The following is a 72089-nucleotide window of genomic DNA, read 5'->3' as shown; positions in this document are numbered from 1 at the left end:
TTCTCTATTTAAACTCTCCACTACTTTTGCAATCAGTTTGTCTGAGTCGTTGTTTCTGCCTGTGGTGGGGAGGGGGTTTGCCCCACCCATTACAAGCAGCAACTATGACCAAGTCACTTCTTAAACAAAGATGGAGGTAATTTTCAGCTTCTTAAGACACTAGAATATATTTTGCTAAAATGGCTTCTGAAACTCACCTCCATAAATTGAGAGGTCTGCCTCTTCAAGACCTTTCTCATTACCGGTCAAGCAAATTTTGTTGTTCATCTTGGGACTATTTTTCTAGACAAGAGGAGTTACAAAGTATCCATAGTAATAAAAAGATAAAGAAAGATAACTTCCCAGGGCTCAGTGTCTCGGTCCGGAGAGGGAAGGAGACTAGTTCTTTTGAATATTCCCGTGCTGTGAAATTAATCGGCACAAACGAGGCCAAAATATCAACAGCTAGACTATTTATTACATACATAAAATGGAAAATGGAAATAAGAAGGGGAGAGGGAGAAGATAGAGAGGGAGAGAGAAGAGAGAGAGAGAAGAGGAAAGGAATCATATTACCACACCCCTCACCCACCCCAAGACAGTTTGAGTCTGTGGAGGAGAGGTGCTGCATGAGGTGCTGGGTTTGTGCTGAGGCTTTGGCTGGAGATGCGATGCGATCCCTCTGGGCAGCCTGGGTCTGTAGAGAAAGGGTGCTGAGGCTTTGGCTGGAGAATAGATGAGGTCCCTCTGGGCAGCGTGGGTCAGCTCCATGAGTGGCAGCAAGCAGGACTTAGGACACAGAGAGAGGGTTCAGTCTGTTTCCTCCTTCAGCGTTTTTCTCTGCGTTTTTCTTCCCTCCATTGCGGTTTTCTTCCCCTGCGGTTTTCTTTCCTTCTGAGCCAGTAGTGGTCAAGTCTTTTATACAGTTTTTAGTCCTTAGGTATGTGTCCGAGCATTGTCCCTCAGGAATTCAGGAGCCAGGAAATCATAAGTATCCAGATATCGTTCCCCAGGAAGTCTTTCTGTGTATTCCTGTGAGTTTGGACAGTGGTCTGGATGGAGTGGGGGGGGGCCTCCGCCTCCTTCCTCTCCATCTCCCTGCCTACCCACTTATCACACATCAGGAGACAGGTGGAGAGTCCATTGACTCATCACCCTCCCTTCCTGGGGGTATCTGATAGCTGTCTTGAAGGCATGATGGCTGGGTCCTTGGGTCGTTGTTATAGGCCAGCTGCAGTCCAGTGTTATCATGAAGCAATCGCAAGGTGATTTGCATCCAGGATTGGTACTGTCTGGGCAAGCAGCAAGTGATTTTATCTTTGTTGACTCACACCAGGAGTTTAGACTCTTACACTCAGCTTTTCAAAAAGTTTGATTGCCTTAAAATTAGAGAATGGGATAGGTTTAACCTACATGTATGCTGGGAATACTCAGTCTTGGGTTGTACTGTACTAAAGCAGCACTGCCTTTTGTTGCATGCTGTGTATAGATGAAGGGGCCTCAGCACATACTCTTTGTATGCACAGATCACAGAATCATAGATTTGTTTTGACTGGAGAAAACCTTTTAAGTTCATCAAGTCCAATGATTACCCAAGTCGAACTAGTCTGGTTCTAAACCACATCCCCTAACTTAAACACATCTCAGTTAATTCTAAATGCATTGAATTACTTACTTGTTAACATAGACATAGGTAATAGTTTCTTCTCCTTTTACACCAAGTAGCACACTAGTATCTGAATATGCCATAAAGTTTCATAAATGTTTCCTCCTTTATAAAAATGTGTAGAGATTTAATAGGAAACAACTAACAACTTAGTGTGGAAACGTATATAAATACACACGTATATCTGAAGTGATGTTAAAGGCTGTAATGTAGTCTAGCAGGCTACATGAAGTTAGAACCTTTCTTTGTGATATTGCAACCACTGGTATAGAACACCCTGTGTCCAAATTCTTTTAAACTGCTGACACCTGAAATGCAAAGTTTGTTCCTAAACTGGAAATAAGCAGGGGCAAGAGGCTTTGCCAACTCCTGAGCTGTGCCTAGAAGTTGTTTAGGACAGCAGTAGGGTCATTATGTAAACAGTACTAGAAATTACTGGATTTCAGTGTCTAGGAACATGTGCTGGAACTTAAATTTCTGCTGCACATGTTGTGAAAGAAATGGTTGAGTTGTTGAACTTGAAAGTACTCACAGACATGTGGGAAGTGTGTGACCATGTACTTAATACTATTCTCTACTGCATCTCCGAAGCAGGCAAATATTCCTTTCCATTAGTGAACAGCTGACATTTCTAGTGCTAGAATACACCTCTCTTCTGTATTCATATTAATACACATTTGAAAAAGGAAGAGGAGGTCATTAAGAAATCCTTGATAGCTATATATGAATACTCATTTGAAAAACGAGAAGGTCATTAAGAAGTCCTTGCTGTCTGTGGTGCATGCTTTATTTTAGCTTGTTCAGCACCAAATGAGATAAAAATTCTTAACTCCTTCATAAGCCTTCCCATTAGCAAATTAAGAGGGGAAAAAAAGGGCAGGTAATGATAAGTACCTGGATGGAAATACTTAGATATGAAGTTCAGTAACACATGTAATAGCATTACATGGTTGTAGGTTTACAGCACATATTGATTAGCTAATGACAATAAAAAGAAAAGATCAGGATGTGGAAGACAGTCTGTGACATCTGAGACAGAGACACTGTGGTCCATCACTGATTTATGAGATCCTGAAAAGGAGGACATGGCACACTAATAAATCCATAGGAAGGAAAAAGCTGTCATATTCTGACACTGATTTTACCACTCCTTCTTCATGGAAATATATGCTAGAGAAAACAAAATATTTTTTTCACAAGAAGTCTGGCTTTGTGAACATGGGGATAAATATCAGAAATTATTCTGCATTATAAATTTTAGAAATTACAAAATAGTATATCTGTTTGTATAAGTTTTAGAAACACGAACCATCAACTATTTGTGGGTATCCTGGGCAGAATGAAATAAATAATGGCAACCCACTTTATTCTATACATGCCAGATGTCTATTCATGGCAGTGGAAGCTCCTGATCTCTTGGGTTAGTTTTTCAGTTTTGATTACAAAACTTGTTATCCCCATGTTTGTTTTATTTCTGTGGGACTTATTTGGCAAAATATGTAGAATGTATATGGTACTTACACTGTATCATCCTCCTGGTGTTCAGGAGCTTGTCTTCAGAAGTTAATAGGCAATAAACTGAAATGGAGTGTCTGACGTTCCTAACATTGCAGGCTGCCCATCTGCACCTTTGTATGCCTGAGAGCTCAGAGATTCATATAATGTGTTGTTCTGATAAGGAAAAATGTGGGTTTCAGGGTAATACACAAGAGAAAGGGACTAGTGGTTCCCTACAGTGCCAAAGCTCAGAATAAGCTAAGAATGGCCTGTACTCACTGCCCATAGCCACTGCCCATAGCCACTGCTTGAGCATAAAGTGAGAGCCAAGGGGGGACTGCCATATAACAGAATGTCCTGATTTCATCCTTGAAACACTACATGAGATTCTATTATTTTGCTGTATTTTTCCTGTTCAGGACTTTACACACATTAGTACAGATTGCAATTCACAAAAAAAACCAAAAACAAAAACAAAACAAAAAAAAAAAACAAACAAAAAAAAATAAAAAAAATAAAAATTGCCAGCCATTCCAATTTTTAAACCTAACCATGCAGTGGACAACTTCATCTACTGATTTTGTGAAATAAAAACTTAAATTGTCTGCCCAGAAGCTGACTTGTATAGTAGTTGTCAAGGTAAAGAAAAGCTTGGTTTAGAGTCTTCTCTGACAGAGAAGATAGTGACATTATTGGAGAAGTGAAAAAGGCCCTACTGCTGCCAAAGTGCTCTTCCAGTCACAGAAGACAAGCAGCCTTATTTAGCTTACCTTGCTGTGGCCATTTCACAGCTCCTCTCTGGAAATAGGTCTTACAGATACAGAAAACTTATTTGTATAAGGAGTCTTTGTTTTCTCCAACATGTAATGCCTCTATCAGGGAACTAGTCTGTTTGTGTTTCTATCCCCATGAAAACCAACCCTGTCTTCACTATCCAAGCCATCAGTCCACAGACAAATGGGAGAAACAAAAATCAAATGACTTCATTGACACCCAGATCTTTCCTATTTTATCTTGACAGGGTTTCATTCATACTATGGCATGGTTTTTCCCTTGCAGCTATTGCCTCCTGTTACTCTTTATGTTAATTGAAGCTGGGCCCAAAAGACCTGAGAAGCTTGTATCTTCTCCTTACATGAGTGACACTTCAGCGATAAACTTAAAGCTACTGAGGCATAACTGATGGTTCATTTGATAGCTAGTGGTTTTCAGCAGCACTGCAGGGCTTCAGGGGCTCAGCGTGAGTGAGATTGTTTATGTCCTGTGAGGGAAAACAATAACACATTTCATTAATGCGTTCATGTGTGAAGCATCCATTAGTGCACTGGAGGTATAAATGACGTTATGCTCTAAACTGACATGTGGGGCATGACAGGAATTGCAAGGTCTGATGAGAACAGATGACAAGATAAGCAAATATTTGAATGGCTTCATTTGCCTGCAGGTCAAACCATGGTGCAGGGGAACTGAGAAAGTTAAAATGTGGAAGAGACTAGTGTTTGCCTAGCATGGACTGAACTGCATGAAAGCTGAAGAAATATTGTTTATTGAGTAAATAGAGTGGTCAGTAAGGGCAATAAATATTAAAGGTATAAGCTTAATTATTACTGAGCCTTAGTTAGCAATTCTAATTCAATTTGACTTAAATTGTTAAAGCCACAGCACAATTAAAGGTATACACAGGCAGACAAACATTTTGTTTTTATGAATATTCTTCATTCTATTTTCAGTTAATTTCCTTTTTTCTGCATGCTGTGAGGATTTAAAATAAGACGCCAACTAAATCAACAGGATTATTGTACTTTCTTTCAGAAGTGTTTTTTGCTGTGGGATTTTAATGAACTAGTTTGTCTGTAGGTCAGCAGAAGGTGTTAGACTGGCAAGGATTATTTTTCTTCCTCAAATGTCATGTACATTGTTTATTTTGTCAGGTTTGAACTAACTGTAAATTAGCAGATAAAGGCCTGTTCCCCTGTTTTGAACCACTGTAGGATTTCTATAGAAGGCTTGCAGTGCAAAAGATTTGACAGCTGCAACTCAGCTGCTAGATGACAGTAGTGCACATCTCAATGCCATCCAACATAATTTAACATGAATGATCTGACATGCTTGGCAGCTCCTTGAAGAAGGGGAGGAAAAGGACATTCTTGCTAGCTCTGATTCAGAATGTTTTTGTATAACCAGATTTTTCCTTTTCAGAAGCAATGACTCTCTCTAACTGGCTAATGAAATGACATTGTGCTTTATGAATATTGTGATAGTACTGCTATGCAAAACCAAAGCAAATTTTTGCATTGTCAGTCCTTTAGGATTCATGAATAAACCCCTGCACATTTCAGTTAAATATCAACCCATCTTCATCAAATGCATCAACACTTTGCCTCACCTCAATATCATCTTCTAGTCCAATATGGTGACTTCCTGTCCAGGCCTTTGTCCTCATACATTAATTTGCCTTATAATAATTAAAAAAATAAGCAAATATGTTTGACATTTCTTCACACTGAAAGTCTGAGAAGGTCACTCAGAAGTATCCATTACAAATATTGTAACAAATATTGTAACAAATGTTCCTTATTTGAGCTGGAATTTTTCATCTATAAACTTTTCCTGAAGATACATTTTTGGGAGAGAAATTGAAACCAAATCCCTTCAAAACATTGGAGTCATCAGGAGGTGGGAAAACATACTTTTTGGCTACATAGTTGCCAGCATGTAAAGATATTGCCAAGGACAGTATGTAGAAAATTACATTAACTCTTTCTCACTGGGTAGTTAAATTTACTACCCCCCTGTTTTGTTTTGTTTTGGTTTTTTTGATATCCATCCCTCAAATTAACTTGTGCCTTCTCAAAATGCACACTCCTTAGATGAGAAGGAATTGGAAATGACTGACTAGTATAGTAAATTGAGAAGGGATTCATGTCTGAGCTGTGTAACAATGACAGTGTAAACTGATTCCTGCTAAACTGGTTTTCAGTGTTCTCATGAGTGATGCATCTGTTTTGGCTTTGAGTTCTATTTCATGTCTAAACATCAACATTTTTCTTTTTAAGGCAGGCATTACTGATTAGAAATTGTTGATTGAAAACAAAAACAAAAATAAGAAAAGCCTTGTGGATTTGCTGAGACTATTTGCTTAATTTATTCATATCTCCTTTTCAGGGTCCTCTGCATGTCATGATCTAAGCTCACCACACATTTTTATAATACTTCAGTTTACCCTAGGAATGGAAAAGATTTTAGTAAAGAGTGGAACTTTTGCATGCTTATTTTAACTGAACCTCTAAGCCTTTAGTGACTTTCCTGTCACCAAGGCTGAACTAATGTCTTTGATGTTGATGATGATGAGGGATGATGTATGATTTTGATGCTGAGCATTACATTGTGAAGACAAGAGCCTGAGATAAAAGGAGATGTTTTAACACAATTTATTCTGTGGCAACAAAGCTGATGCTATAATATTTTTAATAGTAAATTTGACATTTTTGACAAGGGCATGTCTAGAGGTAAATGACAAAATGCCAGGCCTGCCCCTTGACTTTTATGTTGAAAATATTTCTTCCCATAGCATGCCTTATCTACCAGAAGATAAAGAAGGGACAGCTGAAGAATCTCAGGACTGATAAGCCTATATGGAAAGTAAGTCTAACGAGCAGGAGTTATCACAGGTGGGTAGATTGTGCTCTACCTGCATAGCTACAATAAGACTGATACACAGAGTTTTTTAGAGGTTCTAGTTTCAGATCAGTGAGTCCAGGCTCAGGGATATAAATGTATGCTTTAATACTATAATGATGTAAAATTCATCATTCTTGTCGGGTGGTATCCGTGTTTCATTACATGGTTTTGATCTCTTACTGTACTAAAATATATGCTTCTTCATTTGACTTTTGGCATTCTGTTTGTAAGAAAAGGGTTAATATTGTGAGTTTCCTGATGAATAATTCCGCCTCCCAAGTAGTCATCATAAACATTTAGGAAGACCCTATTTCAAACTGTAAGAATACGTGACATGTACCCTCTCACCTTTATTTTTTACAAATTGCAGAATCAAACTTAAATCTTCTCAGAATGGCTTGCCTTTTTTCTTTTTTTTTTTTTTTTTTTTTTTTTTTTTTTTCTTTTTTTTTTTGTATTGTAAGGAGCTGTGATTTCTTGGAGAGACTTGTGTCACACTCAACACATGGACTTGATTGTGGTGATAGGGCCAAACCAGTCCAGAACAAAACCAGATATGTCCTGGTGTGTCTAGACATAGTCCCCCTCTCCTCTTCCCTCCCCTGAGAGTCCAGGAAACCACAGGGAAAGGGACAAAAGAACAGGCACCAACAGGTCTAGTAAACAGAGGGAAATATTCTCCCTTTATGGTTATAGAGCATGTGCACTGGCCATGCTTCTTCTAGACCAGGCCTATGCCTTTGCCTTTTATGGCCTTGGCCTGGCAGAATCCCATTTCATTGGCTAACTGTTTACTGGCTTCAGTTTCCCTATTGGCCCAAATTAAATCTCAGGCAAGTGATAAATGCAGGCCAGAGTCCTTTAAGCCAAGTATTAAGAAATAAAAAGATATGTTCTGTGCCCCATCTTAGGTTTACTGAAAGCTGAGAATTTCCACCTTATATCAAAGACCAGACAGATACTTTCTTTGGCTTTGTTATTTGTTTTAAAATAAAAGTTTTCCCTAAAAAAGCAAGCCACGTTGAAAACTAATTGTTTCTTTTCACAAAGTAAGCCCTCAAAACCATTTCTTTAGACTTGTAGAGTAATTCTGTCACTTCAGTAATTCTCACCTCTGGCTTCAGAACAGGAGAGGCACTTCAAAGGACAGTATTGAAAGGAAGTGGATGGTGAGAATGTCCGTGTTCTTCTTATGGTGATTATGCTGTATGAAAAGTTCATTCTCCCACAATGGAATTTTTTGAAAGATATGGAACAGTTTATGGAACTGTGAAATACACTGCATAATCTACAGATGGTTGTTTTTTGTGGTTTGCCTTATTTCTGAAGTTGAAGTCTATGTGTGGAGGTGTAGCAGGCAATCCGCAGTGCAAGTTTCTTCCACACAGCTGAGTACTAGGAATCCGTTTTAATACTTGATGCAAGCCTTTGTACAAACAAAAACAATCAAACCAAACCAACCAACAGCCTTCAAAACCCCCACAACAACAATGACAACAAACCACAACACCCCCTAAAATGCAAGAAAACTGACAAAAAACCCCTATAAGTTTCTATAGTAACAGGGAGAGTTTGTCACAGTTTAGCTATGTTGTATTTCACCGATGGTTATATGCAAATGCTGTCTGTCTTTACTGAAAAAATATTTACTCGAAGTGATCTTTCCTATTGCTTTAATGTCACATTCTAATCAATGAGCATAGTTGGAAACTCTTCTAGTGAATGAAAACTTTAGGTGGGTTGAAAATTCTCCCCAACATTAAATTTTGTGAGACCAGCTCAGGTGGAAACAAATGAAGCTGTATTTACAAGGAAAAGTATAATCAACAATAGAATGCAATGAATATGTATAAAATATGCAGTATTTACAAATATTTACAATTAATAAACAGCACAATAATCCCCTTGGGCAAAGACCAGAGTAAGCTACTAGCTTCTCCCTCCCTGCCTCCTTCCTTGCACCCCTGTACACAAAAGGACAAGAGAAAAGAGCAGAGAAATTGTTGTTAGTACCAGTCACAACAGAGCAGTGCAGCCAAAGTCAATCAGAAGCAAGCTAGTATCTTCCAGGCAGAAGAAGCGAGAAGACAGAGATTGTTTTTGTGCAACTAGTTTAAGTCTATTATCTCTCCAATGGAATTGTTTAGAATTATCATTATTTTTCTTTTTACACCCAGTAGTTATCTATTTATATTTTTCTACTTTTCTGCTCAGAATCTGTAACTAAATTTTAAAGGCATAGCCAAAAACTACTACAATCCACTCCTTCTAAACAGTTCCATTGGTTGCTAATACTATACATCTAATTTAAAACAGAATCTACAATAATGAGTAAATAAAGTGCATAGTTCACAACTTCAATTTATCTTCCATTCCAGCTATCTCAGATGTAGATGATGACTTAAAAATTCAAAAAACAGGAAATAAGAAAAAGGTTTGTCTCTTCGTAGATGAGACAAAGAAGGAGAGGGACTCTCAGGTTACTCAGGGCTCTCAGGGTTTGTGCACCATAGGTTCCTCATGGATTCTTCCTTTGGGCGCAATGTTGTATTTGTGCTATACATTCTGAATTCCACCATTCTCTTGCATTACCCAGTAAGTGTGACCAGGAGCTTCAGCAGAAACCACTCCTTGGGCAGGTTTGGCCTCTCCTGAAGGAGAAAATACCCAGTTTTGCCTGGCAGATTATTTTCTCAAATAACAGGAACTTTATCACCTTCTACCTTTCGTAACAAATCTGAGTGTGCAGGTCCAGCTCGACTTACTGAACCTCTACTGTTTACCAGCCAGGTTGCTTGTGCTAGATGTTTCTCCCAGTTTTTCAAAGATTTCCCCACCATGGCTTTGAGAGTGGTCTTCAGCAAACCGTTGTAGCATTCAATCTTTCCTGCAGCTGGTGCATAGTAGGGAATGTGGAATATCCACTCAATGCTGTACTCTGTGGCCCAGGGTTTTATGAGATTTTTTTTTTTTTAATGAAGTCTGTTGTCTGACTCAGTTGTCTCTGGAGTTCCATGTCTCCACAGGATTTGTCTTTTTAGATCAAGAATGGTGTTATGTGCAGTTGTATGTGGAACTGCATAAGCTTCCAACCATCCAGTGCATGCCTCTACCATAGTCTGATCATACTGTTTCCCAGATTGAGAACGAGGAAGAGTGATATAGTCAATCTGCGAGGCCTCACCATTCTTGTATGTGGACCCTTGGTCACCATCCCACAAGGGCTTGATTGACTTTGCCTGCTTAACAACAGCACAAACATCACAGTCATGGATGACTTGTGTGATAGCATCCATGGAAATGTCAATGGATCTGTCACGAGCCCACTGGTTGGTTGCATCTCTGCCTTGATGCCCTGATGAATCATGAGCCCACTGAGCTACAAACATCTCACCTCAGAGTTTTCAGTTGAGATCAAGATCAGAGTTCATGTCTACTTGAGAAATTCTTGCAGCTAAATCTGCCTGATGGTTGTGGTGTTGTTCCTCAGTGGCTTTGCTCTTAGGAATGTGAGCATCAATGTGTCTCACTTTCACTGGGATTCTTTCAATGTGAGCAACAATATCTTGCCACAGATCAGCAGCCCCAACATGCTGTCATTTTCTCTGTCATCCATTCTTTTTAATTTTGTAATGTGGTTGAAAATTCCCCCCAGCATTAAATTTTGCCAGATGAGCTCAGTTGGAAGCAAATGAAAGCTGTATTTACAAGCAAAAGTATAATCTACAATGGAATGCAATGAATATGTATAAAATATGCAGTATTTACAAATATTTACAATTAATAAACAGCACAAGAACCCCTCTGGCCAAAGACCAAAGGAAACTACTAGCTTCTCCCTCCCTGCCTCCTTCCTTACCCCCTGTACACAAAGGGACAAGAGAAAAGAGCAGAGAAAATGTTAATAGCAGTCACAACAGAGCATTGAAGCCAAAGTCAAGCAGAAGTGAGCTAGTATCTCCCATCCTGAGGAAGCAAGAAGAGATTGTTTTTGTGCAACTTGTTTGAGTTTTATGTCTCCAATGGAATTGTTTAGAATTACCATTATTTTCCTTTATACACCCAATAGAGATTTATTTATATTCTACTACTTTCTCTTCAAGAATTTTGTGAATTTTTTTTTAAAGGCATAGACTAAAACTACCACAAAACTAAATTAACAGTAACAGTTGATTTGGTTTTTTTTTACTAGTCCTTTAGAGTATTTTATACATTTATACATATGTATGTGCAGAAGAAAATAATAAAATGCCTAACTCTATGTAAGACTGAAGTGAGCTGCTGTGTCCTAAAACAAGTAGGGAAAGAGATTAATTCAGGGAAGAGAGATTTGTTGAAGGAATCCATGGCATGCTTTTTAAAAATGAAAATTTAAATCATATCAGCTTGATTTTCCCTAATACAGTAAAATGTTTCAGAAGTTAAATGGTAGAAGTGGTATCTCTATGAGCTGTGGTTACAAAGACCTTTGATGCTCTACAAGCAACATATCTCTGTGAAATCTGTATTTTAATTACTTCCTTAAGAAATGCATGAAAGACGTATGAGGATCAAACCTGTATTTAGGAGCTTGTTCTGCAATGGATTTTGGAAAATAAACACAAAAGAATGGGGTAACTAAGCAGCCTGAATATTTTTGCTTAAACCAGTTCAAAGAGAGAAAGTGTCTGAAATGTAATCCAAGAAGAGTATCACAACAGAGAGTTTAAAGCTGGTGAAATGAGAAGCATCTGAGGAAGAAGGCAAGTGGGACAGATGAACAAGCAAGCAAATAATTGTTTGACAGAATTTAAGAGTTTACAGTTTAAAAACTTGGTGGATTTTCATGTTATGCACTTTGGCTTTCACTCATGTTGTTTGGCAATAAAAGGAGAGTGTTTTGGAATAATATTCTTAGACACTCTCTAGGAAAAACTAGCAATTTTGAAGTCTAGAATGATATAATTTCTGTGCTTACCCTCCTGTGCTATAGTATAATTTTACTGACAAACAAAAATAAATTAGAATTCTTGGCATATTTAATTTAGATGCTAATTGTAGTGCTAGCTCATTATTGATATTAATGATCCAACAGCTAACTGTTAAGGGATGAACAATGCTGAAATCATGGCCCATAAGCTTGCTTCTCTTTTAATAGATTCACATGAGAATCAGAATATGTATGCAAATTAGAGGAAAAATGAATGAGAGTCTTTCAGCCCTGTTGAATCTGTTCTTTTTGTTGGAAATCAATGTAATATTAATTTCGACAGGTGCTTCGACCAATAGTTGAGAGGTATCCTCAGCTTGGGCACTAGGTGTCACTCTTGGAGCTAGTAGAATGCAGAGAGCTTTGGAAAGCTCCCACATGGTTGAACTTTGCAGTACTGGTTTGCAATAGAATTGCAGCAGACTGCACTGGTTATTTATGCATGCACAAATATAAGACAAGAAATGAGTAATTTATATTAAGAGGATCAGTTCTTCTTTCCCAAAAAGTTCCTATGATGGTTAGTGCTGCACTGGGGAGTAATGAAACAACCCCGCCCCCCAACTCATTTACATATATGTATCAATCCCATAAAGGAGAAAGTAGAACAATGATATTAATTCAGAAATGCTCTCTTAATGTTCTCTTGGCCTTCTCTGTACAAGTAGTGTTGACATGTCTGAAAAACATGACTACATCTGTCACATGCTTAAGAAAATACTGTTTCTGACAATGCAAAATAAACATAAATGGTATCACCAAAAGGGCATCATCTAGTACAATTCTTTGAAAGAAAGTGACTTAATTTACCTTTAGTTGAGGTGTAACCTGACATCTTTGGGCAAAGACAGGCATATTGGTGGGAGACTAGGAAAAGTAACATTTTTGAAGATTACTGAATGGTAATTGCTAATTGGCTAAGCAAAATAATTTATTTTGCAGGTCAGTTGCTAATTGATTAACATGAACAAAATTGCCCTTAAGTCAGTTATTCACTGATGAAATTTATAGATGACTAAATTCTATATGATGGTTGAAAATCTACAGAGAGGCTATTGTTTTCTACTAAATCTTGTAGGCTATTATAAATTAATTGAAAAATCTATTATATGTCAATAGGGACTTTATTTCATCCTTTTAAAAATCTATATAGAATTGTGATTGAGTCAAATACTAACCTTCCTGAATGACAGAAAAGTATGCAAAAGTATGAGTGCATGCTAATATCCACAATAAGTCTGAAGTGCATTCATTGCAAACCTCAGGATTTGAACTGTAAACACTAGAGATGTTGCTAATTTGTAGCTCAACAACCTGGGAGCTACTGTGAAATGGGAACTGTTTTTAGATAGTATTGTAACAAATTCACATCTAAAGAGTTGATAAAGACCTTTATTGTCTGTCTTTGCAACTAACATGTTGCAAACATGTTATTTCCATAGTGCTACTGATGTTCTGACCTATTCCAAACAGAGTGAGTTGACTTGTCATTAGGACTGAACTATAATTCTTGGCTGCACAATTTTTGGGGTTAGAAAAGGAGCTTGTGAAATAAAGCTTGTTAAAACTTTTCTGAAGTTTAAAAATATGTATCCTCAAAGAAAGACTCTTCAACTATTGCTCAGGAACCCACAGCAATTGTCTACAAACTTCTTGGTAACTTGAAACGCACAAAGTACTCCTTAATTTCTCTTGACTTTAAAGGCAAAATACAGAGAATAACTGTAAGTATTGGAACTCTTGCCTATTAGATAAGTGCTAGAGAAGCACTCCCTATCAATACTCATTACATATATGCAGAAAAATACTGTGTGCAGTTCTGGGTCCCTCACTTCAAGAAAGATATTGAGGTGCTGGAGTGGAGAGTGATGAGACTAATGAGGGACTGGAGGGAAAATCTTATGAGGAGAGGCTGAGGGAATGGGGGTTGCTTAGCCTGGAGAAGAGGAGACTCAAGGAGGATCTCATCACGCTCTACAACGACTTGAAGGTGGGGGTCAGGCTCTTCTCCCAGGCAGCCAGGGGAGGTTTAGGTTGGATGTTAGGAAGCACTTCCTCATGCAAAGGGTAATTAGACACTGGAATGGACTGCCCGGTGAGGTGGCATAATCTCTGTCCTTGGAGGTGTGAAAGGAAAGATTGGATGTGGCACTTAGTGACGTAGTCTAGTCAGTATGGTGGTGTTAGGTCATATGGACTTGATGGTCTCAGAGTTCTATTCCAGCCTTAATAATTCTGTGATTCTGTGAAAACCATAGTGTTTCATAATAGAACTTTTTTTGGTGGAACTTCAGCCACAAATTCTGTTTTATGAGAAAGGGTTAATAGGTTTAAATCAACTTGAACTGGTAACAATATGAATTTTTCTTACATGAGACCTGATTTTAAGCATCACTGTTTTAGACTAATTAATATACTATGAAATTTGATGGGTATCTTGAATATCTCAAGTCTGGTGATATCTATGAGACAAAAAGAATATGTGATTTTTATTCACATGGCAACAGAAGACCTTCCTGAAACTAGATGACACTAGAGACTCTCCAGGTGACTTCTTAGTGGAATAAAAAGGGAGATCTTAGACTTACTTTTCTCATCTTATTATCTTCATTCTGGTTAATGTTCATACTGGAGTATGAACAACACTTAACTTTGACTCTGGAAACCTGGAGGTATTTGCAGTGTAGGGAAACACAATTCCTTTGACATAATTTGTCTCTCTTTCTTAATGATCATGCTTGGTGTCCCAGTGAAATCAAATATATAAACAACTTTATATAGGAATGGAGATTTGGAGCTAAGTGCATTTATCTAATGTTATTAATATGCCTTGGATTTGGTTTTGTACTCTGCTGTTGACTTTTTGCCCATTTTATGTAAGCTCCTGTTCACTAGTTGGTCAGTAATATTTATATATGTGATTGCTTTGAAATTAAAGGCCTTCTACCTTTCCCCTCTTCACTATCCCACCTGAAAAATGTATCTACAATGTCAACATTCATGAAAAGGTACATGTACATTCCAGGATAATCCTGCAGATCATTGATGGTAACTTTTTCACAAAGGTGGTAAATCACAGCTTGATAAGGTTGGAAGGGATCTCTAGTCTATCCCCATTGCTAAAAGAAGTTCATCTAGAACATGTTGCACAGAATCACATCCAGGTGGCTTTCAAATGTCCCCAGATACAGAAACTCCCCAGCCTCTTGGGGCAGCCTGTTCCAGTGCTCTGGCACCCTCAAAGAATTTACTCCTTATGTTTAACTGAAATTTCCTGAGTTCCAGTTTGTACACATTACCATTTGTCCTATCATTGGCTACCACTGAAAAGAGTGTCATCCTACCCTCTTGGCCTCAGGATTCAGTGAAATATGTTATTTCTAATATGGTTGTAATATTTCCAGGATTTGTGAAAACCTTGTTACCTCTTGTGCCAGTTTGCAGCTATCTTTCTCTTAAAGGCACAGCCCAAACTGTCACACCTATATGTAAAAAAGTAGTCCTAAGTGTCATCAGGAAGAGGTACTAATGTTGGATTCATCTTCACATGTATCCATAAAATGAGATTTATTGCTTGAACCTACCACTTTTTCCTTACATCACCATAATGAACTTTAAATAATAGAGATTTCTGAACTAGTCCTTGTAAGAGTCTACTCCTGGTGTGACTCAACAAAGATAAAATCGCTTGTTGCTTGCGATTGCATTGTGATAACACTGGACTGCAGCTGGCCTATAACAATGACCCAAGGACCCAGCCATCACAAGATCATTCCTAGCTATCAGATACCCCCAGGAAGGGAAGGTGATGAGTCAATGGACTCTCCACCTGTCTCCTGATGTGTGATAAGTGGGTAGGCAGGGAGATGGAGAGGAAGGAGGCGGAGCCCCCCTCCCCCCCCCTCCATCCAGACCACTGTCCAAACTCACATGAATACACAGAAAGATTTCCTGGGGAACGATACCTGGATACTTACAGGAGGATTTCCTGGCTCCTGAATTCCTGAGGGACAATGCTCGGACACATACCTAAGGACTAAAACTGTATAAAAGACTTGACCACTACTGGCTCAGGAGGAAGAAAACCGCAGAGGAAGAAAACTGCAATGGAGGGAAGAAAAACGCAGAGAGAAAAACGCTGAAGGAGGACCATGCCGCTGAGAAGGAAGGAAGCAGACTGAACCCTCTCTCCGTGTCCTAAGTCCCGCTTGCTGCCACTCATGGAGCTGACCCATGCTGCCCAGAGGGACCTCATCTATTCTCCAGCCAAAGCCTCAGCACCCTTTCTCTACAAACCCAGCATCTTTCCTCCACAGACTCAAACTGTCTTGGGGGGGGTGAGGGGTGTGGTAATATAACTCCTTTCCTCTTCTCTCTCTTCTCTCTCTCCCTCTCTATCTTCTCCCTCTCCCCTTCTTATTGCCATTTTCTCTACGTAATAAATAGTCTAGCTGTTGATATTTTGGCCTCGTTTGTGCCTATTAATTTCACAACACGGGAATATTCAAAAGAACTAGTCTCTTTCCCTCTCCGGACTGAGACGGTCTTAGGGGACAGAAAGAAATAGACTTGCCTGGTATTCAAGATGAGTAAATTGTGACTATACACTGTCACCAGGATGAAAAAATAGCATTGCCCTAGATAGATAATTTTGGCTTGCTGAAACTGTCCTCCCCAGTTTGCAACAACTTTAACTGTCCTAAAAGAACCTATCCTGTATTTGGAGTGGTGGTTGAGAATGTAAGTCCTTCCCCACTTAAAAAAAAACATTGCTTTGGTTTTTTGCAGTCACCTATACTAGTCATAAATATCTATACTAGTCATAAACAAGATGGGTAAAGATAAGTGAAAGGAAGTATGCTGTTGTTAATTTTTCTGTTTATTCTTTTTCTCCCCTTACATGAGAGGTGAGCTGTTGGGTGTTTTCTTAGTTTTGTTTGGTTGGTTTTGTTGTTTTTGTTGTTGATTTTAAGTAACAAATTTAATGTAGAAACTTCTCTGAGTCAATGGCTTAGGGACAGACCTTTTATCCTGGAGAGGGACATGAGAAGAAAATTGTAGATGTATATGAGAGATGAAATTACTTAATTGATATCAACAGGTGAACAACTGTAGGAAAACAGGAGGCAAATATGAGGAAGATGAAATTTTATGACTGGTATCAGCAGATAAGTAGACATCAAGAATGAGGTGGGGGGGCAAGTATAGAATCACAGAATCACCAAGGTTGGAAGACATCTCAAAGATCATCAAGTCCAACCTGTCACCACAGACCTTATGACTAAACCATGGCACCAAGTGCCACGTCCAATCCCCTTTTGAACACCTCCAGGGATGGTGACTCCACCACCTCCCTGAGCAGCACATTCCAATGGCTAACAACTCTCTCGGCGAAGAACTGTCTCCTCACCTCGAGCCTAAACTTCCCCGGGTGCAGCTTGAGACTGTGTCTTCTTGTTCTGGTGCTAGTTGCTTGAGAGAAGAGACCAACACCCTCCTGGCTACAACCACCTTTCAAGTAGTTGCAGACAGCAAGAAAGTCTCCCCTGAGTCTCCTCTTCTCCAGGCTAAACAATCCCAGCTGCCTCAGACTCTCCTCGTAGGGCTTGTGCTCGAGGCCTCTCACCAGCCTCGTTGCCCTTCTCTGGACACGTTCAAGTGTCTTGATGTCCTTCTTAAACTGAGGGGCCCAGTACTGGACACAGTACTCAAGGTGTGGTGTAACCAATGCTGACTACCGGGGCACAATGACTTCCCTGCTCCTGCTGGCCACACTATTCTTGATGCAGGCCAGGATGCCATTGGCCTTCTTGGCCACCTGGGCACACTGCTGGCTCATGTTTAGGCACCTATCAATCAGCATCCCCAGGTCCCTGTCTATTTGGCAGCTCTGCAGCCAATCTGACCCCAGCCTGTAGCTTTGCATGGGGCTGTTGTGGCCAAATTGCAGCACCTGGCAACTGGATTTGTTGAATGCCATCCTGTTGGACACTGCCCATCTGTGCAGTTGGTCGAGGTCCCTCTGCAGAACCCTTCTGTCCTCTAACAGATCAACAACTGCTCCCAACATGGTGTCATCTGCAGATTTGCTGATGACTGACTCAATCCCCTCAGCCAGATCATCAATGAAGATATTAAAGAGGATGGGGCCCAGCACTTGTCCCTGCGGGACACCACTAGTGACTGGCCTCCAGCTGGATGTGGCACCATTCACCACCACTCTCTGGGCATAGCCCTTCAGCCAGTTCCTAACCCAGCACAGAGTGCTGTTGTCCAAGCCACGAGCTGACAGCTTGGCCAGCAGTTTGCTGGGACAGTGTCAAAGGCCTTGATGAAGTTCAGGTAGACTACATCCACAGCCCTCCCCACATCCACCAGGCAGATCACCTGATCATAGAAGGAGATCAGGTTGGAGAGGCAGGATCTGCCCTTCCTAAATCCATGCTGGCTGGACCTGATCCCTTCACCATCCTTCAGGTGTGCAGTTATTGCCACCAAGATGACCTGCTCTGTCATTTTCCTTGGCACTGAGGACAGGCTGACAGGCCTGTAGTTTCCAAGTTCTTCCATCTGACCCTTCTTGTGGATGGGGATCACACTGACCAGTTTCCAGTCATCTGGGACCACACCACTGAGCCAGGACTGGTGGAAAATGATGGAGAGCAGCTTGGCCAGCTCATCTGCCAACTCTCTCAGCACCCTAGGATGGATCCCATCTGGTCCCATGGACTTGTGAGTATCCAAGTGGATCAACAAGTCCTGAACTAATTCCTCAATGATTTCTGGGGCATTACACTGCTCCCTGACCCCATTACCCAGCTCAGGAGGCCACTTGTCCTGAATTCCTCCTGCCTTACTGTTGAAAATTGAGGTGAAGAAGGTATTGAGGACCTCAGCCTTTTCCTCATCTTTATTTACAGTGCTACCCTCCATGTCCAATAAGGAGTGCAGGTTCTTCTTGCTCCTCTTTTTAGCATTACTATATTTGTAAAAATGCTTTTCATTATCTTTCAAAGAGGTGGGCAGCTTAAGTTCTAACTGGGCCTTTGCCTCTCTAATTTTTCTCCTTAAACATATCAGAAGAAGCCTTCCCATCCTTCCAAAGGCAATACAGCCTCTTTTTTCCCCTTTAATCTTCCAGGAGCTGCTTGCTCATCCAGGCCGGTCGCCTTCCCCGCCGGCTCATCTTTTGGCACATGGGAACTGCCAGTTCTTGTGCCTTCAAGAGTTCCTGTTTGAAGTAGGTCCAACCATCCTGGACCCCTTTGTTCTTAAGGGCTGCTACCCAGGGAACACTCTGCAGAAGTTTCTTAAACAGGCTGAAGATTACCCCTCGGAAGTCCAAGGTGAAGGTTCTGTTGGTGTTCCTCCCTATCTCCCTGCATATTGAAAACTTCACTATCTCGTGGTCACTGCACCCTAGGCAGCCTCCTACCGTCACATCTCCCACCAGCCCTTCTCTATTGGAGAACAGCAGGGCAAGCAGAGCCTGATCCCTGGTAGGCTCTCTTAACAGCTGCATCAGGAAGCAGTCCTCCATGCACTCCAGGAATCTTCTGGACTGCCTCCTTTCTGCTGAGTTAAGTTCCCAGCAGATATCTGGCAGGTTGAAGTCACTGACAAGGACAAGATCTGATGATCTTGAGACCGCCTCCAGTTGTTTGTAGAATAATTCATCAGCCTTCTCATCCTGGTTGGGTGGTCTATAACAGACTCCAACCAGGATGCCAGATTTGTTAGGCCTCCCTCTGAGTTTAACCCACAGGCTCTCAATCTCTTCATTTTCCACCTCAAGGTCTGTGGCAAAGAGTGGCTCCCTAATATACAGAGCCACCCCTCCTCCTCTTCTCCCTCGCCTATCTCTCCTAAAGAACCTGTAACCCCCTAGTGTAGTACTCCAATCCTGTGTGCTATCCCACCATGTTTCTGAAATGGCAACTATATCATAGTCACCCTGGTGGACCAGGACTTCCAATTCTTCTTGCTTGCTGCCCATACTGCGTGCATTGGTGTACGTACACTTCAGCTGGCCTCTTGATTTCTCAATTAACCCTAATTTGTGTCCCACTCTCTCCTCTTCAGAGAGACTATTTCCTCACCCACCCAGACCTAGTTTAAAGCCCTGTTAATGAACCCTGTCGACTCCTATGCTAGTACCCTCTTGCCCTTTCTAGATAATTGTACTCCATCAGGATCCAGCAGGTCAGGTGCAGTAAAAGTTGCCCCATGATCAAAGAACCCAAAATTCCATTGCTGGCACCATTCCCTGAGCCAATTGTTGATGGCATGGGTTCTCCTATTCCTCTCAGTGTACTCCCCTACCACTGAGGGAACTGAGCAGAACATCACTTGCGCTCCTGCCCCATCAATCAATTGTCCAAGGGCCTTGAATTCCTTTTTAATTGCCCTGGTGCCCTTCTTATCAATTTCATAACTTCCAGCTTGTATTACCAGCAATGGGTAATACTCAGAGGGCTGGATTAGCTTTGGGAGTCTCCTTGTCATGTCCCTTACCCAGACCCTGGGTAGGGAGCAGACCACCCTGTGGGATGGATCGGGATGACATATGGGTCCCTCAGTACCCCCCAGGAGAGAGTCCCCAACAGCTATAACCCTTCTCTTTTTTTTTTTGTGGAGCTGGTTGTTATAGGTGGTGGGGACTGCTTGGCCTTAGGCATCTCCCCAGATGGCAGCTCTTCAGCCCTCTCATCCCCATTGCCCTCAGCCTGCAGGGCCTCAAACTTATTATGCAAGGGCAACGCAAGAGGAGGAGAGGGCCAGGATGGATTTCCCTGGCGGGGACCTGTATCCACCCCTACCTGTTTCCAGGGACGCTTCCCCCAGCAGGGGAGATCTGTAGAGCTTGCTCCTACATGTCTAACTCCCTTTTGCATTCCCTTATTGACCTGATCCTTGATACTTCATCCTTCAGCTCAGCCACTTCATCCTTTAACTCCACCACCAGATTGAGGAGAAAGTTCAGCTGGTCACACCTGACACAGGTGCCCTCTCCTTCCCACACCATTCCAAGATTCCAGCACTCTCTAAAGCCAGCAGCCTGGACCCCCGCTTGCTGATGCTGCAACTCTGTCTGGGTACATACTGTTCTTCTAATAGCCTTTGTCTGAGTAAAAACCATGGTTCAGGGTTTTGTTTATAGTTATTAAAAAAAAAAATTATATTTCACTGAAGTTCTATAATTTATCTGAGCTGCCACAGAGGTGGCTGCCTTGGCAAGTGCAGTCAGGCAGAAGGCTCTGTAGCCAAAATGGCATTGCGTGCACAGCTCCAGCGGGTTTTGAACTTCCAGCAGCTGATGTCACGATCCCGATCCCAAGCAGGCTTGTGAGAGGACAATCCTGCCGGACCTTGCCACCCACCAGGGGTCCTCCCGACCTGCAAAGTCCTGAAAAGAAAGCAAAAGCAAGGTCTCAGTTCAAGTGCAGCGGTGCTGGGTGCCAGTCCTGATTGGCTCTGCAGCCAAAATGAAGAACATAAATTGCACAAGGTTGGATATTTGCAAAATTGTGCAACTAATGAAGAGGTTTTTAAAACACCGTAGTTGAGAGGTGAAAATAGGTAAAAATGCTGCCATCATGTGTTTAAATGTGCATCATTGTCCACAGTGACACTTATTGTGAGTTAATTCTCATTTTTGAGTTCTAACAAAAATGTTATCCCTGTCCAGTTCCCAAATTTGCCCATCATCCTGAAGTACTCATATAGCTTTGCAGCTCTCTATCAACACTGAAATCTAAAAGAAAGTAACCTAACTAACTCAAATCAGAATATTATTACTTTTAAATTAAAATGTAATTTGAACTCAGTTTTAATTATTACCTCATACTTTCTTTAGAGTCCTTTCTCTAGCTTGCCCAGTAGGCTCATGCTAAGTAATGACTGAGTGTTATCCTGATGTGGTAGTTTCAGGCTGTGTCTAGAAAATTTTCCACAGATCTTGAATAAAAAGTAGTAGAATGTAAATAAATCAGCATTGGATGTAAAAAGGAAAATAATGGTAAGTTCTAAATGATCCCATTGGACAGATAACAAACATGAAATTTAGTAATGTAAAATAACTTTATCTTTTCACTTCCTCTGCTCTGGCTGGTGCATCTGCTGGTTTTTGCTGACCTTGGCTGCATTGCTTTGTTGTGGCTAAGTACTAACAAACAACTCTCTGCTTTTCTCCTTTACTGTGTTTACAAGGGGTTAAGGAGCAACGTGTGGGGAAGCTATTAGTAGCTCCCTGTATTTTTTTTCCAAGGTGGGAGGTCTTGTGCTGTTTATAAATTGTAAATGCTTGTAAATATTGTATATTTTGTATATAATCATTGCATTTCATTTTAGATTGTAATTTTGCTTCTAAATACAGATTCATTTGCTTCCAACTGAGCTGGTCTGGCAATTTTATGTTGGGGCAAATTTTCAGCACACTACAGTTAATTTTTAAATGGTCAGTCAGTACACATTAATTCTTTTTATTTTTGAACCACAAGAAGGGATACATCAGCCAGATACTTGAGTTACTAGGAACTATGACATTGAACAGAAGAGTGTGTGAACATCCTTCTCCCTCAGGCTGCACTGGACTGCAGTTGAGCTTGGCATATGGAGAGAGAGGGCACCTACAGAAAGGAAAGGGAAAGAATATTAAGGCAGACACCAGGAGAAAGACACAGTGTGGAAGAAGGAGAGCCATAACAGATGGCACGTGGGTTACTGTGGTTAGAGCTTGATTAAACAGGTATAAACCATTGTAGTAGTACAATTACTTAGCCACTGTCACATGCCTCTTTGTTACACTTGTATAGGGGTATTCTGAGAATGCAAGGGAAGGTACAAAGAGGAATTTTTCACTAACAATGTCCTGAAAACAAGGTTGTTTTCATTTATTTTGAGAAATGTAATTGATAATTTCCTTTTACCTTTCTTTTGAGGGAAAACATGTCTACACAAAAAGTTTGTAGAAAATTAATAAGCTTTGAAAACTGTCAGGATTTTAAGCCCAGCTGAAGCTGAGTCCCCGAGAATAATTTGGAGAATTAGTGCCCCCCAAAAGTAAAATTGCCAGACTAGCTCAGTTTGGGATGGAAGCAAATGAAGCTATATTTACAAGCAAATGACAATCTAGAAATATGAAATGCAATGAATATATACAAAATATATACTGTATGTACGATACTATATATATACAATTTATAAACAACACACAAACTCCTCAGACCCCTCCTGGATGGCTCTAAGGGACCCATTCCCCTCTTCTCTGCCTCCCTCCCTCCTCCCTGTTACCTTACACAGTAGTCAAAACAGAGATACCCTGGTGAGGCTGCAAGAAAAGGAAGTTACAAGCAGAAGCAACAGAAAAAGAGAGCAACAACTGTTTATGCCTCTGCTCTGTATTCCCATTAGCAACCCAATGAATTATATAGACTTTATCACTATTTTCCCTTTACATCCAATGGTAATTTATTTTCAGTCTTTGCAGTCATGGACTAGGTTAAAGTTCTCCCTTCAAACTGTAACACTTGTACTAAATGCTTGTCCCGTTTTTTTTAATGTGCCACCACCATTGCTCTCAGTGTAGTTTTTAGCTGTCCATTGTAGTATTCAGTTTTCCCAGTGGCTGGTGCATGGTAGGTAATGTGATTCACCTACTCAATGCTATGGTCTATGTCTATGTGGCTGTTTCAAAAATGAGTCCTGTTTTCTGAATCCACTTGCTGAAGTAACATTTATTGTCCTCCTTGAAGAGTTATCTTTTCTTTACATCTGACAGAAGCTGCCTCCAGAGGAGGAGGGCCTATATTTGTTTCCCAATTGCCTTGTTTACTAATTACGCCTTCCCATGATGGGGATCCCAGCTCCTTGGCCTCCCTGCACTCTAATTTCAACTTAGATCAGCACAGGCTGGTTCTCTGGTGCAGCATCTTCTGGTTTGTCTTTAGGCCCAGAGACTTTTTCTTCCCCTTGAGGGTACTGAATAGTGTTGAGAAGGGTGTGAGAGGCCTGGCCAATGCCCCAGCACATTGCAGTGATTTGTGTCTCTTGGGATTTGTCAGAGTGACAACATATTTTTCCCAAATATTTTAGTGTTTTGCAAGTATTTTGTGCTTGTTCAGGTAAAACTCCAACATACTGGAGATGTCTGCTGTCCCAGGTTATCACCCATATCCTCTCAAACAACCTGCCACTCATAATCATCCACCCCAAGGGCAGATCTCTGTGTAGTATTCTTGGAAAAAAGTAACGTAACTCGAAACAAAGCCTGGGACACATTCAGGAGACGTAACAACAAAAGCATGCTGGCTTGGACATCCCAAGAATATTCACAGTTCTCAGAAACTGAGAAAGTTTCTTTCCCTGTCTCACTCATAAATAGGCTGAGATTAATATTAAGAATGCTCTATGCAAATATTGGCTTAATCCCAATGACCAGAGCTATAGTCATATTGCAAGGCAATCATAGCCATTCCCTGACATGATAAACATCATCAAAGATTTATGTAATACCACCCTGCAAACAGATGGACCCATATTGCAAACAGGGACTGTTTCACTAATATAAAAAGTGTGTATAATAAAATTGTTTAACAGGCTTTGGTCAGATGTTTCATTATCTCAAACTTTCTTGCTCCATGTTGAGCTCAAGAAAAGAGCTGTTCTGGTTTTAAGTACAGCTGCAGCTGACCCCCACGCAGTGTCTCATGCAAGTTCCCTTCCCCCTGCCCTCCCCACCATCAATAAGATGGGAAGGGAGCAAAAATCAAAACTCTGAGGGCTGAGATAAGGGCAGAGTTTATAGAACATGAAGAACAGTGAAGAACAGGAATAACAGCAATATTCACAAAGTAATATATAAAAACGAGTAATATAAACTGTGACATGCCCACCAGACACCCATGCACTGAAAAACTCACTACCCAAGAGAACCACTGTTGTTATCTGACCTCAGAGGCAGGGATTGTGGGAAGTTCTCTAGTGATACGTAAGAAGTGAGGTGGGGCAAACTGACACTAAAATGGCTAGAGTGATATGCAATTTACTGATTACAAGTTCATGCAAATCTCTTTGCTTATATTTAAGGCAGGCAAGGCTATTAACTAGTATGTGCCAGAGAGAGAGAGAAAACGTGACAGAGTAAGAGAGAAGAGTGAAGAGAACAGTGAGGTAAGATCAGAGGTAAAAGGAGAAAATTATCAGCACTCTGAGTTCCACTGGTGTCCTGTATCATCAATGTCATCTTGGTTGTAGGTGCACACTGACAGGTTGTGGCGCTGCCTTTTACTCCTGAATCCTGCTTCCTCATCTAGGTGTGATTGGTAAAGGCAGTCACATAGCAGGGCAAATCATGTTCTGCTTGTGTGATGGTGCAGATGTGTTGGAATTGCAGTTCAGCTGAGGCATTCTTTGGGCACCTTGCACATGGTCAGTACCCCAATATTATGGGTGACTGCTGCTTCACCTTTGTTTACACAGGCTTGTTTGTGAAGGTGGCAGCAAGCGCCTTGAGTTGGTGTAGGCACTCAAAGTCACATCTAAATGACCTTTAAACACATCCAGGGATGGTGATTCAACCACCTCCCTGGACAGCACATTCCAATGCCTGACCACTCTTTCAGAGAAATTTTTTTCCCTAATATCTATCTTAAACCTACCCTGGTACAGCTTGAGGCCATTCCCTCTTGTTCTATCACTAATTACCTGAGAGAACAGATCAGCACCAGCCTCTCTATATTGTTTTTTCAGGTAGTTGTAGAGGATGATAGAGACTCCCCTCAGCCTCCTCTTCCTCAAACAAAATAGTCCCAGTTTCCTCAGACACTCTTCGTAAGACTTATTTCCCAGCCCCTTCACCAGTTTAGTTGCTCTTCTTTGGACCTACTCCATTATCTCAATGCCTTTCTTGTACTGAGTTGTGAAAACTGAGCACAGTACTTGAGGTGTGACCTCACCAGCGCTGAGTACAGTGGGATGATCAGTTCCCTACTTCTGCTGGTCACACTGTTTCTAATACAAGCCAATATGCCATTTGCTTTCTTGGCTTTTCAGCTGCTGGTCAGTTAGAACTCCTGTGTCCCTTTCTGCTGCACAGCTTTCCTGCCACAGTTCTCCAGGCCTATAGCATTGCACAGGGTTGTTGCACTTGGTCTTGTTGAAGCACATGCCATTGACCCAATCTGTTTAAGCCTGTCTGTAAAGCATCCTTACCCTCAAGAAGATCAACACTCCTACCTAACCTGGTGTCATCTGCAAATTTACTAATGGTTCACTCTAACTCCTCATCAATACCATTGACAAATATGTTAAACAGAAGTGCTCCTAATATTGAGCCCAGAGCAACACCACTTGTGACTGGCTGCCAGCTGGATTTAACTCCATTGACCACCACGCTTTGGGTCCAGCTGTCCAGCCAGTGTTTTAGTCAGCAGTATATGCTCATCCAAGCCATCACCAGCTATTTTTTTCCCATGTTTTTAAAATAGAATAGAATAGAATAGAATAGACCGGGTTGGAAGAGACCTTCAAGATCATCACGTCCAACCCATCAACCAATCCAACACCACCTAAACAACTAACCCATGGCACCAAGCACCCCATCAAGTCTCCTCCTGAAAACCTCCAATGATGGCGACTCCACCACCTCCCCAGGCAGCCCATTCCAATGGGCAATCACTCTCTCTCTGTCGAACTTCTTCCTCACATCCAACCTAAACCTCTCCTGGCGCAGCCTGAGACTGTGTCCTCTTGTTCTGGTACTGGCTGCCTGGGAGAAGAGACCATCATCCATGTGCCTACAACCTCCCTTCAGGTAGTTGTAGAGAGTAATAAGGTCACCCCTGAGTCTCCTTCTCTCCAGGCTAAGCAACCCCAGCTCCCTCAGTCTTCCTCAGAGGGCTTGTGTTCCAAACCCCTCACCAACTTCGTTGCCCTTCTCTGGACTCTTTCTAGCAAGCCAACATGCTTCCTAAACTGAGGCGCCCAGAACTGGACACAGTACTTGAGGTGTGGCCTAACCAGTGCAGTGTACAGGGGGAGAATGACCTCCCTGCTCCTGCTGGCCACACTGTTCTTGATGCAGGCCAGGATGCCATTGGCCCTCTTGGCTGCCTGGCCACACTGCAGGCTCATGTTCAGCCTACCATCGACCAGCACCCCCAAGTCCCTCTCCACCTGGATGCTCTCCAGCCACTCTGACCTCAGCCTGTAGCTCTGCATGGGGTTGTTGTGGCCAATGTGCAGAACTCAGCACTTGGATGTGTTAAATCTCATGCCGTTGGACTCTGCCCATCTGTCCAGCCTGTCGAGGTCCCTCTGCAGAGCCTCTCTACCCTCCAGCAGATCAACTCCTGCCTCCAGCTTGGTGTCATCAGCAAATTTACTGATGATGGATTCAATGCCCTCATCCAGATCATCAATGAAGATATTAAAGAGCACAGGGCCCAGCACTGATCCCTGGGGCACACCACTGGTGACTGGCTGCCAGCTGGATGTGGCACCATTCACCACCACTCTCTGGGCTCAGCCCTCCAGCCAGTTCCTAACCCATTGCAGTGTGCTCCCATCCAAGCCATGGGCTGACAGCTTGGCCAGGAGGGTTTAGTTTTTTCGGCTCTAAGGGTTTCTTACATTTTACAGGTTAGGGCAATAGATGAATGAATGCTTCAAGGTCCTCATAGATCTTCTGTAAAAGTATCAATTTCACATTCAATAGCAAACCCCTACAGAACATTAGGCTTTTCAATCCAGATGGGGTTTGTGGTACTTCATTTTGTTTTTCTGGACTCTTCTTGGAGGAGGCTTACTCTTTTTTGTAACTACAACAAACTGTGGTGTAACAAGGTATGGAGTAACCAAATCTCAAAAATGGATTATGGAACAAATTATTCTGGTAAAATATTAGTAGTTTCCAAATTCAGAATACTTTTTTTTTTCCTGAATGTAGGAGAACAGATGAGGGAAAGTATAGAGCTTTGAGACTTTAATTTATCTTATTTTTCTCTTTAAGTTAGAGTTCTTGAAGAGTTCAGGTGTAATTACAGCCTTCTGTTGCAACAGGAAGCACCATCTGCTGAGACATTCTGTAAGCAATATAGCATTTCTCCAGAGACAGTTTAGCATTTGATTCACAAAGAAGAATGGCAGAGACTTGTAAACAAAAGAAGACAACTGAAGCAGTGAAGAATAGGCAGTACCCTAAAGATTCAATATGCTTCTTTATAGCTGAAAAATTCTGTGATGTTATAAAAGCCTGGCAGTACTCTCTGATGTATTAATTGTGATTTTTTTTTTTCAGTGAAAATTTCTATTTGAAAGTCAGAAAGTAAAGCCAAAATATTACTTTTTTTTTTTTTTTTCTTTTTCTTTCCCCCGCCCAGGCCTTCAACTTTGTGTGTCTGGCCCAAATTATGCAGCAAAAAACAATTGTTTAGGGAAAAGGAGAGAAAGTTTTTAATTGCATCTCAATAGTAATTAAATAGGTAGTGTATACTGATGAAAGTTATCAATGCATATCCAGTTTTGAAATCACTGTGAATGAATAATAACTTTGCTAGATGATAAATGGCTTGTGTAAACAATTATTAATTTTAGATCTTCTCATAAAACATTTTAAAGCACACCAGGGCTGTGATTGTGGTAGTGTGAGGATGAGATTGAATGGAGACTATTTCCTATTTTGAACTAAATCAAAGGATCAGAATAATAAAACACAAATAAAAGACAAATCTTTAGAGTATCTTTAATTATAAGTCCTTCTTGGTCTTACATTTAGATGAAAGGGGTTGCAAAGATAGAATAGAATAGAATTAACCAGGTTGGAAGAGACCTTCGAGATCATCATGTCCAACCTATCATCCGACACCACCTAATCAACTAAACCATACAACCAAGCATCCTGTCAAGCCTCGCCCTGAACACCCCCAGCGTCGGTGACCCCACCACCTCCTCAGGCAGCCCATTCCAGTGGGCAATCACTCTCTCTGTGTAAAACTTCCTCCTAACCTCCAGCCTAAACCTCCCCTGACGCAGCCTGAGACTGTGTCCTCTTGTTCTGGTACTGGTTGCCTGGGAGAAGAGACTAACCTCTGCCTGTCTACAACCCCCCTTCAGGTAGTTGTAGAGAGCAATAAGGTGCTTGAAGTTTAAGGCATGGCATTAGAAAGTTTATGGGTTACATTGGACAAAGCAGAGGGATCAGGTCTTCTGTGAGTCTGGGATCTGTCCTATCAAATATTTTAAAATAACATTGATTAATCACTGTCTCATGTAAAGCAGGAATTCAATATTCAGGAAATGTGAGCATCTGCCATTACATGTCAGCTCTCCTTAATCTTAGCCATTAGGAAAACACAGTTGAAACCTTTTTCTGTCAGTAATGGTACAAGCATATGTGGACTGTATATTTATATGCTTTATTATATTAAACATTCAGAATATGTTACCTTTGAATGATCAGAGCTGAAGGGAAGGGAAAGCATTAATTGATTTCAGTTTCATGGTAGTTATATTGTATTAGGTGAGGCAATATAATCACAATTCTAATGTAAAATACTAGATGTTAAGCAGTCCAATATTTACTTTCTTGAGTTTGAGACATTGAGGCTGAGATGTCACTGAGATAAGTGAGAGATTGATCAGAGCAAGTTATATGTGATACAGGTGGCTTTCAGCAAAATTTAACACCTTAATTATGACATAAAACATATGGTTGTTGGTATAAACCCTTTAAAAAATCTCAGCCTTATCTTCAAATAATGTAATTTAACATGATCCCCTAGATGTTCAAGGGAGTTATAGGTTGGCCCTCTGCTCATGGGTGAAATGATCTGATTGGTTTTTATATTTTGTCAAACCTAAAAGAGAAGAGGCTTTGATAGGGGCCAGAAAAAAACACCTCTTGATAAGAAAGGGATTGGACTGCTCACAAGAGGCTTTGCTGGTATGTTTGCACAATTATATGGGTCTATAAAGTCACATCATTGGAGAAAGAAAACACCAAAGGTCCTGCTGGGAGCAGATATGACATTAGATGCCCTCAATATTTTTTCTTGATTTTGACGTAAAAAAATCTCACATACTAGAGAATTGTCCTGCCTGTAATACTGTGTAATGCATACAGTCACACCATTAATGGTAGAAACACATAAGGCAAAATAAGCATTCCTATAGCTGATCCATAAAAGTATCAGAACATGAAGTGGTTGTAGCACCTACAAAATTTCACATCTGAGGGAATGGTGAACCCTCTTGAATCATGGCGGTGTTGCACATCTAAAGTGAATTACCACTTCTAAAAGACTCTTGTGTGCCTCTTCTGTTTGATTTACTTTTTTAACAAGTGTGTGAAGATGAGTCTTCTCAGACTTATATCCTTTTTAGCATTCTTATTACATTAGTCTTAGTACTGAAAATCTGCTTAGCTTATGTGTTACCTTTCTAGCAGTTTTGCAACCAGAAGACCAGAAACATGACTGCAGATAGTGAGCAGAAATCCCTAGAGTACCAACAATTGGAAATACATGTTAGTTTCTCTGTTACTTGATCAATGCTGTCACTAATGCAAATATATTCCCACAATGCATGGAGTGTCATTAATTTTATGTTGTTTACGTACTCTAGCCATAAGGTTAAGCAATTCCTATTATTAAGGTAGATGAAATCGCATTACCTTAATGAAATGCACTTTACTTATAAAAAAGAATGTCACTTTCACAAGTGGAAGCACTGTTAGCAAATTTTTACAAGAGACTTCCCAAAATCATATCTTAATTGCTTGGACAGCTGTGTAGTTTACATAAGGAGGAAACAATGCCAAGGTTTTTTATTTTCTTTGTCAGCTGTACTGGATGTTAGTATGCATGGTGGACCTTTTCTAGGCCTTTTATTACTTGATTGCAAATCATTCTTCATTGCTGCCCAAATTTATGGAAGGACATTGCTCCCTGAGGTGCCATATCCTTTCAGGTCTGTAACTGAACATGACTGATGGCTTCAGTGTAACAGTTGCTTATTACGGCGCTCACAGAGCTATGATTGCTCCAATACTTTATGTTGGCAGATGTGTTTCCCTTGGAACAGTGTCTCCAAGACAGAGGTCATTGATCAACCCCCCCTCTGGCTGTACCATTATGTGCAAATTATTGCTAAAAGCACAGAGACTGCAGAGGAGGAAAATGGGAGAGGTGTGTGTGAGTGCATGTGTGTGTGCACACAGTTTGCTAAGTGCAGAATTGAGACAGAAGAGGAAGTAGCTAACGTGATGAAGTAGAAAAAGCCACCAACCTGCCATAACTGAGAAAATGTTTTTATAATGTAATCAAATGGTGAAGAAAGAAGGTAATTAAGATTATTTCATTCAGTGGGAGAATGATCGCATGATACAATAGTCTTTTCCTTTTAACTGAGCAATGCATTGTGTTTTTCTCTGTGCTGTGTTTCTTGTGTGCATTTTTAGAGCTGAACTTGTTGCAAAAAAGTCATTCAATACCTAAGACATTTCTATCAACTCTTGATAGTGTTGGAGAATGAGAAGGAAGGCCTTCCTGTATAGCAGTGAACAGTAACTCAGTTGTGCACTAATTTCAAAACATGTGTCTCACCTGGAGCTCTTTGCCATAAGCACCAGGTTGGACCATTGTCACTTGCAGCTGTGTACAAAATGTTCTTAATGTCTGGACCAGTTCAGACAGGTCCCAGACCTGTAGGAAAGCAGAAAGTATCTATGGAAGGTTTCAGGACAAGAAAGAACAACAGGCCACTGATAATGGGAGGGTGGCTTGATGATAAAGAAGAGCTAACCGTGGTAAACAACTTGAAGTGTGAGACAGGAGGACACTTGCCTCCATGCTGGAGAAGATCAACCTGATATGGGATAAAGATAACAATGGACAGCTGCATATCAAAGGAGAAAACTCAATTTGCAGCAGTAGTGCAAGAATGTCAGGGAATTGCTTACCCTGCTCGATTTTTCCTATATAAGCTGCTTGTTCTGTACCAATAAACGATTCCTGCCTCACCAACAAGAGAGTCCATGCATGCTTTCTGACACAGACCCATTGCTTGGACTACTCATTTCTTTATCTGGTCAAAGGCTGCTTGTTGCTCAGGATCCCACTGGAAACTGTTTCTCTTGTGAGTCACATCACAGAGATTTCACAATCTGACTGTATCCAGGAATGTGCAGTCTCCAAAATCCCAGTGTACCCCAAACCCGTAGAGTTTCTTTCTTGCTCATGGGATTTGTAGAGACTCTATTTACCACATCCACTGGAATGTGACAGCAACCATCCTGCCACTGCACTTCCAGAAACTGGATCTCTCTGGGAGGTCCTTTCACCTTGTCTCCCTTTATGGCAAAACCCGCTTTCAGAAGAATGTCAATGATTTTGTCACCTTTCTTGAGGACTTCTTCAGAAGTTTTATGCCAGACAGTGATTTCGTTGATGAACTGGATGTTTTCTGGAGCTCCACCTTTCTCCAAATTATCATGGATCACTGCATGACAGATATTTCAACTGTGAAGCCAGCCCATTGGTAAGTGATTGAATGTATGTTGGACTCTTCTCCAGGTGAAGGCAAACTGAGGCTTGCATTTCTCTGCTATGGGAATAGAGAAGAAAGCATTAGCAATGTCTGTGGCAGCATACCATTTGACCCCTTTGGATTCCTGCTCATAATGGACTTCCATTGTGTCTGGTACAGTGGCACTCATGGGTGGAGTTACTTTGTTCAGGGCAAAGAAGCCAATTGTCAGATGTTATTCTCTTTTTCACTTTTGCACAGGCCAAAATGGACAGTTTTGCTAATGTCATTCTGACTTTCCAACTGACAAAACAGGTTTTGAATGGGCATTGAAGAGTCACGGTTGGTTCTGTATTGTCTGTAATGCACAGTTTGAGAAGCAATCGGCAACTTCATATCCTCTATCTCATGTTGTCCCACAACTGCAGATTCATCAGAAAGCTCAGGTCTAATGGACATCTTCAAGTTTCCTCCTTCAATTTCTATAGTTGTTATTCCAAAAGCCTGTTTGTAACCTTTTGGGACTCTGAAATGCCCTCCTCTCAGACAATCAATCCCTAAAATGCAAGGTGCATCATGTCCTGTCACAACAGTATGTTTCTTCCACTCTTTACCAGTTAAACTTATGTTAACCTGTCTCTTAGTCAACTCTTGAGAACCACCAGTGACTCCCAGAATAGTTGAAGGCTCTGATCCCTGATAATTTGGTGGCATTATGGTGCACTGAGCTCCTGTGTCAACCAAGGATCTGCACTTCTGAAATTTTGAAGTGCCATGCCACTAGATGTACACATCCCAACAGATTCTGTTATCTCCATTATCCCTCTCCTCCCCCTGGTGGGAGGCAGGGCACCCCTAATGTGGTAGGTTGAGAGAGGGCTTAGCTCTCCCTCCTCCACAGAGTAAGAAACCACAACTAGCCCAGTCGAAAGAGCAAAGCTATATATTTACAAGCATATATGGAAAGCAGGTTATATATAACACAATATATACAGGTATTTACAATATATACACAGAAATACACAGCAAAGAGAAATAACACAACAAAAACCCCTCCCTCGGGGAGGGATCCCCTCCTTGGAACCCCTCTCTCCCCCCCCCACCTCCCTTTTTCCCCAAAAAGGGGTTAGAGAGAGAGAAAGACTAGTTACTAAGGAAAAGAGTTGTTAGTAAGCTTCAAAAGCCCATGCAGGATTAGTGTTTGCTTATCTGAAGGCCAACTCCAGCAGTTCGCAGAAGAAGCAGGCAGGGAGAACAGGCTGAAAACTCCAACTCCCCCAACTCCCAAACCGAACTGAACTGAGGAAAAAAAAATTCCAACTGCTTCACAATCTAAAGCTGAATTTTTGTTTATCAACCAATGAAATTCGTTTAGAATATCAGAATGTTTTGGTTCTAGTACCAAAAACATTAGCCAGTGTGTTCCAGCAGTGTTTGTTCTTAAAGGCACAGCCTCAAACGACCACAGTCCACCCCTTTCTAAACAATTTCATTGGCTGTTCGTACTGTCCATCCAATCCAGAACAATATTTACAGTTCGTAAGTTAAGTTCATCGTCCATTCCGGCTATACTCAGATGTAGATGATTCAGAAGTCCAAGAAAATCCAAAATCAAGAAAATGGAAAACAGTTTGTCTCTCCGCAGACGAAGCGAAGAAAAAGGGAAACAGGGACTCAGGGACTCTCAGTTAACTCAGGGCTCTCAGGGTTCTCAGGGTTCGTGCACCGTAGATTCCTCAGGGACTCTTTCCTTTGGACGCGCTGTAGCTGTACAACATTCTGAAATTAAACTCTCTCAGCTAAAGTTAAATCTCTTTGTGGAATACACTGAATTTCACCATTCTCTTGCATTACCCAATAAGTGTGACCCGGACCTTCTGCTGAAACCACCCCTCGGACAGGTTTAGCCTCTCCTGAGGGCGAAAATACCCAAACAGTTTTACCTAACAGATTCTTTTCCCTAACAACAGGAACTCTATCACCTTCTACTTTCTGTAGCAGATCAGAATGTGCAGGTCCAGCTCGGTTCACTGAACCTCTACTGTTCACCAGCCAGGTTGCTTGTGCTAAATGTTTCTCCCAGTTTTTCAAAGATCCACCTCCCATGGCTTTGAGAGTGGTCTTCAACAAACCGTTGTAGCGTTCAATCTTCCCTGCAGCTGGTGCATAGTAAGGAATATGGAAAATCCACTCAATACCGTGCTCTTTTGCCCAGCTCTTTACAAGGTTGTTCTTGAAGTGAGTTCCGTTGTCTGACTCAATCCTCTCTGGAGTTCCGTGTCTCCACAGGATCTGTCTCTCCAGACCGAGAATGGTGTTGCGTGCAGTTGCATGTGGGACTGCGTAAGTTTCCAGCCATCCAGTGTTTGCCTCTACCATAGTAAGCACGTACTGCTTACCAGAACGAGAACGTGGTAGAGTGATGTAGTCAATCTGCCAAGCTTCACCATACCTGTATTTGGACCATCTGTCACCATACCACAAGGGCTTAATTCTCTTTGCCTGCTTAATAGCAGCACAAATGTCACAGTCATGGATGACTTGTGTGATGGCATCCATGGAAATGTCTATGGATCTGTCACGAGCCCATTGGTATGTTGCATCTCTGCCTTGATGTCCTGACGAATCGTGAGCCCACCGAGCTAAGAATATCTCACCTCGGTGTTTCCAGTCGAGATCAAGTTCAGAGTCCTTGTCTACTTGAGAAACTCTTGCAGCTAGATCTGCCTGATGGTTGTGCTGCTGTTCCTCAGTAGCTTTGCTCTTGGGAATGTGAGCATCAATGTGTCTCACTTTCACTGGAATTCTCTCGATTCGATCAGCAATGTCTTGCCACAGTTCAGCTGCCCAGATGGGTTTTCCTTTCCTCTGCCAGCCATTCTTTTTCCAGTTCTTTAGCCAACCCCATAGAGCATTGGCTACCATCCATGAGTCGGTGTAGAGATAAAGCTTTGGCCATCTCTCACGTTCAGCCACGTCGAGAGCTAGCTGGACAGCTTTTACCTCTGCAAACTGACTGGATTCTCCTTCTCCATCCTTCGCCTCTGCAACTCGGCGTGTTGGACTCCACACGGCAGACTTCCACCTTCGCTTGTTCCCGACGAGACGACAGGAACCGTCTGTGAACAAAGCATACTTCTTCTCATCATCTGAAAGGTCATTGTAAGGAGGAGCTTCCTCAGCACGAGTTACTCTCTCCTCTGGAGGTTTAGCACAGTTGGTATCTTCAGGCCAACTTGAGATCACCTCCACCAGACCAGGTCTTTCAAGATTTCCCATTCGAGCTCTCTGTGTTATCAGGGCCATCCACTTAGACCAGGTGGAATCTGTGGCATGATGTGGTGTGGAACCTTTGCCTTTGAACATCCAATTCAAAACTGGCAATCTGGGAGCTAAGAGAAGTTGTGACTCAGTTCCAATTACTTCAGAAGTTGCTTTCACTCCTTCATAGGCAGCTAGAATCTCTTTCTCTGTTGGAGTGTAATTAGCCTCTGAACCTCTGTAACCTCGACTCCAGAAACCAAGAGGTCGTCCACGTGTCTCACCTGGAGCTTTTTGCCACAAGCACCAGGTTGGACCATTGTCACCTGCAGCCGTGTACAAAATGTTCTTAATGTCTGGACCATCTCGCACAGGTCCCAGACCCACTGCTTGGACTACTTCTTGCTTTATCTGGTCAAAGGCTGCTTGTTGTTCAGGTCCCCAGTGGAAACTGTTCCTCTTTCGAGTCACATCATACAGAGGTTTCACAATCTGACTGTATCCAGGAATGTGTAGTCTCCAAAATCCCACTATCCCCAAGAAACGTAGAGTTTCTTGCTTGTTCGTGGGATTTGCCATGGTAGAGACTCTATTTACCACATCCACTGGAATGTGTCGGCGTCCATCCTGCCACTGCACTCCCAGAAACTGGATCTCTGTGGTAGGACCTTTCACTTTGTCTCTCTTGATGGCAAAACCTGCATTCAGGAGAATGTCCATGATTTTGTTACCTTTCTCGAAGACTTCCTCAGCAGTTTTACCCCAGACGATGATATCATCGATGAACTGGATGTGTTCTGGAGCACCACCTTCCTCCAGAGCATCGTGGATCACTGCATGACAGATGCTGGAGCTGTGGATCCAGCCCATTGGCAGTCTGTTGAAAGTGTACTGGATTCCTCTCCAGGTGAAAGCAAACTGAGGCCTGCATTCCTCTGCTATGGGAATAGAGAAGAAGGCATTAGCAATGTCTATGGTAGCATACCATTTGGCCTCTTTGGATTCCAGCTCATACTGGAGTTCCATCATGTCTGGTACTGCTGCACTCATAGGCGGAGTTACTTCATTCAGGGCTCGGTAGTCCACTGTCAGACGCCAGTCTCCATTCGGCTTTCGCACAGGCCACACTGGACTGTTGAAAGGTGAATGAGTTTTGCTGATGACTTTCTGACTCTCCAACTGACGAATCAGATTCTGAATGGGCAACAAAGAGTCACGGTTGGTTCTGTATTGTCTGTGATGCACAGTCCGAGAAGCAACCAGCAACTTAATGTCCTGAATCTTGTGTTGTCCCACAACTGCAGATTCATCAGAAAGCTCAGGTCTAGCAGACAGCTTCAGTTTTTGTCCATCAATTTCTACAGAAGCTACTCCAAAAGCCCATTTGTAACCTTTAGGGTCTTTGAAACGCCCTTCTCTCAGAAAATCAATTCCCAAAATACAAGGTGCATCAGGTCCGGTCACAACTGTATGCTTTTTCCATTGTTTACCAGTTAAGCTTATATTAACCTCCACTTTACTTAACTCTTGAGATCCACCAGTGACTCCCAGAATAGTTATGGACTCTGATCCCTGATAATTTGATGGCAATATGGTGCACTGAGCTCCTGTGTCAACCAAGGCCCTGTACTTCTGAAAGTGTGAAGTGCCAGGCCACTGGATGTACACATCCCAATAGATTCTGTTATCTGTATTACCCCTCTCCTCCCCCTGGTGGGAGGCAGGGCACCCCTAGTTATGGGGAACATGTCCACAGGTGCAACGAGCACACTGTGCAGTGTTAGAACTGGGGCCACTGTTGGAGCTACTAGAGTTATCCTGGGGAACTGTAGAAGTAACAGCTACCCTTCTGGTATCGCTACCTCGGGTTCTGCCACTTTGCAGTTCTCTCAGTCTCCTGAAAAGATTAGAAGTTGGTTGACCATCCCACCTGTTCATGTTCTCACCAAACTGATCACGCAGGGTAATCCAAATAGTCCTACGTGACTGCCTTGGTGGTCTGTTTTGGTTTGATCTGTTTTGGAATGACCTCCTTGGAGGATGTCTATTCCTCACAGATGAAACCTGTACCCACCTGGAGGAAGAATTGGAATCATCTCTTTGTGCCAATTGGGAGATGGTGTTTTTAAATTCATCCTTCAGCTCTTTCATGCAATTCTCCAGTTTTCCAGACAGAGTTTCAATGGCTGAAACCAAAGAAACACGTGTCATGCTATCATCCAATTGTCTCAATTGATCAGTGAATTGGCCAACCGTAAGAGGAGCTCCACCATAATTTCTTGCTACAATTCTGCTTGCCAGAATGTTTGCATAATTGGAAGGAGCAAGCTTGATGAGCTTTTTAGTAAGACCATTTCCTACAGGAACATCATCAGGATTCAGAGATTCATGTTCACCATAGAGTACCTCTCTAACAGCAAATTCTCTCAGACGCTTGATTCCCTCATCTATGGTAGTCCAGGGCTTAGGATTCCATGGAAGATCATCTCGGGAAGGGTATCTCATGAGAACCGCCATTAGAAGGCGTATCCACAGATTAACCTTACCGAGAGCCTTGCCTAGATGTCTATCTATTCCATTATCCTTTGAGAGAGTTCCTAGCTGGGCTGCTGACTTGTCTCCAACCATTAGAGCTGGAGCACCTGTATCATAGCATCTACCAAGCCAAGCGAGAACTGGCTCCTTATCTGCTCTGAGATAGTCTTTTCTTACATTTCTAAGCTCCTCCCGGGGTGAAGAGCAGTCGGTTATGTCATCTTGTTCTTGCTCCTCTGCCTCCTGTTCCTCAACTTGTGGTCCCAACAACCTCTCAAAGATCCCTTTAAGCTGAGAGGCACCACCACTAGCTGCTGTCCTACCAAGAGATGCATCTCGATCCTCTGATGATCTCAATAACTCAGCTATATTTTTAAGACAGATTTTCTCTTCCTCCCCATCAGAAGAACCTTGCTGTGCATCCCCGTCAGCTCCTGAATCAGCTTTAGTCTTACCCTTCCTTGTTGTTAAAACTGCTACTTGCTTTACTGGAGCTGTGTTTGGGTTTCCAGCTGCCTTATTATCAGAAGCTGATAAGCTTTGAGACAGATTAGTTGCTTTGGAGGACGCTTCCGCTCCTGCCATGGAAGAAGGAGGAAATGACTTTGCCTCGTTAATGGTGGCTGCCTGGGACACAGGAGCCGCCATGTTTGGGGCTACTGTAGCCCCTGGCTGCTTGCCAGAATCATCACCATTGCTATTCAGAGCTGCCTTGCCGATTGACTTTTTAGCTTTATCTTTAACTGACACAGATTCTCCATTATCATCCTCACTGGATGTTCCTGAAACAGAGCTAGGGTGGCGTTTTCGTCTCTTTGTCCTCCGTCTAATAACAAAACATGCCTTATAAACTTTTCTCTCCCGGTACAGTGTCACTAGCAAATACACATTACTTATCACCAGCAGCAGGACTACACACATCAAGAAAATCAGCTTTGGATCCCAGCCATCACTTAAAATTACCCTTTCACCGAGCGGAATCTTAAACTCTTTTATCTCAATAGGGAGTGTGCTAGATGTAACATTCCTGTACTTTTTAACATAAAAGAATTCCAGGCACTGATCATACAGAAGCCGAATCTTGTACTTAAACCACAAATATAATTTTTGCATTATATATTTACCTATCTTATCGATAATCATACCCAGGCAATACTTGTAGATCAATACACCAAAGACCGAGAAGAACAGACGCTCAAAAAGCCAAAACACCTTCATGTTTGCTCGTTCGACTTAAGCAAGCAATAAATCAAACTAATTTGTCAGCAAACCCCGAGTTGGGCAGCCAATAAATGTGGTAGGTTGAGAGAGGGCTTAGCTCTCCCTCCTCCACAGAGTAAGAAACCACAGCTAACTCAGTCGAAGAGCAAAAGCTATATATTTACAAGCATATATGGAAAGCAGGTTATATATAACACAATATATACAGGTATTTACAATATATACACAGAAATACACAGCAAAGACAAATAACACAACAAAAATCCCTCCCTCAGGGAGGGATCCCCTCTTTGGAACCCCCTCTCTCCCCCCCTTACCTCCCTTTTTCCCCAAAAAGGGGTTAGAGAGAGAGAAAGGCAAGTTACTAAGGAAAAGAGTTGTTAGCAAGCTTCAAAAGCCCATGCAGGATTAGTGTTTGCTTATCTGAAGGCCAAGTCCAGCAGTTCGCAGAAGAAGCAGGCAGGGAGAACAGGCTGAAAACACCCAACTCCCCCAACTCCCAAACCGAACTGAACTGAGGAAAAAATTTTCCAACCGCTTCACAATCTAAAGCTGAATTTTTGTTTATCAACCAATGAAATTCGTTTAGAATATCAGAATGTTTTGGTTCTAGTACCAAAAACATTAGCCAGTGTGTTCCAGCAGTGTTTGTTCTTAAAGGCACAGCCTCAAACGACCACACTCACTAATTCAGCTATATCTCTAAGGCAGACTTTCTATCATCAGAAGGGTCCTTTTTAACAGAAGGTCCCTGCGCCTCAGCAGCAGAGGGATCTTGCTGTTCTTGCTGTTCTTCTGCCTGTGCATCTGCCTTATGCCAGCTCCTTTTATCCAAAGCTGTGATTTGTTTAACTTGAACTGTGTTTAAATCTACATCAGACATTGCAGAAGCAGAAGGGCTTTGCAAAGAAACAGCATTGGTGGGTGGACTTTGGGACCTTCCTGCTGCTGTGGGACTCACTTCCACTCCTGCTGCTGCAGGTGGAAGAGACTTTGCCTCTCTAATGGCTGCCAGTGAAGCCATGGCCACCATCTTAGCTGCTGACACTGCCAATGTGGCCATCATCTTAAGTACTGGGACTGTGGGCTTCATCTGACCCCCTGCTGGCTGAACACCACAACTGCTACTGACCTCACTCAGAGCTGCTTTCCCATTAACTCTTGCCTGCCTGTTTCCAGCTGTTTGCCCTGTTTATCTGTCTTTGTCATCATTACAAATTTCTGCATTCAAATTAGAACTAGCCCTCTGACATCTGCATCTGCTACGTCTAAAAATAGAACACCTGTTCACTGCACATCTCTCTCAGTACAATGCCATCAATAAGAACACTTTGATTATTACCAAAAAAGAATCACACATAGCCAAAAAATAATTTTGGGATCCCAGCTGCTCACATAACTCTCCACAACAGGAATGCTGAATTAATACATCTCTGCAGGAACAGTTACAGTCATATTATCATATCTTTTAAGCCAAAGAAATCCCAAGCAGCAGTCATACAGCATTGTCAGCTTGTATTTGAACAAAAGGAAAAAAATATATGTCAAATATCTTCCTAGCTTATCCAACGTCATGGACACACACCACTTGTACTGTATAAGAGTCAGAGCAGAATATATAAAATGTCACAAAACCCAAAATATGTTCATTTTGCTTCCTTAATCGGAGCAGGAATTAATCAATTAAGCAATTGCCCCATATTGAATAGGCCCAAATTCTTTTGTTATGTGGTGGGTTGAAGTTTCCACCCAGCATTAACCTTGCCACACCAATTCAGTTAGAAGCAAATGAAGATGTATTTACAAGCAACGACTACACTCTACGATGGACTGCAATGAATAGGTACAAAATATACAGTATTTACATTATACAGATATTTACAACTAGCAAACAACATTAAATCCCCCTGGTCAGAGACCAGGGAAGCTGTTCTACTGCCCTCCCCCCCACCTCACACACACACTCCCATCTCCCAAGAGAAAAAAAGCTGAGAGAAATCAGTGGGTTAGACTTACCTAAACAAAGCAGACCAAGTTCTTTCTGGAACTCACTATTTACTTGGCTTTGTTTTAAAAATATATTAGCAATAGTTTCCAACATACACAAATATGTTTGTACATGTTGCAGGAGAGGCAGGCAAGTCCCCTCCTGATTTACCCAGTCTTCCCAGCTACCCACACACAACAGGTATGGGGCTCTTGAAACAGAAGGTTAGACAAACAAGGTCAGAGATTATTGTCCATGCACGCAGCAAGCTAGGACTTGTCAGCCAATCCCATGACTTAGAATCATAGAATCAATAAGGTTGGAAAAGACCTCAAAGGTTATCAAGTCCAACCTGTCACCACAGACTTCATGACTACTAAACCATGGCTTGAAGTGCCATGGTTTTGAACACCTAAAGGGATGGTGACTCCACCACCTTCCCGGGCAGCCCATTGCAATGGCCACCAACTCGTTCTGTGAAAAACTTTCTCATCTCAAGCCTAAACTTCTCCTGGTGCAGTTTGAGACTGTGCCCTCTTGTTCTGGTGCTGGTTGCCTGGGAGAAGAGACCAACCCCCTCCTGGCTACAACCTCCCTTCAGGTATAGACAGCAATAAGGTCTCCCCTGAGCCTCCTCTTCTCTAGGCTAAACAATCCCAGCTCCCTTAGCCTCTTCTCATAGGGTTTGTGCTCAAGGCCTCTCCCCAGCCTTGTTGCCCTTCTCTGGGTAAGTTCAAGTCTCAATGTCCTTCTTAAATTGAGGGCCCCAGAACTGGACACAGTACCCAAGGTGTGACCTAACCAGTGCTGACTACAGGAGCACAATGACTTCCCTGCTCCTGCTGACCAAACTATTTCTGATGCAGACCAGGATGCCATTGGCCTTCTTGGCCACCTGGGCACACGTAGGTGATAGTAGGCTCATGTTCAGCCTACTATCATCCAGGACCCCCACGTCCCTTTCTGTCTGGCTGCTCTCCAGCCACTCCAGCCTCAGCCTGTGGCACTGCATGGGGTTGTTGTGACCAGAGTGCAGCACCTGGTACTTGGATTTGTTGAATGCCATTATGTTGGACTCTGCCCATCTGTTCAGACTGTCAAGGTACTTCTGGAATGCCCTTCCACCCTCTAACAGATCAACAACTGCCCCCAGCTTGGTGTCATCTGCAAATTTACTGATGATGAACTCAATCCCCTTGTCCAGATCATAAACAAAGATATTGAACAGGATAGGACCCAGCACTTATTCCTTGGGGACACCACTAGTGACCATCAGCTGGATGTGACACCATTCACCACCACTCTCTGGGCACAGCCCTCCAGCCAGTTCCTAACCCAGCACAGAGTGCTGCTGTCCAAGCCACGAGCTGACAGCTTGGCCAGCAGTTTGCCGTGGGGGACAATGTCAAAGGCCTTGCTGAAGTCCAGGTAGATCACATCCACAGCCTTCCACAAATCCACCAGGCAGGTCACCTGATCATAGAAGGAGATCAGGTTGGAGAGGCAGGATCTGCCCTTCCTAAATCCATGCTGGCTGGACCTGATCCCTTGGCCGTCCTTCCGGTGTGCAGTTATTTCCCCAAGATGATCTGCTCCATAATTTTCCCTGACACTGTGGTCAGGCTGACAGGCCTGTAGTTTCCAGGTTCCTCCATCCGACCCTTCTTGTGGATGGGATCACACTGGCCAGTTTCCAGTCATCTGGGACCACACCAGTGAGCCAGGACTGGTGGAAAATGATGGAGAGCGGCTTGGCCAGCTCACCTGCCAGCTCTCTCAGCACCCTAGGATGGATCCCATCTGGTCCCATGGACTTGTGAGTATCCAAGTGGCTCAGCAAGTCCTGAACTAATTCCTCAATGATTTCTGGGGCATTACACTGCTCCCTGACCCCATCACCCAGCTCAGGAGGCCACTTGTCCTGAACTCCTCCTGTCTTACTGTTGAAAATTGAGGCGAAGAAGGTATTGAGGACCTCAGCCTTTTTCTCATCTTTAGTTACAGTGTTACACTCCATGTCCAATAAGGAGTGCAGGTTCCTCTTGCCCCTCTTTTTAGCATTATTATATCTATAAAAATGCTTTTTATTGTCCTTTACAGAAGTGGCCAACTTGAGTTCTATCTGAGCTTTTGCCTCTCTAATTTTTCTCCTACATGATCTAACAACATCCTTAAGCATATCACTAGTTGCCTCCCCCTTTTTCCAAAGGTGATACACCCCCTTTTTTTCCCCTGAAGTCATTCAAGAGCTGCTACCTTAATTCATTCAAGAGACTTAGGACTAGTGCAAACAAGAAAAAAAGAAAGGTGATAGTAGTAAGGATAGTAGTAGTAGAGAGTGATATCATGGGGGAAATGTAACCAACTAGGATAAAGAGGTAGATGAAATTTTTTATAAGCAGTTGAGAGATGTTTCGTAATTGCTATCCCTTGTTCTTGTGGGAGACTTCAACTTCCATATGTCTGCTGGGAATACAATACAGCAGGGAGACAACAGCCCTGGAGGGTTCTGGAGTATTTGGAGGATAGCTTCCTCACACAACTGGTGAGGGGACCAACCAGGGAAGGTTCCCTCCTGGACCTGCTTCTTGTGAACAGAGTGGGAAATCAGAATGAGGGCATCACAATAAATGAGGAATCAGTCACTGACCTGCTATGCTGATTAGATGCACACAAGTCTATGGGCCACACCTAAGGGTGCTGTGGGAGTTGGCACATGTGCTCACCAAGCCACTTCCCATTGTTTACCTGAAGTCCTGGCTAACTGGGGAGGTCCCAATGGACTGGAGAGTAGCACATGTAACACCCACATACAAGAAAGGAAGAAAGGAGGGGCTGGGAAACTATAGACCTGTCAGTCTGACCCCAGTACCAGGGAAGGGCATGGAGCAGATTATTGCAAATGCCATTACATGCCATTTAGAGAACAGCCAGGGGATCAGGCCTAGTCAGCATGGGTTTATGAAGGGCAGGTCCTGCCTGACAAACCTGATCTCCTTCTATGACAAGATGACCTGACTACTGGATGAAGGAAAGGCCATGGATGTTGTCTACCTAGACTGTTGAAAAGCCTTTCACAATCTTCTGCATAGAATTCTCATGGACAAACTGGCTGGTCGTGGATTGGATGAGCACACACTCTGCTGGATAAAGTACTGGCAGGGCAAATGGGCCCAAAGAGTGGTGGTCAATGGAGTTAAATTCAGCTGGCAGCTGGTCACAAGTGGTGTTCCTCAGGGCTCAGTGCTGGGGCCACTTCTGTTTAATATCTTTATTGTGTCCAGTATTGTGTCCAGTTTTGGGCACCTCAATACAGCAGAGATGTGGAGGTGCTGGAACAAGTGCAGAGGAGGGCAATGAAGCTGGTGAAGGGCCTGGAAAAATAAGCCTTATGAAGAGCAAGTGAAGGAGTTGGGGCTGTTTAGTTTGAGGAAGAGGATGCTGAAAGGATGTTCTGAAGAGGCTGGTGTTGGTCTCTTCTCACAGATAATTAGTGGCAGAACAAGAGGGAATGGCTTCAAGCTGCAGCTGGGTAGGTTTAGACTGGACATTTTTTTAGGAAAAAAATTTTCACAAAGAGTGGTCAGGTATTGGAATGTGCTGCCCAGGGAGGTGGTTGAGTTACCATTCCTGGATGTGTTTAAAGGTTATTTGGATATGGTGCTTGGGGATGTGGTTTAGAGGTGAACCTTGAAGAGTGGGGTTATTGGTTGGATTTGGTGATCCTGAGGGTCTTTTCCAACTTGAATGTTTCTGTGACTCTGTGAAGTGTTTTCCATAGCACTCAAAATCTGGTGTTCATTTTAAAAAATCTGTAAGCTCTGAGGATGTAGTTGTGAGAAGTAGCATTCATTAACTTAGTAATTGAAACCAGGACTATTGTGTAGAGGGAAAGTGTTTCCTTTACAGCATAACATCACTAATTAAAGGTTGATTATTATTAAAATTGCAGTTTGCACAGCCTGATTCCTTTAGATAGCTGAGCTTTAATCAAATGTATCAAATGATCTTTTACTCAAACATTATTTTATTTGGTTCAATGCAATGTGTATAATTTGCAACCATACAAACAAACCACTTTATTGTAGATGCCTGTGTGTGACTGTACAGAATCAAAAATTTTAATGACATTTCAGTGTATATTTATCACCTTCTGTTCATTCAAGTCTAGTTTTCTCTGGGACTCAGCATACTGCTGTGGTTATGGGTGCATCTAATAAAGAAACTGTTGGCATAGGCATACAGCATTGAGAAATACGGTTGTCTTGTATTTTCAGTAAGTTGAACACAGAAGGCCAACATAGCTACATATCTCATTTTCCTATCATATCTGTGGTCGTTTGAGGCTGTGCCTTTAAGAACAAACACTGCTGGAACACACTGGCTAATGTTTTTGGTACTAGAACCAAAACATTCTGATATTCTAAACGAATTTGATTGGTTGATAAACAAAAATTCAGCTTTAGATTGTGAAGCGGTTGGAAAATTTTTTCCTCAGTTCAGTTCGGTTTGGGAGTTGGGGGAGTTTGGTGTTTCAGCCTGTTCTCCCTGCCTGCTTCTTCTGCTGGACTTGGCCTTCAGATAAGCAAACACTAATCCTGCATGGGCTTTTGAAGCTTGCTAACAACTCTTTTCCTTAGTAACTTGCCTTTCTCTCTCTCTAACCCCTTTTTGGGGAAAAAGGGAGGTAAAGGGGGGAGAGAGGGGGTTCCAAAGAGGGGATCCCTCCCTGAGGGAGGGATTTTTGTTGTGTTATTTGTCTTTGCTGTGTATTTCTGTGTATATATTGTAAATACCTGTATATATTGTGTTATATATAACCTGCTTTCCATATATGCTTGTAAATATATAGCTTTTGCTCTTCGACTGAGTTAGCTGTGGTTTCTTACTCTGTGGAGGAGGGAGAGCTAAGCCCTCTCTCAACCTACCACATTTATTGGCGCCCAACGTGGGGCTTGGTGACAAATTAGTTTGATTTATTGCTTGCTTGAGTCGAATGAGCAAACATGAAGGTGTTTTGGCTTTTTGAGCGTCTGTTCTTCTCGGTCTTTGGTGTATTGATCTACAAGTATTGCCTGGGTATGATTATCGATAAGATAGGTAAATATATAATGCAAAAATTATATTTGTGGTTTAAGTACAAGATTCGGCTTCTGTATGATCAGTGCCTGGAATTCTTTTATGTTAAAAAATACAGAAATGTAACATCTAGCACACTCCCTATTGAGATAAAAGAGTTTAAGATTCCGCTCGGTGAAAGGGTAATTTTAAGTGATGGCTGGGATCCAAAGCTGATTTTCTCGATGTGTGTAGTCCTGCTGCTCCTGATAATTAATGTGTATTTGTTGGTAGCACTGTACCGGGAGAAAAAAGTGTCCAAGGCATGTTTTGTTATAAAACGGAGGGTTAAGAGACGAAAACGCCACCCTGGCTCTGTTTCAGGAACATCCAGTGAGGATGATAATGGAGAATCTGTGTCAGTTAAAGATAAAGCTAAAAAGTCAATCGGCAAGGCAGCTCTGAATAGCACTGCTAATGATTCTGGCAAGCAGCCAGAGGCTGCAGTTGCCCCAAACATGGCGGCTCCTGTGTCCCCAGCAGCCACCATTAACGAGGCAAAGTCATTTCCTCCTTCTTCCATGGCAGGAGCGGAAGCGTCCTCCAAAGCAACTAATCTGTCTCAAAGCTTATCAGCTTCTGATAATAAGGCAGCTGGAAACCCAAACACAGCTCCAGTAAAGCAAGTAGCAGTTTTAACAACAAGGAAGGGTAAGACTAAAGCTGATTCAGGAGCTGACGGGGATGCACAGCAAGGTTCTTCTGCTGGGGAGGAAGAGAAAATCTGTCTTAAAAATATAGCTGAGTTATTGAGATCATCAGAGGATCGAGATGCATCTCTTAGTAGGACAGCAGCTAGTGGTGGTGCCTCTCAGCTTAAAGGGATCCTTGAGAGAGTGACAGAAAGGTTGTTTGGACCACAAGTTGAGGAAGAGGAGGCAGAAGAGCAACAAGATGACATAACCGACTGCTCTTCACCCCGGGAGGAGCTTAGAAATGTAAGAAAAGACTATCTCAGAGCAGATAAGGAGCCAGTTCTCGCTTGGCTTGGTAGATGCTATGATACAGGTGCTCCAGCTCTAATGGTTGGAGACAAGTCAGCAGCCCAGCTAGGAACTCTCTCAAAGGATAATGGAATAGATAGACATCTAGGCAAGGCTCTCGGTAAGGTTAATCTGTGGATACGCCTTCTAATGGCGGTTCTCATGAGATACCCTTCCCGAGATGATCTTCCATGGAATCCTAAGCCCTGGACTACCATAGATGAGGGAATCAAGCGTCTGAGAGAATTTGCTGTTAGAGAGGTACTCTATGGTGAACATGAATCTCTGAATCCTGATGATGTTCCTGTAGGAAATGGTCTTACTAAAAAGCTCATCAAGCTTGCTCCTTCCAATTATGCAAACATTCTGGCAAGCAGAATTGTAGCAAGAAATTATGGTGGAGCTCCTCTTACGGTTGGCCAATTCACTGATCAATTGAGACAATTGGATGATAGCATGACACGTGTTTCTTTGGTTTCAGCCATTGAAACTCTGTCTGGAAAACTGGAGAATTGCATGAAAGAGCTGAAGGATGAATTTAAAAACACCATCTCCCAATTGGCACAAAGAGATGAGTCCAATTCTTCCTCCAGGTGGGTACAGGTTTCATCTGTGAGGAATAGACATCCTCCAAGGAGGTCATTCCAAAACAGATCAAACCAAAACAGACCACCAAGGCAGTCACGTAGGACTATTTGGATTACCCTGCGTGATCAGTTTGGTGAGAACATGAACAGGTGGGATGGTCAACCAACTTCTAATCTTTTCAGGAGACTGAGAGAACTGCAAAGTGGCAGAACCCGAGGTAGCAATACCAGAAGGGTAGCTGTTACTTCTACAGTTCCCCAGGACAACTCTAGTAGCTCCAACAGTGGCTCCAGTTCTAACACTGCACAGTGTGCTCGTTGCACCTGTGGACATGTTCCCCATAACTAGGGGTGCCCTGCCTCCCGCCAGGGGGAGGAGAGGGGTAATACAGATAACAGAATCTATTGGGATGTGTACATCCAGTGGCCTGGCACTTCACACTTTCAGAAGTACAGGGCCTTGGTTGACACAGGAGCTCAGTGCACCATATTGCCATCAAATTATCAGGGATCAGAGTCCATAACTATTCTGGGAGTCACTGGTGGATCTCAAGAGTTAAGTAAAGTGGAGGTTAATATAAGCTTAACTGGTAAACAATGGAAAAAGCATACAGTTGTGACCGGACCTGATGCACCTTGTATTTTGGGAATTGATTTTCTGAGAGAAGGGCGTTTCAAAGACCCTAAAGGTTACAAATGGGCTTTTGGAGTAGCTTCTGTAGAAATTGATGGACAAAAACTGAAGCTGTCTGCTAGACCTGAGCTTTCTGATGAATCTGCAGTTGTGGGACAACACAAGATTCAGGACATTAAGTTGCCGGTTGCTTCTCGGACTGTGCATCACAGACAATACAGAACCAACCGTGACTCTTTGTTGCCCATTCAGAATCTGATTCGTCAGTTGGAGAGTCAGAAAGTCATCAGCAAAACTCATTCACCTTTCAACAGTCCAGTGTGGCCTGTGCGAAAGCCGAATGGAGACTGGCGTCTGACAGTGGACTACCGAGCCCTGAATGAAGTAACTCCGCCTATGAGTGCAGCAGTACCAGACATGATGGAACTCCAGTATGAGCTGGAATCCAAAGAGGCCAAATGGTATGCTACCATAGACATTGCTAATGCCTTCTTCTCTATTCCCATAGCAGAGGAATGCAGGCCTCAGTTTGCTTTCACCTGGAGAGGAATCCAGTACACTTTCAACAGACTGCCAATGGGCTGGATCCACAGCTCCAGCATCTGTCATGCAGTAATCCATGATGCTCTGGAGGAAGGTGGTGCTCCAGAACACATCCAGTTCATCGATGATATCATCGTCTGGGGTAAAACTGCTGAGGAAGTCTTCGAGAAAGGTAACAAAATCATGGACATTCTCCTGAATGCAGGTTTTGCCATCAAGAGAGACAAAGTGAAAGGTCCTACCACAGAGATCCAGTTTCTGGGAGTGCAGTGGCAGGATGGACGCCGACACATTCCAGTGGATGTGGTAAATAGAGTCTCTACCATGGCAAATCCCACGAACAAGCAAGAAACTCTACGTTTCTTGGGGATAGTGGGATTTTGGAGACTACACATTCCTGGATACAGTCAGATTGTGAAACCTCTGTATGATGTGACTCGAAAGAGGAACAGTTTCCACTGGGGACCTGAACAACAAGCAGCCTTTGACCAGATAAAGCAAGAAGTAGTCCAAGCAGTGGGTCTGGGACCTGTGCGAGATGGTCCAGACATTAAGAACATTTTGTACACGGCTGCAGGTGACAATGGTCCAACCTGGTGCTTGTGGCAAAAAGCTCCAGGTGAGACACGTGGACGACCTCTTGGTTTCTGGAGTCGAGGTTACAGAGGTTCAGAGGCTAATTACACTCCAACAGAGAAAGAGATTCTAGCTGCCTATGAAGGAGTGAAAGCAACTTCTGAAGTAATTGGAACTGAGTCACAACTTCTCTTAGCTCCCAGATTGCCAGTTTTGAATTGGATGTTCAAAGGCAAAGGTTCCACACCACATCATGCCACAGATTCCACCTGGTCTAAGTGGATGGCCCTGATAACACAGAGAGCTCGAATGGGAAATCTTGAAAGACCTGGTCTGGTGGAGGTGATCTCAAGTTGGCCTGAAGATACCAACTGTGCTAAACCTCCAGAGGAGAGAGTAACTCGTGCTGAGGAAGCTCCTCCTTACAATGACCTTTCTGATGATGAAAAGAAATATGCTTTGTTCACAGACGGTTCCTGTCGTCTCGTCGGGAACAAGCGAAGGTGGAAGTCTGCCGTGTGGAGTCCAACACGCCGAGTTGCAGAGGCGAAGGATGGAGAAGGAGAATCCAGTCAGTTTGCAGAGGTAAAAGCTGTCCAGCTAGCTCTCGACGTGGCTGAACGTGAGAGATGGCCAAAGCTTTATCTCTACACCGACTCATGGATGGTAGCCAATGCTCTATGGGGTTGGCTAAAGAACTGGAAAAAGAATGGCTGGCAGAGGAAAGGAAAACCCATCTGGGCAGCTGAACTGTGGCAAGACATTGCTGATCGAATCGAGAGAATTCCAGTGAAAGTGAGACACATTGATGCTCACATTCCCAAGAGCAAAGCTACTGAGGAACAGCAGCACAACCATCAGGCAGATCTAGCTGCAAGAGTTTCTCAAGTAGACAAGGACTCTGAACTTGATCTCGACTGGAAACACCGAGGTGAGATATTCTTAGCTCGGTGGGCTCACGATTCGTCAGGACATCAAGGCAGAGATGCAACATACCAATGGGCTCGTGACAGATCCATAGACATTTCCATGGATGCCATCACACAAGTCATCCATGACTGTGACATTTGTGCTGCTATTAAGCAGGCAAAGAGAATTAAGCCCTTGTGGTATGGTGACAGATGGTCCAAATACAGGTATGGTGAAGCTTGGCAGATTGACTACATCACTCTACCACGTTCTCGTTCTGGTAAGCAGTACGTGCTTACTATGGTAGAGGCAAACACTGGATGGCTGGAAACTTACGCAGTCCCACATGCAACTGCACGCAACACCATTCTCGGTCTGGAGAGACAGATCCTGTGGAGACACGGAACTCCAGAGAGGATTGAGTCAGACAACGGAACTCACTTCAAGAACAACCTTGTAAAGAGCTGGGCAAAAGAGCACGGTATTGAGTGGATTTTCCATATTCCTTACTATGCACCAGCTGCAGGGAAGATTGAACGCTACAACGGTTTGTTGAAGACCACTCTCAAAGCCATGGGAGGTGGATCTTTGAAAAACTGGGAGAAACATTTAGCACAAGCAACCTGGCTGGTGAACAGTAGAGGTTCAGTGAACCGAGCTGGACCTGCACATTCTGATCTGCTACAGAAAGTAGAAGGTGATAGAGTTCCTGTTGTTAGGGAAAAGAATCTGTTAGGTAAAACTGTTTGGGTATTTTCGCCCTCAGGAGAGGCTAAACCTGTCCGAGGGGTGGTTTCAGCAGAAGGTCCGGGTCACACTTATTGGGTAATGCAAGAGAATGGTGAAATTCAGTGTATTCCACAAAGAGATTTAACTTTAGCTGAGAGAGTTTAATTTCAGAATGTTGTACAGCTACAGCGCGTCCAAAGGAAAGAGTCCCTGAGGAATCTACGGTGCACGAACCCTGAGAACCCTGAGAGCCCTGAGTCAACTGAGAGTCCCTGAGTCCCTGTTTCCCTTTTTCTTCGCTTCGTCTGCGGAGAGACAAACTGTTTTCCATTTTCTTGATTTTGGATTTTCTTGGACTTCTGAATCATCTACATCTGAGTATAGCCGGAATGGACGATGAACTTAACTTACGAACTGTAAATATTGTTCTGGATTGGATGGACAGTACGAACAGCCAATGAAATTGTTTAGAAAGGGGTGGACTGTGGTCGTTTGAGGCTGTGCCTTTAAGAACAAACACTGCTGGAACACACTGGCTAATGTTTTTGGTACTAGAACCAAAACATTCTGATATTCTAAACGAATTTGATTGGTTGATAAACAAAAATTCAGCTTTAGATTGTGAAGCGGTTGGAAAATTTTTTCCTCAGTTCAGTTCGGTTTGGGAGTTGGGGGAGTTTGGTGTTTCAGCCTGTTCTCCCTGCCTGCTTCTTCTGCGAACTGCTGGACTTGGCCTTCAGATAAGCAAACACTAATCCTGCATGGGCTTTTGAAGCTTGCTAACAACTCTTTTCCTTAGTAACTTGCCTTTCTCTCTCTCTAACCCCTTTTTGGGGAAAAAGGGAGGTAAAGGGGGGAGAGAGGGGGTTCCAAAGAGGGGATCCCTCCCTGAGGGAGGGATTTTTGTTGTGTTATTTGTCTTTGCTGTGTATTTCTGTGTATATATTGTAAATACCTGTATATATTGTGTTATATATAACCTGCTTTCCATATATGCTTGTAAATATATAGCTTTTGCTCTTCGACTGAGTTAGCTGTGGTTTCTTACTCTGTGGAGGAGGGAGAGCTAAGCCCTCTCTCAACCTACCACAATATCTTTAACTTTCTTCAGCCTATGCAGTACAGCAAGGAGAAAAAAAATACAATATCAATCTATGGACTAGGGCACTAAAGTGGTGTGTCAGACAGCACAGTGAAACTTAGGAGGCACAGATGCATCTGGAGACCTTCATTCTTCTGTTTAACAGTTACCTTAGTTTAATCATTGCCTTACTTCCCTCCTGCAAAATGAAAGTAACTTCCTATTCCTCTAATGCCATGAGAAGCAATGATTCCTTACGCTCTTTTTGGGATATGTGACTACTACTGAAATATCTTATGTCTTTGTCCAGACAACAAAATAGTTTGTTTAAGTAGACAAATGTTCAAATGGTATGTTGGAAGATAACTTGGAAAAGGACGGCAAGTAATTTCTCTTTGGATTGGAACTTTATAGTATCATGAAGCTTGTTATGCTGAAAATGGAGGCTTAAGTTATGTTAGTTGAGCAAATATAATCAGCTTTGCATGAACACAGCATTTGAACCCACAATTAATTTGACTGTTTAAATGAGAATAGTGTTTAAGTAGAAGGCTATCCTCAAATTGGGGTTGGAAGGTGTAGGAACAAAGGCAGTATTGTATAGCAATCCTTAGATTAAGAAAATCCTTAAATATCTGGGGTGGGGGTGGGTGGTGGAAATCTTCCTTAGAATAGGTTCTATGCCTACATTGACAAGGCTGTTTATGCTCTTATCTCTAGGTTAGTTCCTATGAATTGTTTCACTCCTTTTTTCTTAATCTATTTTGCTGTATCTGTTATCATTTTCTGAAGCTGCTTATATGTCTACCAAGACCCTCAGGAGAGCTTGTATGAGATCTTGTGACACAAAATGACCATAAAGTGGATTGAAAGCAAAGCAAACCAAGCCAAACTCTTTTAATGCTTGCATATAATTTGGCAAATAATTTTACTTTATTTTTTTTGAGTGGAGATTTACTTAATCGGAAAAGTAGTACAACTATTGTCCACACAGATTTGCTATGGTATTGGTAGATCCTAATCTGTTTGACAGCCACCTGAGGAAGCCTAGAGAGCATGTGAAACTTGTCAAGGCCCCAGAGCTTACAGGTAGAGCCAGAAACCTTAACACTTCATATTTCAACTTCAAGGGTGTTGGAAGCACAAAATTTCTAAAACCTAGTGTTGCTGATAAACGCATTTTAACCAGAGAAGACCAGAGGCTGGATGAAGACCCATTAGTCTATGTTGCCACAGCATCTGGACAAATGGAGGAGTGTTTCGGTCTGGAGAGGGTAAGAGACTCAGTTCTTTTGAATATTCCTGTGTTGTGAAATGAGAGGCACTAACGAGGCTAAAATATCAATAGCTAGGCTATTTATTACATAAATAAAGTGGATGGGTCAGAAGGGGAGAGAGAGAAAACAGAGAGAGAGAAAAGAGAGAGAGAGAAGAGGAATTATATTACTATACCCCTCACCCTCCCAAGACAGTTTGAGTCTGTGGAGGAAAGGTGCTGCAGGAAATATTGGGTCTGTAGAGAAGTGGTGCTGAGGCTTTGGCTGGAGAAGCGATGTGGTCCTCTGAGCAGCTTCTTCAGCTCCATGAGTTGCAGCAGGTGGAACTTAGGACATGGAGAGAGGGTTCAGTCTGCTTCTCCAGGCTCCATGGCCTCTTTTCTTCAGAGCAGCATTGTCCTGGGCTTTTCATTCTCTCGTGCTTTCTTTCTCAGCGGCATTGTCCTTCTCCTGTGTTTTCCTTCATCTGAGATTTGGTTCTCCGTTTTTCTTCTGCTGAGCCAGTAGCTGTTCAAGTCTTTTATACAGTTTTTTAGTCCTTAGGTATGTGTCCAAGTATTGTCCCTCAGGAATTCAGGGGCCAGGAAATCATTCTTAGGTAAGTATCCAGGTATTGTTCCCCAGGAAATCTTTCTGTGTATTCCTGTGTGTTTGGGCAGGGGTCTGGATGGAGGGGGGGGGAGGAGGGAGGGCTCTGCCTCCTCCTTCTCCATCTACCTGCCCACACACTCATTACACCTCAAGAAACAGGTAGTGAATCCAGTGTCTCACCATCCTCCCTTTCCATGGTACTTGATAGATGGAGATTATCTTGTCTTATGCATATTCCCAAAGGTGGCCTCGGTCCATTGTTTTCAGGCCAGCTGTGGTCCAGGGAGCAATGTTATCTTTGCACCTTCCAAGAGTTGTTCCAGTGGCTCTGCCCAACACACATCAGCTATTGTCTGGGCAAGCAGCAAGTGATTTTATCTTTGTTGAGTCACACCAGGAAAGACAAGCTTTTAGTCTCTCACAAGGGGCAAGGTAGAGGTCAACCCTTCCATTCTTACATATCACCTTACAAGACTGCTGGCCAGAATAGTCACACCAAAACGAAGAAATGTTTTCTGCAACTGATGAAAGAACAAAAGTCAACTACCAGGAATGATTGTTTGACCACAGTCCCACCCAGGCACTCTGAACAATAATAGATAATAATCAGCAAGTTTGCATATGACACCAACCTGAGTGATGATGTTGATACACCAGAGGGATGGGATGCCATCCAGAGGGACCTGGACAAGCTGTAGAGATGGGCCCAGGTGAACCTCATGAGGTTCAATAAGAGCAAGTGTAGGGTTCTGCACCTGGGCCAGAACAATCCTCACTATCAATACAGACTGGGGAATGAGGTGATAGAAAGCAGCCCAGAAGAAAAGGCATGCTGATCGATGAGAAGCTGGACATGAGCAGACAGTTCGCACTTGCAGCCCAGAAGACCAATCACATCCTGGGCTGCATCAAAAGTTGAGCTGCCAGTAGATCTGGAGAGGTGATTCTGCCACTTTGCTCTGGTGAGACCTCACCTGTCGTACTGTGTGCAGATCTGTAGCCCTCAATATAGGAAGGACATGGACCTGATGGAGCAGGTCAGAGGAGGGCATTGAGAATGATCACAGGTCTGGAGCACCTCTGCTATGAAGACAGGCTAAGGGAGCTGGGGTTGTTCAGCCTGGAGAAGAGGAGGCTGTGGGGAGATCTAATAGCAGCCTTCTGGTACCTAAACAGGGCCTACAAAAAGGATGGGGAGAGTCTGTTTACTAACACCTGCAGTGACAGGACAAGGGGCAACGGCTTTAAGCTGGAGAAGAGCAGATTTAGATTGGATGTTAGGATGCAGTTCTTTACTATGAGGGTAGTGAAGCCCTGGAACAGGTTGCCCAGAGAGGTGGTTGAGGCTCAATGAGGCTCTGGGCACCCTGATCTAGTTGAGGGTGTCCCTGCTGACTGCAGGGAGGTCTAGGACTAGATGACGTTTGGAGGTCCCTTGAAGCCTGGACCATTCTAAGATTCTATATAAATATGACCCCATTTTAGCAACTCATTTGGAGGGGAATGAGAGTTTGATCCAAACAGCAGGTACTTCTCATGCCCTCACAAAAGGCACACCCTTTGGTAATACTTTCAGTCTCAGCTACATTGAGACCTTCCCCAGGAGATCGAGTGTGTGATTGCAGTTACATTTTAGGGCTGTAGAACCAGTCTGTAGTTTGGTGGACTTACCAACAGCAGTCTCCAAGAATCTACATATGTTGCATGTGGATAAACCAAACTACATGTACACCTGACTGCTTCTTTTTGAATGCAGCTGGATCTACAGCCCCTAGCCCTTAGTCCCTCTGAGGACCAGCTAGAAAGCAAGGGTATTAAATTCTTGCCAAATTAATCTTTTACCAAAATTTTCCACCACTAAATGCAACAGAAGACACTGTGGGAGCAAAAGCACATTGGACATGTAATGCAAAGCATAAACTCATTCTACAGGTTCAAATTTGTTAAAGAAAATATTTATAGATATCTAGAGTGAACATTGAGTGATTTGACAGAAAATAAGCAGTGAACGTTTTCAGTATTAGCAAGTGTGGAGCCATGATGGCTCTTTGTCTGCTCTATACTTCACCCTTGCAAAATCCATTGTTTTATATGGCATTTATTCTCCAAAGCTTGATATGACATTAGTTTATTCTTGTGAATCAAACTGTTATTATAAGTTTTTCAGGTAAAAATCGGAATTGGATTGAATTGATTTATAAAATGAAATATGTTGGAGTTTTCCTTTTTCTATGTAGCACAACATCTTGCAGAATTAGTATATACTATCCCATATAGTATTTATTAGGATCCCAACTATGCATAAAAATGATACATGCATGTAGCTGTTAAATCTGTGCAGCTCTTGTCTACAATGTTTCAGGTGGAATAATAGACTCTGAAAGACTCACTGGGCAGGATCACAGTTAAGGTAAGCTTACAGTTGTGGTAAGGTAGCTGTCTGCAGGGATTGTGTATAGCTTATCTTAAAACTGCTCTGTGGGAAAACCTCAAGAATGTCTTGCTGCTGAGGTGATTTTCCATGGCCATATTGTTGTGCTTCCAAGAAAAAAAAACAAATTATTGTATTTATAGTGCAATCAAGCAAAACTGACAGAACACACCAAGCAGAAAGAAACATACCAAAGACAATGTGAAAAAGAACATCTGTCAATCTAGGAAAAAGTATGTCCTGTACTGTAATGTGCCTATAGCTGATGGTGTGTATACATCTGAAAATCTTAATATTGCCTCGTAATCACTGAAACAGGAAATAAATGTATTTGTAACCCGGTCACATGAGTTTTACTCAGAGAAGAGTGTTTGCGCAAGAGTTCCTGAAAGAATCTTTCTAAACCAGGTTTTACTGCTAGGGCTGAGAATTGTGTGCAGCAAAGACAAAAGTGATTACATCCAGAGGATTAACTCCTTGCAGTATGTAAGGTTACGGCCCTCCCCCACCCTCTCCCCCACCTCCTTTGTATCTCTCAGACTCTACTGTTTTCCTCTGTGTTACACTGGGCTATGAAAACACAGCATAAATTTAGATCCACCTTTTAGAGTTTAGACTCTTCTGGATAGTACCAGAGCTGATGTGGATGATAACCTGGTCTCCAAGCTGGTGAAACATGGGTTTGATGGGTGGACCACTAGATGAATAAAGAACTGGCTTGATAGCCGCACCCAAAGAGTGACTGTCAATGGATCCATGTCCCAGTGGAGGCCAGTGACAAGCAGAGTCCATCAGAGATCAGTCCTGGGACCAGATTTGTTCAACATCTTTGCCAGTGCCATGACAGTGGCATTGAGTGCACCCTCACTGAGTTTGCTGATGACAGCAAGCTGTGTGGTGCAGCAGACACACTGGAGGGAAGGGATGCCATTCAGAGGGACCTTGACAGGCTGGAGAAGTGGGCACAAGCCAACCTCATGAGGTTCATCAAGACCAAGTGCAGGGTCCTGCACCTGGGTCGAGGCAATCCCAGGCACAAATACAGGCTGGGCAGTGACTGGCTGGAAAGCAGCCCTGAGGAGAGACTTGCAGGTACTGGTGGAGGAGAAGCTCAACATGAGCTCTCAATGTGCACTTACAGCCCAGAAGGCCAATCAGATCCTGGGCTGCATCAAGAGAAGTGTGGCCAGCAGGTCAAGGGAGGTGATTCTATACACTATACACTATACACTACACACTATACACTATACACTATACACTAAACACTATACACTATACTATATCACTATACAGAGAGAGTGATTGCCCATTGGAATGGGCTGCCGGGGGAGGTGGTGGAGTTGCCGTCATTGGAGGCTTTCAGGAGAAGACTTGATGGGGTGCTTGGTGCCATGGGTTAGTTGTTTAGGTGGGTTGGATTGGTTGATGGGTTGGACACAATGATCTTGAAGGTCTCTTCCAACCTGGTCTATTCTATGTATTCTGTGTATTCTATTCTATGTATTCTATGCATTCTCCCCCGTTCTGGAGCCCCTATTACAAGAGGGATATGGATGTGCTGGAATGTGTCCAGAGAAGGGCCACAAGGATGAGCAGAGGCCTGGAGCACCTCTCCTGTAAGGACAGACTGCAAGAGTTGAGGCTGTTCAGTCTGGAGAAAAGAAGGCTCTGAGGGGACCTAATTGTGGCCTTCCAGTAGCTGAAGGGGGCCTACAAGAAGGCTGGGGAGGGACTTCTCAGGATATGAGGTAGTGATAGGACTAGGGGGAATGGAGTGAAGCTGGAGGTGGGGAGATTCCGGCTGGGCATGAGGATGAAGTTCTTCACCATGAGAATGGTGAAGCCCTGGAACAGGCTGTCCAGGGAGGTGGTTGAGGCCCCATCCGTGGAGGTGTTTAAGACCAGGCTGGATGAGGCTCTGGCCAGCCTGATCTAGTGTGGGGTGTCCATGCCCATAGCAGGGGGGTTGGAACTAGATGATCCTTGTGGTCTCTTCCAACCCTGACTGATACTATGATACTGTGATATCCAAGTGTTTGCAAAGCAGCTTTCAGAACATATTTCTCATGCACAGCTTTTTAACCACAGCTGACCATTAATCAATCATCCTCACTCGTGTTTCGACAGGGTTTTTGAAGGTTGTATAATGCGGCTAATTCTGCCTAATTTTTTTTTTTTTTTTTTGTGTTAAAATCCCTTTGTGGGGAACTAAAGGCCTGTCAGCTTGACCTCAGTACCAGGAAAGATTATGGAGTGATTCATCTTGAGTGAGCTCACACAGCTTGTGCATGTCCAGCTAGGATGGGCTCATGAAAGGTAGGTCTCCTTCTATGACCATGGAAACTGCCTAGTGAATGAAGGGAAGGCTGTCAATGGACTTTAGTGAAGCACTTCAAACTGTCTCCCACAGCATTCTTCTGGAGAGTCTGCTGGCCCATGGTTTAGACAGGTGTACACTTTGCTGGATTTCCTAGCCCAAAGAGTTGTAGTTAAAACCAGTTGGTGGCTGATCACAAGTGGGGTTCCCCAAGGCTCAGTATTGGGGCCAGTCTTAATATCTTTATCAATGATCTGGATGAGGGGATTGAGTGCTCCCTCAGTAAAGTTACAGATAACACCAAACTGGGCATGAGTGTTGATCCGCTGGAGGGTAGGAGACCTCTGCAGAAGGACCTGGATGGGATGGATCTGGACAGAATGTACTCAGCACTGGTGAGGCTGCACCTCAAATACTCTGTTCAGTTTTGGCCCCTTCACTACAAGAAGGATATTGAGGGACTGGAGTATGCCCAGAGAAGAGTGACAACGCTGGTGAAGGGCCTGAAGAACAAGTATTCTGAGGAGTGACTGAGGGTACTGGGATTGTTTATAGTCTCAAGGAGGCTGAGGGGAGAGCTTATTGCTTTCTGTAACTACTTCAAAGGAGGTTGTGTTGTGGGAGTCCATTTCTTCCTCCAAGTAACAAGTAATAGGATGAAAGGAAATGGCCTCAAGCTGCACCAGTGGAGATTTAGATTAGTGGTCAGGCATTGGAATAGGCTGCCCAGGGAGGTGGTGGAGTCCCTGGAGGTGTTAAACATGCAGAGATGGCATTTTGGCACATGGTTTAGTGGGCACAGTGGTGTTTCATTGACAGTTGGACTTGAAGATTTTAAAAGTCTTTTGCACCCTTAATGATTCTATGACTTTGTCTTTTTTTATGGGTGAGTGATTTCATGAGAACTTTCTGAACAGGTTTTAGACTGGCAATTTAAAACATATATTTAAAAATCTACCAGCTAACAAGACATGATGATTTGCTTCATGTTTCAAAATAAAATACAGATCTGCTAGTGTGAGTGTATGAATACAAATAAATGCAGCCTTGCAGAAAGAACCTTTGAAACATCAAGATCACCTGGCCATGGGAACTAAAAATAATAGATTTTGAAGAGATACAGATAAAGGCACATTCAGGAATTTTTTATTCATTTAACTGGATGAGATACAGGTTGACATGATCTATTAACACACACACACACAAAAAATCTAAACAGTGTGAGACCTGAGACCTGTTTGCGTTTGCTACTGAAGGACAAATGTGCACATCACAGTACCACAGTATAACTAAGGTTTGAAGAGACCTCGAGGATCATTGAGTCCAACCTGTCTCCACAGACCTCATGACTAGACCATGGCACCAAGTGCCACGTCCAATACCCTCTTGAACACCTCCAGGGATGGTGACTCTACCACCTCCCTGGGCAGCACATTCCAATGACGAACGACTCACTTGGTGAAGAACTTTCTCCTCACCTCGAGTCTAAACCTCCCCTGGCGCAGCTTGATACTGTGTCCTCTTGTTCTGGTGCTGGTTGCCTGGGAGAAGAGACCAACCCCTTTCCTGGCTACAACCACCTTTCAGGTAGTTGTAGAGGGCAATGAGGTCACCTCTGATCGTTCTCTTCTCCAGGCTAAACAATCCCAGCTCCCTCAGCCTCTCCTCATAGGGCTTGTGCTCAAGGCCTCTCCCCAGCCTTGTTTCCCTTCTCTGGATAAGTTTGAGTCTCAATGTCCTTCTTAAATTGAGGGACCCAGAACTGGACACAGGACTCAAGATGTGGTGTAACCAATGCTGACTACCAGGGCACAATGACTTCCCTGCTCCTGCTGGCCACACTATTCTTGATGCAGGCCAGGATGCCATTGGCCTTCTTGGCCACCTGGGCACACTGCTGGGTCGTGTTTAGGCGGCAGGTCCCTCTCTGTTTGGCAGCTCTCCAGCCACTCTGACCCCAGCCTGTAGCTCTGCATGGGGTTGCCGTGGCCAAAGTGCAGCACCCGGCACTTGGACTTATTAAATGCCATCCCATTGGACTCTGCCCATCTGTGCAGTTGGTCGAGGTTCCTCTGCAGAGCCTTTCTACCCTCTAACTGACCAACATCTGCTCCTAACTTGGTGTCATCTGCAAACTTGCCGATGACTGACTCAACCCCCTCATCCAGATCATCAATGAAGATGTTAAAAAGCACAGGGCCCAGCATTGATCCCTGGGGGAGGCCACTGGTGACTGGCTGCCAGCTGGATGTGGTACCATTCACTACCACTCTCTGGGCTTGGCCCTCCAGCCAGTTCCTAACCCAGCACAGAGTGCTGCAGTCCAGGCCATGAGGTGACAGCTTAGATAGCAGTTTGCTGTGGGGGACAGTGTCAAAGGCCTTGCTGAAGTCCAGGTAGACCACATCCAGAGGCCTCCCCACGTCCACCAGACGGGTCACCTGATCATAGAAGGAGATGAGGTTGGAGAGGCAGGACCTGCCCTTCCTAAATCCATATTGGCTGGACCTGAGCCCTTGGCCATCCTCCAGGTGCGCAGTTATTGCTTCCAGTGAGCCAGGACTGGGGGAAAATGATGGAGAGTGGTTTGACCATCTCATCTGCCAGCTCTCTCAGCACCCTAGGAAGGATCCCATCCAGTCCCATGGACTTGTGAGTATCCAAGTGGCTCAGCAGGTCCTGAACTAACTCCTCATGGATTTCTGGGGCAACACACCGCTCCCCGACCCCATTGCCCAGCTCAGGAGGCCACTCGTCCTGAACTCCTCCTGCCTTGCTGTTAAACATTGAGACAAAGAAGGTGTTCAGAACTGCAGCCTTTTCCTCATCTTCAGTTACTGTGTTCCCCTCCAGGTCCAACAAGGAGTGGAGGTTCTTCTTGCCCCTCTTTTTAGTGTTAATATATTTGTAAAAATGCTTTTTATTGTCTTTGACAGTGGTGGCCAGCTTCAGTTCCAACTGGGCCTTTGCCTCTCTAATTTTATTCCTTCATGTGGTCGTTTGAGGCTGTGCCTTTAAGAACAAACAGTGCTGAGACACTGGCTAAATGTTTTCGGTACTAGAACTAAAACATTCTGATATTCTAAACGAATTTCATTGGTTGATAAACAAAAATGCAGCTTTAGATTGTGAAGCAGTTGGAATTTTTTTTTTCCTCAGTTCAGTTCGGTTTGGGAGTTGGGGGAGTGGGAGTTTTCAGCCTGTTCTCCCTGCCTGCTTCTTCTGTGAACTGCTAGAGTTGGCCTTCAGATAAGCAAAAACTAATCCTGCATGGGCTTTTGAAGCTTACTAACAACTCTTTTCCTTAGTAACTTGCCTTTCTCTCTCTCTAACCCCTTTTTGGGGAAAAAGGGAGGTGGGGGGGGGGAGAGAGGGGGTTCCAAGGAGGGGATCCCTCCCTTGGGGAGGGATTTTTGTCATGTTATTTCTCTTTGCTGTGTATTTCTGTGTATATATTGTAAATACCTGTATATATTGTGTTATATATAACCTGCTTTCCATATATGCTTGTAAATATATAGCTTTGCTCTTTTGACTGGGCTAGTTGTGGTTTCTTACTCTGTGGAGGAGGGAGAGCTAAGCCCTCTCTCAACCTACCACAGTACATTATTTAATAACTTCCTTGAACATACCTCGAGAAGCCTTCCCCTCCTTCCAAAGGTGATACAGCCTCTTTTTTCCCCTTAAATCCTCCAGGAGCTGCTTGCTCATCCAGGCTGGTTGTCTTCCCCACCGGCTCATCTTTCGGCACATGGGAACTGCCAGTTCCTGTGCCTTCAAGAGCTCCTGTTTGAAGTAGGTCCAACCCTCCTGGACCCCTTGGTTCATGAGTGTTGGTACCAGGAAACTTTACAAATAAGTTTCTTAAACAGGCTGAAGTTTGCCCTCCAGAAGTCCAAGGTGAAGGTTCTGTTGGTGCTCCTCCCTATCTCCCTGCATATTGAAAACTTCACTATCTCGTGGTCACTGCACCCTAGGCAGCTTCCCACGATCACGTCTCCCACCAGCCCTTCCCTATTGGAGAATAGCAAGTCAAGCTGAGGCTGTCCCCTGGTAGGCTCACTTAACAGCTGCATCAGGAAGCAGTCCTCTATTCACTCCAGGAATCTTCTGGACTGCCTTCTCTCTGCTGAATTAAGTTCCCAGCAGATATCTGGCAGGTTGAATTCACTGACAAGGACAAGATCTGATGATCTTGAGGCAGCCTCTAGTTGTTTGTACAATAATTCATCAGCCTCCTCATCCTGGTTGGGTGGTCTATAACAGACTCCAACCAGGATGTCAGATTTGCTGGGCTGCCCTCTGATTTTAACCCACAGGCTCTCAATTCCCTCATCTTCCACCTCAAGTTCTGTGGCAGAAAGTGACTCCCTAATATACAAAGCCACCCCTTCTCCTCTTCTCCCTCACCTATCCGTCCTAAAGAGCCTGTAACCCCCCAGTGTAGCACTCCAATCGTCCGTGTTGTCCCACCATGTTTCTGAGATGGCGACTATACCATAGTTGCCCTGGTGGACCAGGACCTCCAGCTCCTCTTGCTTATTGCCCAGGCTGCTTGCATTGGTGTACATGCACTGCAGCTGGGCTCCCAACCTCACACTTGACCCTCCCTTGTGCCCTACTCTTTCCTCTGCAGAGGGACTTATTTCCTCACCCACCCCCTTCAGACCTAGTTTAAAGCCCTCCTAATGAGCCCTGCCAACTCTAGTGCTAGGACTCTCTTACCCCTTCGAGATAAATGCACCCCATCAGGACCCAGCAGGTCAGGTGCAGTAAAAGTTGTCCCATGATCGAAGAAACCAAAGTTCTTCCTCTGGCACCATCCCCTGAGCCAATTGTTGATGGTGTGGGTTCTCCCGTTCCTCTCAGTATATTCCCGGGCCACTGAGGGAACTGAGCAGAACACCACTTGAACTCCTGCCCCATCAATCAATTGTCCAAGGGCCCTGAACTCCTTCTTAATCGCCCTGGTGCCTTTCTTGTCAATTTCATCACTCCCAGCTTGTATTACCAGCAGAGGGTAATAGTCAGAGTCACATGGCACTCTGCACAGCCCTCAGGGCATTGCCTTGCCTTGCCCTGCGCCTGCTGTATGGAGCCAGGTTGGGGAGGGGAAACAGGGGCTTCCAGGGAAGTAGGAGGCCAGAGGAAGCCTCTTGGCTCCGCTGCACTCTGCTCCCCCACTGCTGCTGCTTCACACTGCTTACTCTGCACTGCTTCTGCACCTCTCCATTCCTGCTGCTGCCTGTGTGCCTAGAGGGCTCCACATTAGGCAGCCACGTTGCACAGCCCTGCTTTGCTTTATGCTGTCTGCGTCCTAGAGATCATGTGGCATGGCTCCACTCCCTGCTGCCACCAAGAAATTTGGAACTGCTCCTGTGACAATGCCACCATTTTCAAGCCAGGGAAATGGTGATACCCTATTGCTTTGTAAGGATTTTTCCATTACTTTTCCCTCCCATTTTCCCGCTGCTCTGGTTCAGTCTAATAAACCCATTTTATGATCTGTTTGGAATCGTTTCACTGTTATTTACTGCAAGGGAATTATTTGAACCTTATCACAGCTGCACCCCACCCATTGCTGAACAAGGTTGGTAAGGAGAGGACTGGCTCATGACATAACTGGTGCGTGGGACTGGATACCATTGATAAAGTCACTGTTCAGACTAGGCCTCTGAGGTTTTTCCTAGGAAAAGTGACACTGGAGGAGAAGAAGAAGAATCCCCTGCTCCTTTTGTCTTATTTGTAGCCCCACTGAGTGGGATATGGCAGTTTTGGCTTACAACTCCCACAGAGTGTTTTTTTTAGCTTTGGCATGCAGGCCCCACAGAGAGGGTTTTGCAGCTTTATTTGTGGCTGTGCTGTGGGGGCTCGAGAAAGGGAATTTAATCTGATGAATTTGATTTTTCCCTGGCAATTGAGCATGATTACCCTGACTCACCTTGATTGTAATTCCCTCTTTTTATTAGAAATGTTGATGGCACTGATCTTTGCTGGTTTAAGTGCAGTGCTAGTGTTGATGGTAGTGATCTATATAGTATTTCAACTTCATATTGCAAAGTATTTTGACTAAGCTGCAAAACAACTAAATTAATATGCAGCACTTAAGTCAAAATGCCTGAGTGTCTCTTTTCTCTTGTATGTCTGTGCAGGTATGGTTTTTCTTTATTGTTTATAGAATGCCTCAGAGCTTTTATTTGTTATGGGAAAATTTTGAGAGAAATTCATAGTCCTTGTAAGTGGATCCTGTCTTTTAACAGCAGTGTATTATGTAAAAAAGCCTGGAGGAAAAGTTGAACTTTAAAGTGTGATTCTTGGAAATTATTTTAGGTTGGGGCATTTGGGGTCCAATTCATGCAGAAAATAAAAAATAAGGTATTTTCGAAAGTTAGTCAAGTTTCCAAGTTAGTCAAGTGAGTTGTAACATACATTCTGAGCGAATTAAGGGTAAAAAAGAGGATATATCATCTTTGGAAGAAAGGTGAGGCAACTCATAGAATGTTTAAGGATGTTGCTAGGTCATGTAGGAAGAAAAATTAGAGAGGCAAAAGCCCATTTAGAGCTTAGACTGGCCACTGCTGTGAAGGACAACAAAAAAATCCTCCTATAAATATATTAATAGCAAGAGAAGGGGCAAGGACAACCTCCACCCCTTGGTGGACACAGAGGGGAACATAGTAACAAAAGATGAGGAAAAGGTAGAGGTACTTAACACCTTCTTTGCCTCAATTTTTAATAGCAGGACAGAATGTCTTCCAGACAGCTGGCCTCCAGAGCTAGCAGAAGGAGCCAGGGAGCAGCATAGTTTCCCTGTGTTCCAGGGGGAGGTAGTTAGAGATCTCCTCAGCCACTTGGATCCCCACAAGTCCATGGGACTGGATGGGATCCATCCTCAGGTGCTGAGAGAGATGGCAGATGAGCTGGCCTGGCTGCTCTCCATCATTTTTCAGCAGTCCTGACTCACTGGAGAGATCCCAGAAGACTGGAAGCTGGCCACAAGAAGGGCTGGTTGGATGAGCCAGGGAATTCCAGGCCTGTCAGCCTGACCTCAGTGCCAGGCAAGATTATGGAACAGGTCATCTTGAGTGCAATCACACAGCACTTCCAGGATGGCCAAGGGATCAGGCCCAGCCAGCATGGATTTAGGAAGGGCAGGTCCTGTCTGACCAACCTGATCTCATTCTATGATCAGGTGACCTGCCTGGTGGATGTGGGGAGGCTGTGGATGTAGTCTACCTGGACCTCAGCAAGGCGTTTGACACCATCCCCCACAGCAAAATCCTGGCCAAGCTGTCAGACCATGGATTGGATGGAAGCACACTGCATTGGGTTAGGAACCGGCTGGAGGGCCAAGCCCAGAGAGTGGTGGTGAATGGTGCCACATCCAGCTGGCGGCCAGTCAGTAGTGGTGTGCCCCAGGGATCAGTGCTGGGCCCCATGCTCTTTAACACCTTTATCGATGACCTGGATGAGGGGATTGAGTCCATCATCAGTAAATTTGCTGATGACACCAAGCTTGGGGCAGGAGTTGATCTGCTGGAGGGTAGAGGGATCTCAACAGGCTGGACAGATGGGCAGAATCCAACGGCATGACATCTAACACATCCAAGTGCTGGGTTCTGCACATTGGCCACAACAACCCCATGCAGAGCTACAGGCTGAGGTCAGAGTGGCTGGAGAGCATCCAGGTGGAGAGGGACCTGGGGGTGCTGGTCGATGGTAGGCTGAACATGAGCCTGCAGTGAGCCCAGGCAGCCAAGAGAGCAAATGGCTTCCTGTCCTGTATCAGGAACAGTGTGGCCAGCAGAAGCAGGGAGGTCATTCTGCCCTTGTACACTGAATTGGTTAGGCCACACCTTGAGTGCTGTGTCCAGTTCTGGGCCTCTCAGTTTAGGAGAGATGTTGACTTCCTGGAGTGTGTCCAGAGAAGGGCAACAAAGTTGGTGCAAGGTTTGGAATACAAGCCCTATGAGGAGAGACAGAGGGAGCTGGGGTTGCTTAGCCTGGAGAAGAGGAGACTCAGGGGTGACCTTATTGCTCGCTACAACTACCTGAAGAGAGGTTCTAGACAGGCAGAGGTTGGTCTCTTCTCCCAGGCAACCAGCACCAGAACAAGAGGATACAGTCTCAAGCTGCACCAGGGGAGGTTTAGGCTGGAGGATAGGAAGAAATTTTACACAGAGAGCGTGAGTGCCCATTGGAATGGACTGCCTGGGGAGGTGGTGGAGTCACCATCATTGGAGGTGTTTAGGAGGAGACTTGATAGGGTGCTTGGTTGCATGGTTTAGTTGATTAGGTTATGTTGGATGATAGGTTGGACGTGATGATCTCGAAGGTATTTTCCAACCTGGTCTATTGTATTCTATTCTACTCTATTCTATTCTATTCTATTCTATTCTATTAACTGAGAAGTTGCAGGAGAAAGAAAATTAACTTAACCAAGAAGATATCTGTGGTGGTTTGTTTTGTTTTGTTTTGTTTTGTTTTGTTTTGTTTTGTTTTGTTTTTCCCTTGGGAAAAGATTAGAGGAAGTTATAGAAAATCAAAATTGTACAAAGACTTGAGGGTCATTCTGAAAGGGACCAAAGCTGGCTTTTAGGAAAGAAAACAAAGTGAGTAAATAGGTGCTCATTACAAATGTTTATGACATGATGATGTATATTGAAGTGCAACTTGTGCGTGTTGTCACAATTACATTGCATCTCTGCAGGCTGCCAAAATACCATATAACCAAGAAATAATGTGTTTAAGACTTAGAATTTGGGCAGGTCAAGAGCTCCTGAAGCTAAAGTATGATCTTTCTGGTTGGTGTGATTCAAACAGATCAATGAGCTTGACAATATGGTCTTTCACGCTCCACCAGGTTTCTGTGATTGCTGGTGCAAAATGCCAATCACTGATTCAGTAGGGATCAGTACTATGAGTTGGTATTTCAAGAAAAGATGGACAATGGTTTCTTAAACAGTCTGTATTTCTGACCTGTTGTGGTTGGCAACAGTCATACAATAAATGTGGAAAGAGAATACAACTGCCAAGCAGTGTGGAGCTGCTGCTGAATTCTAGTGAGATTCTCTAGACAGACAAACATTGAAGGAACATTTAACAGGCAATTTTAGTAGTGATTCAGCAACAGATCATCTGGAAGGAGGTCAGCTGCTTGAATTACCTTGGGTAAAAGCAGCAGAGAGTAAGTAAAATGAATTCCAAATATAACTTGATGGAGTACATGGAGTGATAATAATAATAATATTTTTTTAAAAAATCTTGTTATTTCTTCTAAATATCACCTATTACAAACTGAGGAAAAAAAAGTCTTCTTGGTGACCCCCAGAATACTACTGATCATCTAAGTATTCCTTCTCTTGTTTCAGGCAGCTTGATTAATTTCTTGTTTCTGAATTTGTACTGCCATGAATTAAACTAATGGAACATAAAAAACCCTAGGAGGTCATTTTAGTCATCATGGTTGTTTCTGAAATACTTTCATCAATTTTTGAAAATAAATCAAAACTGCACTAGCTTCAAAAGGAAGATATTATGGAGATGTTATGGAAACCAATATAAAGTTTGAACAACTGGTTCTGACCCAGTTATTTGAAAGGAAATTCTGCTATCTGAAGAAAAATAGAGTTCTCATGGAAAAAAAATTCAGGAAAACTTTAGATAGTTATGACTCCCATGCTGAATGGGTAATTTCAGAGAGTGAGAAAGGAAGCAGCAAAGACATTTGAATAAATTTGTATTAACTACTGGATTTTTGTGAACTTACTCACATCACAGGTAGTGTAACTTAATTGTTTGTTTAGCAAAGTATTTTTGAAAAAATACAACATATTGTTCTAAGTTGCAGGGAGAAAGATAGTACCTCAGCCCCCACACCTTGGAGTGGGAAGAATGGAAGTTTTTGAGGAGTGGCTGCTCTAAGTGTGAGCAGTGAGGCGGCCAAAACCCTCTTGTGCCAGAGCAACCCCCAGGGAGCATGTCGAACAGGACATGGCATGTTGGAAAGGCATGACAAGGAAGTTTGTGTAGGCAGGGCCTGAAAGGCAGGTGGCTCAAGTAGTGGTCATTGTCCTTACAGAAGAGGAGCCAACTGTAGTTTCCACTCAGCCAAAAGCCATTGCAAGAAAGAACATGGGAACCAAAATGGAGGTCACATGCAAGCATGTATCTCTCCAGGTGTGTGGCTGAAGGAAGTGACTGAGTCTGTTGCTCACACCAGAGCACAGCAGAGACAGGTGTGGTATTAATAGGTGAATGATCTGCTCAGCCTGGTGGCAGAACCAAGAGAGGAAGTTGGAAGATTAAGGACTATCAGGAACTGTGAAAGTGAGACTGTTGGAGCCACACCCTACCATCTCTGAGGCAAAGGCCAGACCCCAGAGATTTCTAGTGATGAGGGGAATGGAGAATCTGTATCAGTTAAAGATAGAGCTAAAAAGGCTATCAGGAAGACTTCTTTGAATCGTGCTGTTGGTGATTCTGGCAATAAGCCAGAGGCAGGGGCAGCTCCTAACATGGCAGCTCCCATGTCCTTGGTGGCCATTAGGGAGGCAAAGCCATTTCCTCCTTCTTTGGCAGACTGGAAGTGTCCTCCACAGCAGCTGGTCCGTCTCAAAACCTGTCAGCTTCTGTTAAAGCGGCTGTGAATTTAAACACAGCTCCAATTAAGCAGGTAGCAGTTTTAGATAAGAGAAGTGGAAAGCTCAAAGCTGATCCAGGAGCTGATGGGGGAGAACAGCAAGATACTGCTGCTGATAAGAGAACTTCTGCTAAAAAGGAGCCTGCTGAGAAGGAAGAGAAGGTTTGTCTTAAAGATATAGCTGAGTTATTGAGACCATCACAGGATGGAGATGCAGGGCAAATCACAGGTCATGGTAGGGCAGCAGCTAGTGGTGGTGCTTCTGAGCTTAAAGAGATCCTTAGGAGACTGTCAGCAGGATTATGGGGACAACAAGTTCAGGAAGAGGAGATAGATGAGGAAGAAGAAGATGATATTCAACATTCCTCAGCCCTGCGTCAAGAGCTTAGACATGTCAGGAAGGATTACATCAGAGCAGAGCATGAGCCAGTTCTAGCTTGGCTTGGTAGATGTTTTGATACAGGTGCTCCAGCTCTAATGGTTGGAGACAAGTCAGCAGCTCAACTAGGAACTCTCTCGAAGGATAATGGAATAGACAGACATCTAGGCAGGTCTCTCGGTAAGATTTCTCTGTGGATACGCCTTTTATTGGCAGCTCTCATGAGATACCCATCCCGAGATGATCTTCCATGGAATCCTAAACCCTGGACTACCATAGATGAGGGAATTAAGCATCTGAGAGAATTTGCTGTCAGAGAAGTACTCTATGGTAACCATGAAACTCTGAATCCTGATGAGATTCCTGTAGAAACTGGTCTTGCAAAAAATCTCATCAAACTTGCTCCTCCTAATTATGCAAACATTCTGGCAAGCAGAATTGTGGCAAGAAATTATGGTGGAGCTCCTCCTACGGTTGGCCATTTCACTGATCAAATGAGACAATTGGAGAATAGTCTGACATGTGTTTCTTTGGTTTCAGCCATTGAAAATCTGTCTGGTGAGATAAAGAATTTCATGAAAGAGCTGAAGGAGGAAATTAAAAATACCATATCCTAATTGACACAAGGAAATAATTCCAATTCTTCCTCCAGGTGGATACAAGTTTCATCTGTGAGGAACGGACGTCCTCCAAGGAGGTCATTCCAAAACAGATCAAACCAAAACAGACAACAGAGGCAATCACGTAGGACTATTTGGATAACTCTGTGTGAGCAGTTTGGTGAGAACATGAACAGATGGGATGGTCAACCAACTTCTAATCTTTTCAGGAGACTGAGAGAACTGCAAAGTGGCAGAACCTGAGGTATCAATACCAGAAGGGTAGCTGTTACTTCTACAGTTCCCCAGGACAACTCTAATATCTCCAACAGTGGCTCCAGTTCTGAGACTGGACATTATGCTCATCACAGTATGACAGTATAACTAAGGTTGGAAGAGACCCCAAGGATCATCAAGTCCAACCTGTCTCAGTAGACCTCACGACTAGACCATGGCACCAAGTGCCACGTCCAATCTCCTCTTGAACACCTCCAGGGACGGTGACTCCACCACCTCCCTGGGCAGCCCATTCCAATGACGAACGACTTGCTCAGTGAAGAACTTTCTCCTCACTTCGAGTCTAAACCTCCCCTGGCGCAGCTTGATACTGTGTCCCCTTGTTCTGGTGTTGGTTGCCTGGGAGAAGAGACCAACCCCTTTCCTGGCTACAACCACCTTTCAGGTAGTTGTAGAGGGCAATGAGGTCACCCCTGAGCCTTCTCTTCTCCAGGCTAAACAATCCCAGCTCCCTCAGCCTCTCCTCATAGGGCTTGTGTTCAAGGCCTCTCACCAGTCTTGTTGCCCTTCTCTGGACACATTAAAGTATCTCGATGTTCTTCTTAAACTGAGGGCACATGTGGGCATATTCCCCATTATTAGGGGTGCCCTGCCTCCCACCAGGGGGAGGAGAGGAATAATATAGATAACAGAATCTATTGGGATGTATACATCCAATGGCCTGGCACTTCACAATTTCAGAAGTACAGGGCCCTGGTTGATACAGGAGCTCAGTGCACCATAATGCCATCAAATTATCAGGGATCAGAGCCTATAACTATTCTGGGAGTCACTGGTGGATCTCAAGAGTTTACTAAGGTAGGGTTTGATAGAAGTTTAACTGGTAAACAGTGGAAGAAGCATACAGTTGTGACCGGACCTGACGCCCCTTGTATTTTGGGAATTGATTTTCTGAGAGAAGGGCGTTTCAAAGACCCTAAAGGTTACAAATGGGCTTTTGGAGTAGCATCTGTAGAAATTGATGGACAGTGTGGGAGACCTTCTCTCACCATCACAAATTGCAAATACCTATAAATATTGTATATTTGTATATATTAATTGAATTCCACTTTAGATTGTAATTTTGCCTGTAAATAC

This window comes from Dryobates pubescens, chromosome Z (genome assembly GCF_014839835.1).
Source record: "Dryobates pubescens isolate bDryPub1 chromosome Z, bDryPub1.pri, whole genome shotgun sequence".
NCBI lineage: Eukaryota > Metazoa > Chordata > Aves > Piciformes > Picidae > Dryobates > Dryobates pubescens.
The sequence above is the reverse complement of the archived record's forward strand: the minus strand, read 5'-3'. Positions refer to the sequence as shown.